This window comes from Lathyrus oleraceus, chromosome 2 (assembly GCF_024323335.1).
Source record: "Lathyrus oleraceus cultivar Zhongwan6 chromosome 2, CAAS_Psat_ZW6_1.0, whole genome shotgun sequence".
In the NCBI taxonomy this organism is placed as follows: Eukaryota; Viridiplantae; Streptophyta; class Magnoliopsida; order Fabales; family Fabaceae; genus Lathyrus; species Lathyrus oleraceus.
In genome coordinates this window covers 107,450,430-107,522,518 of record NC_066580.1, presented here as the reverse complement: position 1 = coordinate 107,522,518, position 72,089 = coordinate 107,450,430, and the positions used below count along the sequence as shown (strand labels likewise).

The 72,089-nt window shown below is 37.7% G+C and overlaps 1 long non-coding RNA gene across 1 annotated transcript; it reads right to left on the bottom strand.

The window, feature by feature from the left end:
- Positions 1-52,972: 52,972 nt before the first annotated feature.
- LOC127118313 (uncharacterized) lies at positions 52,973-54,484 on the bottom strand. Its single transcript, XR_007802178.1, has 2 exons — positions 53,555-54,484; positions 52,973-53,429 (listed from the first exon to the last, which is right to left on the bottom strand). It is a non-coding gene; the product is annotated as an uncharacterized LOC127118313 (long non-coding RNA).
- Positions 54,485-72,089: the final 17,605 nt, after the last annotated feature.

The window sequence follows — 72,089 nt, the reverse complement described above, 5'->3', positions numbered from 1 at the left end:
AGCTCGGCTACCTATGGGTTAAAGAGAAGTGTGCTCGGTAAGACGTCGCATCTTATGCCTACGTATCTCATCTAGAATGAAAATTAGAGCAAAACATAGTTCGGCTAACTAGGGGTTAAGGATGGCCATTTGAACATGGACTTACAAAAGAGGACACCAGCTGTGTCAAAGGAGGGTGGGAAGTGTGTTCAACGTCCTAGCAGTAGGTGTCGCAGCTCGCTGGATCGAGTCCTAGGCAGTTACCTCTTTGCAATAGAACGGACTGACATGCCACAAGATCGGAGACGCACGGATGGTCTAAAAGTGGGGAAGCTCTGCTCTAGAGTTGTCATGCAATATGGACCTATGTGTTAGGATTTACAAAGGGGAACATCTACCTAATGTTAGCATGCAAAGAATAGGGGAATTCTACCTACGTTACCATACAAAGGGTTCTATTTAATGGGTGCTACCTAAACGAAATAAGAGTCGACGGATGGAGCACGGAGAGGAGTTACAGATAAGGGTAGATGGCAATGCCGGAGGCAATCGACTTACAGGTAGATGGTGATGCGTGAGGCAATCGACTTACAAAAGGATGGATGAATGCGTGCTGGTTCTGTTAAGTTTTGAAAATGATTACTCGACGTTGGATTGAGCTTTTGATCTTATTTTGAAATGGTTATCGGATGTTCGTTTTAATTCTTGTATTAACAGGTGAATAAAGAAATAAAGAAATAAATATTATACAATTTATGGGAGAGGGGTACATTTGTTATGAATGGGGATGGTTCATGGCAACCAAACAATAAGAATATATGCCTCATACATCATACAAGTAGGCAACAGTTATCAATCAAATCAGATAATTAAACAAGTATATAATCAAATCAAAGAATCAAAGAATGAAATAAAGGTTAATTAAACAATGCATGAGAGTATGAATATGTCAAACAATCAAGCAATATTAAGCATGGATGAAAGAAACAAGTATAATAGATAACAGATGAACCAGACAGATGAAAAGAAATGCACAAAAGGGGTTCACTGAATAATTTAATCGGGAAATGATGCAAGGATCAAATAAAATCAAGGTAAAAGGCCTCTAATACAAGGCCTATGAGATGAACACGGGAGGATCAAAAGATCTCTTCAATTGCCATAAGCAATCCCTAAGTCAAACATCGATCATAAAGAAGTCAACTGAAAATTGAAGTCAACTTAAAAAATAACAAATAAATAGCAAATTAATCAAGAAAGTTATGAAAAATTAAACTAAATAAGGTGGGGTCAGTACATCATCATCCCCCAAAAAGATTTTAAAAATAATGAAAATTGGCACGTGAATTAATTAAAACAAAACATAGGTCAAACTAAAAGTCAATTAATAAGACTAGGTTAGAAATAAATCAAGAATAAATAGTAAATTAATCAATAAAATCATGAAAAATTAAACTAAGTAAGGTGGGGTCGGGATATCATCATCCCTCAAAAAGATTTTAAAAATAATGAAAATTAGTACGTGAATTAATTAAAACAAAACAGAAGTCAAATTAAAAGTCAACCAACCAAACTAGGTCAAACATAAATCCAAAATAAATTGAAAATGTGAAATAAAATTCCAAGAGAAGGTTAGGTTGACCATGAGATAGTGGTGAACCTTCACCCCAAAAATAAAATGCTAACAATAATTTTAAGTCATAAAAATAAAATCAATAAAAAAAGTGTGTTAAAATGGACCATTTAGAATAAATAATTAAATTAAAATATTAATATTAAACAAATACAAAAATAAAAATTATATAAAATTAAATAAAATTTTAAGAAAAGTGAAAAATATTTTTGGGTAATTTTATGGAAGAAGAAAATATTTTGAATAAGAAAAAGAAATATGAAAACGGAAGGATTAATGGTGATAAACATGGTAAGCAAGCATAGATATATCAAAACATGGCCATGGAAGAGATGATTACCTAATGGAAAATAGAAGTGGAATGGAATCTGATATGTGATGAAGCTTTGCCTCCTGGCCACGAAATTCCAATGCTCCTTTAGGGTTAGGGTTTCAGCTTCTTAAAATAGGGTGGATTAGGTATTCTCATGGGCTTTTTAATAAGTGATTTATCCATAAGAATAAAAGTGTGAAGTGAGGTGTAAAATATTGTTATTTTGGGCCAAACTTAAGGGAATGGATGTCCAATGCATGGCCAAAAGAGGTAAAAAATGTGACTGGTTTGTGCAGCATGCTTAGAAAATCTGATTGGGTCAGCCAGGCCCAATATCTGCCTAGAAAATCAAGTCATGGTGCCCACTTTAAATGAATGTATCTCTCAAACAATGGATTCAAATGAGATGATTCCAAAAGGATGTGAAAGAGGACATGGCAAGGTCCAATTGTTGTGAAGAAAGTATTTTCAAATAATGCCTTGAAGTGCAAGAAAACTGGCCAAGAAGTCTTGACAAATTTTGAAGATTTTGGACTTAGAAATTTTTCTAAGTGTCCTAAAAAAATGTCTCACTTTGACTAAGCATAACTTTCTCAATTCTAATCCAAATGGAGAAAACTTTATATCTCTAGAAAGCTTGGAACAATAGGAACAACTTTTATGTTGGAGAAATTTTCAAATGGAGCTTTTATCTTAATGCAAAATGGGCTTAAAGTGAGTGCAACGATCATGAAAACTTGCCCTAAATGGAAAGTCAACCATTTCCAAATTAAGTAACTTTTCCAATTCCTGATTAAATGATGAATCCATGATCCAACCTTGATCAAATTTCACATGTAGGATCCCTTAGGCATGAATTTTGAGATTCCACTCTCGAAATGTCAGGAGTTAACTTTTCTGGTCCCATAGTTGACTTTTCCCAAACTGTCTGATTCCCGATTCCATTGATCAATTGAAGCACTTCTAGCTCAAATAAAGAGATGATTTTTTGTATGTAGACCCTTGTGGACATATGGAGGGCCATGGAAAAGAGTTTCACCCAAAGAATCAGAAATAAACTGATTTTATACCAAACCCTAGTTTTAGGGCAAAATGATCAGGAACTGATTGCACTGATTGCCAATGGATCTTTCTGAGATAATTGTGAATCTTCCTAGGCCAAGATTCCTCTCTAATCATGACGTGGATGAGCCCCTCTACTTCCAACCAAACATTTCCTGTTGCAGGTAGCCATGAAACCCTAATTTCTGATTAAATCCAGATGAACACTCTAATAGCTTTGAATCCTTCACTGATGAACTGAGGACCATAATAAGATACTTGGACCCCCCTGAGACCCTTTAGACTTGTATACTTAGAAAATGAAGTCCAATTCTCAACCTTGCTTTGTGTGGGCTCCTTCTGTTAAGGAGTGATCGATCAAAACCTGATCTCCATGTCACTAATGCAGTATGCCATGAGTATGACCTAATATGATGCTAATGAAGTGTAAAACATAATCCCATGCTTCCAGGAAAAATGAAGGGTAAATTTTGGGGTATTACAATAGGTTATGGTGGATTTCCAACATCTGGTATCAAGATCCCCGATTTATGCGATTCGTGGGAAGAAAACCACAATGACAATAAATCATCCAAACGAGCATTTTCCAGTAAATCTTCTGATTCTCAGGAACAACAATGACGGGAATTGGTGCAAGCAGATAAATGTTGTGTTCTGTTATCAAGATCTTTGGGATCTTATGAAGTAAGGAGTAACAACGCTTGCAGAAAACGCAACAGATCCAGAAAAGACTGCACATAAAGAATTGAAGAAGAAAGATTATAAAGTTATATTTATAATCCACCAACGTGTTGAGGCAGATAACTTTGAAAAGGTTAGTGATGTAGAGTCAGCGAAAGAAGCACGGGAAATTCTAGAGAAGTCGTTTGGAGGTGCGAAGAAGGTGAAAGAGGTGAGGTTACAAACTCACAAAAGGACGTATGCTTCAGATGGAAGACAATGAAAGCATAACTGATTTCTTCACCAAGGTTACGAAACTGGTGAATCAAATCAAAGTATGTGGAGAAGTGTTGACATCAAGATCTGATGTTGGAAAGATCTTGAGGTCGTTGGCTCCAAAGTTCTACCACGAGGTAGTAGCCATAGAAGAGTCAAAATATTTGTAAAAACTAACAAAGGAAGAGCTTCATAGGGCGCTTGAATCTCATGAATAAAGAACGAATGAAAGAGATGCAGGAAAGTCAAAGAGTGATATGGCTTTGCAGGCGCAATCATCAAATGAAAGGAAAGGAAAAGGAAGTTGGAATGACAATAAAGGTAGAGGAGGCTACAATAATTTGACTGGTCGAAATCAGCAAGAAGGAAACTGGTTGAATCAGAGAAAACCCTGGAACCAAGGCAACCAAAGAGGTGGTGTTGCAGTAGAGGAAAATGTGGTGGTCAAAAGCTAGACAAGAGCCATATTCGGTGTTACAATTGACAGAAGTATGGTCACTATTCTAGTGATTGTCCACAAAAGAAGGAGAATTAAGAAACTTATGCAAAGTTGATGAAATATGAAGAAGAAGAGACGTTGTTGATGGTTACAACGAGAGATGATGAGAGATTCAAGGACCAGTGGTACTTGGATTTAGGATGCTCATCACACATGTCTGGAAGGAAAGATTGGTTTGTCAACCTAAAACCCTCAATGAAGAACATGGTGAAATATGCAAATGGAAACACTCTAGCAATTGAAGGTGTTGATGATATTCTGATTATGAGGAAAGATGGAAAGAGGTCAGTAATTTCAAATGTGTTATACATACCAAGCATGGACATCAGTTTTCTCAGCATAGCGTAATTAGTCAAAAAGAACTACAAGGTGTCGATCGAAGACAAAATGATGAAATTTCTCGACTCAAATAGAAGGTTTATCTTGAAGGCTTCTATGTCTCAGAATAGAACCTTCAAGATTGAGCTTAATGTGATGGAGCATAAGTTCCTTGCAACAACAACTAGCAGAGATGAATGGATATGGAATTATAGACTTTACCATCTCAATTTCAAAGACATCAGAGATTTGAAGAGAAGAAACATGGTTTCACGATTACCAAAAATCGACATTCCAAATGAAGTGTGTTAAGAATGTGTGCAGGAGAAGCACCACAAGAACATATTCAGTAAGGATGCAAGAAGCAGGTCCAAGACAATTTTTGAAGTAATATACTTTGATGTATGTGGTCCTATCTGGGTGGATTTGATTGGAGGTAACAAATATTTTGTTACATTCATAGGTGATTTTAGTCGAAAATTGTGGATTTACCTGATTAAGAAGAAAAGTGAAGTGATTGAGGTATTTGCCATGTTTAAATCTATGGTCGAAAGACAAAGCGGTCGAAAGATCAAGACTCTGAGAACTGATGGTTGTGAAGAATATGTGTCGAAATACTTCGATGCATTATGTGTGAAAGAAGGGATTGTGCATGAGGTGGTTCCACCCTACACTCCACAGCAGAATGGAGTCTCATAAAGGAAGAATATAACCATCATGAATATGGTTAGAAGTATGTTGAAAGGAAAGCATATACCCAAAGAATTATGGGGAGAAGTTGTGTCGACTGTAACATATATCCTAAACAGATGTCCGACGAAGAAGCTAGAAGGAATCACGTCAGAAGAATGGTTGTCTGGTGTCAAGCCTAGCCTGAGTCATCTAAAGGTGTTTCGATCTATAACACATAAGCATGTGCCAGATCAGTTGAGAAGAAAACTTGATGACAAGTCGAGTCAGATGATCCTGATAGGATATCATTCGACCTTAGGATACAAGTTGTTTGACGCACTAAACAAGTAAGTGGTGATCAAGAAGGACGTGATCATAGATGAGCTTAAGGAATGGGATTGGATTGAGAATGTTAAGTTGGATTCAGTGAGAACATATTGTGATGAACCAACTACTGAAGTCTAAATAGAAGTTTGACAAGAAGTCAGAGGTGAAGCAGGCCCAAGTAGACCTCAAAGAACAAGACACATGCCTGAAAGGTTGCAAGAATGTGTGATTACATCAGATGATGTGGTCAACAAAGAAGGTGAGTTGGCACACTATGCTTTCTATGCATATGTCAAACCTGTCAATGCAGCTGAGTCATTGAAAGATTCGAAGTGGGTGAAAGAAATTATCAAAGAACTAAATTCAATCGAAGTCAACAACACTTTGTAACTTGTCGAATTGCCCCAAGACAAGAAGTAAATCGATGTGAAATGGGTATACAAGGTGAAGTTGAATCCCAAAGGAGAAGTGACTCGATACAAGGCGAGACTTGTGGCGAAAGGATTTCTTCAAACACAAGGAATTGACTTCGACGATGTTTTTGTGCTTGTTGCTAGGTGCGAAACAATCAGGTTGGTTGTTGGTCTAGTAAACGTGAATAACTGGAAGATGTTTCAGATGGATGTGAAATGTGCATTCCCGAATGGCCCCTTAGAAGAAGAAGTTTATGTTGCACAGCCAGCTGGGTTTGTGAAACAAGGTGAAGAAAGAAAGGTGTACAGGCTGCATAAAGTCCTGTACGGACTTAAACAAGCTCCAAAAGCTTGGAACAATAAGATAAATGAATTCTAAGGGAGAAGGAATTTGTGATGTGTACAACTGAACATGGAGTATATATAATAAGAAACAAGAGTGAATTGCTTATACTATGTCTCTATGTCGATGACTTGTTGATAATAGGTAGCTGCAAGAAGGAGATCAAAGACTTCAAAGATGATCTCAACAAGGAGTTTGAAATGTCATATTTGGGTGACATATCATATTTCCTTGGAATCAAATTTTACAAGAGTGGTAGAGGTTTGATAATGCATCAAAGAAGGTATACATGAGAAGTACTCAAGAGATTTGAGATGCAAGATTGCAACCCAACTTCGACTCCAGTTGAGCTCAGATTCCAACTGTCAAAAGATTTAGATTCAGATGATGTCGGCCCAACCCAATATAGAAGAATTATTGGGCCACTTCTATAACTTGTTAACACAAGGCATGGCTTAGTATACATTGTAGGTATGTTGAGTAGATTCATGCAGAAGCCAAAGGTGTCACATCTAGCAACGACGAAGAGGATGCTAAGGTATCTGAAAGGAACTCTCGACCATGGAATTCCGTTTCCTACAACTGATGAAGGAAAAGAATGCAAATTAGTAGGATACACCGACTCAAGGTGTAGTGATGTCGAGGATCGAAAATCCACAGTTGGCTATATGTTTATGCTAGGTGGTGCATCAGTTGCTTAGGGTTTGAGAAAGGAGCTAGTAGTTGCGATATCGTCGTGCGAAGCAGAGTACATAGCTAATTCTTTTTGTGCATGTCAAGCAACGTGGATGGTGAATATGGTCGAAGAGATAACTGGGAAGAAAATCACGATGGCAATGAATCATCCAAACGCGCATTTTCCAGCAAATCTTCTGATTTTCAAGAACAATAATTATGAGAATTGGTCCAATAAGATAAAGGTTGTGTTCTGTTATCAATATCTTTGGGATCTTGTGAAGGAAGGAGTAACAACGCTTGTAGAAAACGTGATAGATCAAGAAAAGGATGCACATAAAGAATTGAAGAAGAAAGAGTATAAAGCTCTCTTTATAATCCATCAATGTGTTGATGCAGATAACTTTGAAAAGGTTAGTGATGTAGAGTCAGCGAAAGAAGTATGGGAAGTTCTGGAGAAGTTGAAAAGGTTACCACTAAAACTGGTTTAATTCCATGTTATGTAACCGGTTACTCATTTTGATGTAACCGATTACAAGCGCGATATTTTGATTTTTCTACTATTTTACTTGGTAAATTAAGTTCCCAATTATATTGTATCTCATGTATAAGTGTTTAGGATACACACTCATCCATTATTAATGCAATAATAATCTCTCACCCTTAATTCTCTCTCTCTCTCTCTCTCTCTCTCTCTCTCTCTCTCTCTCTCTCTCTCTCTCAATTCTCCTCTTTCACTTTCCACATCTAAAGTTTCTCCACCATTATTCACCAAACTTATGGTCTCTTGTTCCAACATTTGGCATCAAAATCCTGGTTCATATCCACAAACACCTTGTGTGCAACATGAATTCTGTCTCTAATGAAAGAATCCCTAAAAACCTACATATCCTTGATACGAAGAATTAAGACAAGTGGTGCAAGCAAATGAAGGTGTTGTTTGGCTACCAAGATGTTCTTGAAGTGATCAAGAATGGTGTTACTTCTCTTGTTAAAAATGAAATAGAGGCACAACAAGCAACACATAAGGAAGAGGAGAAGAAATACTTTAAAACGCTATTCTTGATCCATCAATGTGTTGATGGCGATAACTTTGAGAAAGTTGGTGATAATGAATCGTCAAAGCAGCATGGGAGATCTTAGAGAAGGTTTATACAAGGGCTGACAAGGAAAAGGTAATGATGTTACAAACTCAAAAACGTCAACTCAAATTGATTCAAATGGAGGAAAAGGAGACAATCAAAGATTTCGCAACGAGAATCACTCGGTTGGTGAATTAAGTGAAGGCATGAAGAGAAACTTTTACACAACAGTATGTTGTCCCTAAAATCTTGCGTTCTTTAACACCAAGATTTGACAATATAATTATGGTGATTGAGGAGTCAAAGGATCTTGCTGCGATGAGCAAATAGGAGCTGCAAAGTTCTCTTGAGGCTCATGAGCAAATCATGGAAGAGAGGAATAACGATAAGGAAAATACGAAGATCACTTTGGAAGCTCATTTCAATGAGAAAAACAAGAGATCGAAAAGAAAATGGACCATGAATAGCAAAGGGAATTTTCAGAATTTTAGTGGAAGAGAGAACCAAAATTCAAAGAATTCGACATGTCAATGGAGTGAGAGCAGCTATAATAAACATGGTGGTCAAGGAAACTTTAGAGGTGAAAGGTAGAAGTTTGACAAGAGCAATGAGTAGTGTTATAAGTGTAAAATGTTCGGTCATTTTGCAAAAGAGTGCAATGCGAATAAGAAGGAATATCAATGGGGTGAAGTCAAGGTTGCAAGACAAGAGTTTGATGAAGAGAATACACTCTTGGTCATGATCAAGAAAGGGAATTGTAGCAGCCAACAGCTGCGGGACAACAGACGTAGTGGCCTAAAGAATGCTAAATTTTTTAGCTATGGCCGATTGGATGATATGATTAACCGGTTGCACGAAGAGGAAGACGTCATAATGAGTCTGAAAGGAGTTTAATACAATGATGATTGGTATTTGGACTTGGTTTGTTTAACTCATATGACGGGAAGAAAGGATTGGTTTGTCAAAATTAATTGTGCCATGAAGAACAAAGTGAAGTTCACGGATGATACCACTCTAATGGCTGATGGGATTGGTGATGTTTTTATCATGAGAAGGGATGATGTACATTCCTTGATGAAAGATATCTTGTACATTCTTGGAACAAAATGTAACCTTCTAAGTATTGACCAATTTCTTGAGAAGTGCTACAAGATTCACAAGGAAAACAATGGGTTGTGCATTATGAATGAAGTAGGAGTTTTGGTTCTTAAAGCGCCTATGGCTACCAATAGAACTTCAAGGTTGAGTTGAATGTTATGGAGCATTGATGTCTTGCTACTGAAGCAAGTAGAGAAGATTGGATATGGCATTATCGTCTTGGGCATCTCAACTTTAGAGATCTCAAAGACTTGCAAAAGAACGAAATAGTAATCGAGCTATCATCGATCAACATACCAGCTGGAATTTGTAAAGAATGTGTGAAAGTGAAGAAACATAAGGGAAAATTCAGCAAGGATGTAGAACGTAGGACCAAGAATCACCTGGAGGTGGTGTATTCAGATGTGTGTGGGTCGATGCAAGTATATTCTATTGGTTAAAATAGGTATTTTGTCACATTTATCGATAATCATAGTAACTACGGACATACCTAATCAAGAGAAAGGATGAGGTATTCAAAGTGTTTAAAAAGTTCAAGTCCCTGGTTGAGAGGCAAAGTGGTCAAAAACTCAAAGTGATCAAAACAGATGGTGGATGCGAATATGTCTCAAATGTCTTTGAGAAGTTTTGTGATCAAGAAGGGATTGAACATGAGGTAGTACCACCATATACACCGCAATAAAATAGTGTGGCCGAAAGGAAGAATTGATTTATCATGAACATGGTGAGAAGCATGTTAAAGGGGAAGAACTTGCCGAAAGATTTATGGGGAGAAGCGATATCCACCATTTACTATTTGTTGAATAGGTTCCCCAAAAAGAAGCTTGAAAATGTAACACCATAGGAAACATGGTCGGGATTCAAATTGAATCTGAACCATTTGAGAGTCTTTGGTTCCGTTGCATACCGAGATATTCTGGGTCAACTTAGAAAGAAGTTGGATGATAAAGGAGAAGTGATGATACTTGTTGGATATGACTCTATCAGTGTTTACAAACTGTTTGATGCATTAAACAGGAGGACCGTGATCATTAGGGATGTCGTAATCGATGAATTGAAGAAAGTACAGCAGGGTGTAACCGGTTACCAGCAGACGTTAACCGGTTTCATGAAGGTTGTAACCAGTTACCAGAAATCTCTAACCGGTTACAACCAAAATTTCCAATTCCGGGGAAAGTGGAAGTTCATAACAACATGTCGTTGAAGCCCAAAAGAGGAGGTATATGTAGGACGACCCCTTGGTTTTGTTGTGAAAGACCAAGAGCTGAAATTCTATAAGTTGAAGAAAGCATTATATGGTTTGAAGTAAGCTCCAAGAGCTTGGAATAAAATAATTGATGGTTTCCTAAAGTATGATGGCTTCAAAAAATGTGATTTCGAGCATGAAGTGAATATGAAAACAGATACGAGTGAAGGAGTAATTATCCTTTGTCTATATGTAGACAACTTATTAATCACGGGCAGCAACGAAAAGTGTATTTCAAAGTTCAAGAGTGAACTTATGGAAGAATTTGAGATGACATACCTTAGCCTCATGACATACTTCTTTGGCATTGAGTTCCACAAGTCCAAAAGAGGATTGCTCATGCACCAAAGAAGGTATGCTCTTGAGATATTGAAGAAGTTTGAAATGGAGCGTTGCAATGCTGCCATTTCTCTAGCTGGACCAAGGCTACCGTTTTCTAAGAATGATGATGAAAAAGATGTTAATCCAACTCAATATAGGAGGTTGATTGGATTCTTGCATTACTTATGAAATACGCGACCGAACTTGGCGTTTAGTGTCGGTATTGTGAGTAGATTCATGGGGAGATTGAAGGTGTCTCACTTGGCTATGTCAAAGGTTTTGTTGGTTGCGGAATTCTCTTTCCCGTAGCAGATACGAACATAAAATGCAATTTGCTTGATTTTACCAATTCCAATTGGTGCGGAGATAAAGACGATCAAAAGTCTACAATTGGATACATCTTTATGTTCGGTGCGACACCAATCTCATGGTGTTCGAAGAAGGAACCGATAGTTACACTCTTATCTTGTGAGGCTGAGTATATTGCGGCTTCGTTATGTGCGTGGCAAGCTGTGTGGCTTATGAATCTATTGGAGGAGCTGGATAGTAGTGCGGGTCACACTCTTAGTTGACAACATTTTCGCGATTATTCTTGCTAAGAACCCAATTTCACATGGGAGGAGAAAACATATTGAGATGAGGTTTCACTACTTGGGGGAACTATTTAGTGAAGGAAGGTTAAGATTGGGATATTGCATAAGTGAGGATCAAGTTGCTGATTTGTCGACTAATGGAGTCACAAATGATGTGCTCAAGAGGTTGAAGATGAGAATGAACATGGTAGACTTGCAACATTTTAAATAAGGTGGTGTGTTGATGTTTTTCAAGTAATTCAAGTACTGTAACCGGTTACCATAGGAAGGTAACCAGTTGCAGCAAGGTCAGAGGCTCAATCAAAAAGCAGAAATGAAGAGTTTTCGTAGGTGTAACCGGTTAACCATCATGGTGTAACCGGTTACTACTAAAGTTGATTTAATTAATGTCAAGTGTAACTGGTTACTCATTTTGGTGTAACTACTTACCTATTTGTTCTAATACTATTAAGAGTGGATTTCCTTTATTGGGTTTGAAGTCCTCCAAACGTAGGTAACGTTGCACCAAACTGGGTTAAGAATCCTTTGTGTTCTTTATTGCTTTATGATTTATTTCCAATTATCTTTTAATATGTTATAAGCTTATTATACACATTGTCTCAGACATTGTTTCCAACATTTGTCCTACAAAGAACATAACTTTAGTTTTGGATGACAAGTCTCAACATGAGATGTTATATGGTGAAGAACCAATCTTCATCATGATGAAAACATTTGGATGCTTGTGATATGTATCCAATGTCAATCCTCACAAAAACAAGTTTGATCCAAGAGCCAACAAAGTAGTCTTACTTAGATATAAGTAAGGTATGAAAGGGTATATTACATTAGATACTAATTTCAAGTATTTTTCAATTTCCAGGCATTTTCTGTTTTATGAACTTGAACTCTCTTTTCTTACCAAGCATAAATACTTAAACCAAACCAATCAACCATTAAACCACAAAGAACCTGAACATGTTCCAGTTGATGAAATCTCTATTGTTAATCAAAACTAAACCTGTGAAGACAATAATGCTCCTGAGACTTGTGAAACCAATAACTCTCATGAATAAATTTTAATGCCTCCACAACTTATCAGACAATCCACTAGAATCAACAACAAACCTAGTTATATAAATGACTATGTTTGTCACCTCATCACCATCTAACCTTATCATATAACCTCATATATCAACCACACAAATCTTTCACCATAATATCTTACATACACCTTAGTCGTCACCAATGATTCTAAACCATTATGTTATGCATCTGATAGCAAGGATCCCAAGTGGATAACTATTATGCAAGCCAAAATATATGATCCACATGCGAATTAGACATGGGTTAACACGAATCTACCTCTTGGAGCACCATTAATCACACATTATATGATTTAGGAGCTAACATCAATATGATGTTGTTATCCATGATGAGAAAGTTGAAGTGTGACGAACCAAAGCAAACACAAATGACCTTGACACTAGTTGATCGCTCGATTACATATCAATATAGAGTGCTTGAAGATGTCCTTATTAGAAGAAAATAGGAATTTAAATTAAGAGACATGCAGATGGAACTGTGGAGAGATACAAATCTAGACTTGTGGCCTAAGGCTTCACACAAAATTAAGGGTTTTATTATTTTGAAACATTCCATCTTGTTACTAAAATGTCCACAATTAGAGTTCTTCTTGCTTTGGCATCAATAAAGAGGCGAAACATACATCAAGTGGATGTAAATAATGTTTTCCTACATGGAGATATCAATGAAGCCGTCTACATGAAGATTCCACAAGGGGTTTAACCACTTAAGCCAAGCTTAGTCTGCAGACTCACAAAATCCCTCTATGGCTTGAAACAAGCAAGTAAGAAATGGTTTAACAAACTTACTTACTTCCTTCTAAAACAAGGTTTGATTCAAGGACAAGCTGATTAGACTCTCTTTATCAAGTCCACTAACATTACATTCTTTGCATTGTTAATGTGTATCAATGATATATTATTGGAAGATCATGAATTAGCTGAATTTGAGTCATTCAAGGAAGAAATTTACTCAACCTTTTTCATCAAGGACTTAGGAGACTTCAAATTCTTCCCAAGGTTGGAAGTTGCTCAATCATCAAGTGGTATTTCCATCTTTCAGAGAAAATATTGTCTTGAGTTACTTGAAGGTTCAGGCATAAGCAATTCAAAGCCAACAAGTACACCTCTTGATCCTACACTAACGTTAAGTGGTGATGACAACCCTAGTTTTGAGAATGTCGGTGATTATAGAAGATTCATTGGTAAATTAATCTAACCACAACCATACCATACATTTCTCATGCTATAAAACAGTTGAGCCAGTTCAGGTCATCACCAACTAAAAAACATAATAAAGTTGCTCTTCGATTTGTGAGATATTTTAAAAATGCTCCAGGATGTGAATCACTCTTCCCAAGAAACTCAGCTCTTCAACTGCAAGGATTCAATGATGCAGATTGGAGAGGATGTTTAGAGACTCGAAAATCCATTCCAGACTATTGTTTCTTTTTTAGTTATCCTTTAATTTCATGAAAATCTAAGAAGAAAAGATTTGTGTCATGTTCTTCAGTTAAAGATAAATACAATGCTATTGTTGCTGCTACCATGAAGTTGTAGTGAATAACTTTCCCTATTAAAGGATATTGGTCAAGATCGTATTAGACAAGTTGTGCTCTATTGTGATAGTTAAAGTACTATGCACATAGCTGCTAACCCTGTCTTTCACGAGAGAACCAAGCATTTGGACATTGGCTGCCACATTATAAAATTGAAGGTGCAAGAAGGACTAATGAGATTACTTTATATTACCTCAAATTCTCAAGTAGCCGATATATTCACCAAAGCCTCCAACTCTTGACCATTTCACATATTAGTGGTCAAGCTTGATCTTCTGGATATCTTTCAGCCTCTAACTTATGGAGGGTAACAAGAAAATAAGATGAAAATGATTAACTTGATGTGCAAGTAACCATTGTTCTTCTTAACTTTATTTGTTTTCCCTAGATCTACTTGTTGTATAAATAATTAGTTTTCTAGTTTGGTTAGTTAGAAAGTTTGTTAGGTTGTTAAATTTTTTTAACTAACTTGTAACTACCACTAGCATCTATATATGATCTATATAGGGTAGTTAGATTTTCTCTCTCAATCTAATGAATCATTTTGGCTTCTTTCATTCTAAAATTATATTCATTCAATTTACTACTAATAAATAAGTTACAAAAAATTACATGTGAAATTAATTCTGTGACATTATTTAATTCTACTATTAGAATAAAGTATTACTCTCCCTGTCTCACAATAAATGTCCTCTTTCATATTTTTATTTGTCTTAAATTATTTAACTTTTTAAAATAGCAATACGATATTTATTATTTATTTCCACTAACATACCTTTATTTATTGTATTTTAATCATATAACTATTTCACCATTTATTATTAATAAGGGTATTTCAGTAAATAACATTTGTTTTATCATTGAAATCAACACAATTAATTATCATCTTAAAAGGTGTGAAAATCTCAAAGAGAACACCTATTGTGAGACGAAGGAAGTAGGATATAATATGGTCCCTATACTTTTTTGTTTTTTAATTTTTAATGCCTCCATTTTAAAAACCAGTTTTCTGATCCCTGAACTTTATATCACTTGAGATTTTGATGGTTCCCCTCCAATTTTGTATACGTGACAATGATGATTGGGACAAAAAAATTGTTTTTGATGAGTTGACAATGATGAGTATGATTATTTATCATTTAATATTTTTTTGCTTAGTAAATTAATAATTTTAATTACATTATTTTAAATAATTATTTAGAAATTATTTAATGACAATTTTAAAATATATTTTTTTAGGCAAAAGCCCCATTTGTTTTGATAATTTCTCCAACCCATGATCTGACATCAAACAAAGCTAGTTTATGATATTGTTGAACATACATAATATTGTTGTCGTTTCTTGATTTAGGCATGAACATTGTTTTTCTTCTTCTGTGTTGTATTTTCCAAGCATGAACATTGCCACCTTCATTCCTCTACACAACATGTATGCTGACATGGGAACAAACAACTTTTGCCTATGACGTTCGGTTAGAGACAATGTTATTGAAAATAGTAATAGATCAAACAAAAATTGAACCTCTAAAGGCATGTTATAGAAAAATTCTTAACACTGATATCTTTCCATATATTTGCAGGGAAGTTGTAAGCCAAGTTATAACAAGATACCTACCCATTCTGATCCTTTAGGTGTTTCTTTCCTTTGTGTCAGATCTTATGATTATGCTCTCATCCTTGCAAGGATACATTTCATGGAGTTAGATTCAAAAAAGTGAATGCACTAAAGTATTATGGTGCATGCATCATTCTTAATGGCATATGTTATGGTATAATGGTATCTATCTATCTATCTCTTTCATGTAATTTTAAGTATCTTCTGTTTTGTGCATGAGATATTCTTATATACATTGGAGTATAAGTAGTTCAGTTTTTTAAAACATATTTGGTGCAGGCATCATTATTCATGGAGTATGTTATGGCATTCGGATGGAATTGTTGCACCTCTAAAAAATGAGAACACGACTTAGCGAAGCGCAATCGCACGCTCGCGAGATGGACTGAACAGAGTCACCATTGACCTTTATTTATTCCTAAAAAGAAAAAGGGAAATATCGAAAACCCAAGAAAGAACGACAATGATATTGATTGTCGCAACCAAATCAGGGTTTGGGAGTCGATTATGCAACGGGAATGTATTAGAACCTCTCACGTCTGTTGTAACCAACGGGAACCATTATGTTAGTTGTGCGTATTAGTGTTAGCTTAGAAATGTTTGGCTTCTCGAGTTATTAAAAGGGAAAGAAGAATAGGATCAAAAGAAAAGAGAAAATGTTTTTGGATTTTATATTGATGTGCGAAGAAAGGAACTAAACCTAATTTTTTTATTAATAGGCCTGAAAAGATTTATAAATCCTGCTCCTACGTATCTCCGGGTGCAACAGAGAACTCAAGGCTTACGTAGTTCTAGGAAGAAAATGTTTGTTTGTTGGTCGATTTTAGCGAAAGCATTTTTGTGTCTATTGACGAAAACATTGTTGGCTACCCAAAAGAAGGGGAAAAGGGAATGTTTGCATCACGACCAAATGAATTTACAAATCAACATTCATGGGTTGTGTCGCAAGCTTACTCACACGTTCAGCTGGAGGAAACATTGTTTTTGCATCGTCTGAAGACAAAGTAGCTTTCGTTTGAGAAAAGGGTTTCAGGATCAATTGCACAACGGTGAGAAAAGAATTTGATTGGTTTGAAGTATTTTTTTGGATGATGAGAGAGTTCGGAGAGGCGAGAACTATATCTCGGTTCCGAACTCTAAGGAATCCGTGGACTATGCCCCACTCCTTTTTCATCTTATTTGAAAAAGAGTTTTGATATTTTTAGATGTTTTTGAAGTTTGTCTTGAGAAAGTGCACTCGAAATTAGTCGAGGTTTATTAAGTGTTGTGGAATTGATTTGAGGATGATGAGTGTTTAGATTGACGAGAACTACATCTCAAATCTTAACTCTCAGGAGCTCGTGGACTACATCCCATTCATTTCAACATTTTTATTGGAAAAGTGTTGAATAATGGTTAAGTGTTTGTTATTTTCATTGTGACAAATGGATTGACGTTGATTTAAGCATTTGATCGACGAATGCAAAATGAGCTTGAATGAAATGGTTTGGAGGTTGAAAAATGGTTGAAAGTGAGAAGTTTGAGAAAATTGGAAGGGTAGAAATGGATTGAAAAGAAAGGTTTGAAATGGTTTGGAGACGTCTTTGATAAAAATACTCGACTTTGAATCGAGTTTTTATTTCTGTTCTTTTTGGAAATTGATTTTATTCTTTTGTTAGAAACTAACTAAACAAAACAATCAAGAAATAAAGCGCTAAAATTATTAACGTCATGGGAGTGGAGGTACATTTTGTCGAATGAGGGATATGAGATAATGAAACTATGAAATCCAAACCCAATTAATAAACGAAGTAAATGAGTGTACGTGCACGAGAAAATGGTCTAATTGTAAGAAGGCCCAAGAGTAAGCCATGTGCATTGGAGATAGCAACACAACAATGTTGGATCGTTGTTTGTTATCAAGACTCGAGAGAAATGATAACGAAGGACGTATCATTACAACATGGAATGGAATTGGAATGAACTTGAGCGCTTAACCGAATGAAGTCACAAAGTGAGGTTTAATTCATATGGGAAAGCAAACAGTATCAAAACCGATATTAAGTAAGCCTCACAATCGACAAATAAAATAAGCAAGAAATCGAGAAGTGCAAACAAAACTCTAGGTAATGCGCTCAAAGTCGGTTTGTGCGTATCGACAACAAATGAAACATTGTATGAAAATGTCATAAAGCAGATAAATACAATTGATGGATCGATAAAAAATCGGACGGCATAACGACATGGAAAATGTCGAATCCGCGGATAAAAATCCAATGTTTAGGAATAAAAATAAGTCGAAGAATGGAACAAAATCACACACGCATATCAAACTTTATTATTCAACAATGTCACAAAATTACAATTATCGTAATTGAAATAAAATGGAAAAAAATAAACATAAAATTAAATTACAAATAAAGTATAAATAGAGAGAACTAAATGCTACAATCCCATAAAAAATTACAAATTATTTATTTAAAAAGAAATGTCAAACACAAAACAAAAAGTAGTAAAAAAAAGTAGAAAAAACACAAAAATTAAGGTTGTGCGGAACGCAAGGGTCAAACCCAGGTCATGGGGGTTGGGAGACGTGAGCCTCAACCAACTCAACCACTAACCTCAATCTATCAAAGCATGACGCCCAATAACATAAAAGGAGAAATCTCCAACAAACTGAAGTAGAAATAAAACACAAAAATAAAGTTAGGGTGTGCAGGGATCAAACCCAAGTCTGGGTTAGGAGGCTTTACCATCTCAACCACTGACCTTAATCTGTCAAAAAGTAGAAATGAATGATATAAGAAATAAACAAAATGCATAAATGGGAAAAAAAATAAAAGGAAACAAACTCAGACCAAACAATGTCTCTCATGAACAACAACAAACTTTTCAACGTCATCAACCCCAATCTTCAACGAAATGCAATAACACTTAAACGTCTTCCTCCACTCTCATGTTCATAACATGTTAAAACATATTAATTAAATAAATTTAAAAAATAAAACAGAAAAGAAGAAAAACAAATATTGTCCTTTCTCCTTCAACTTACTCTCTCTCAAGTTTTCTTCTTCCTCAGATCCGAGAGATGTTGCGGCGACGTCAGTAGTGTGTTTTTCAGATGTTAAGGAAAGACGAAGGTGGATATGTAGGTGGAGGATGTTGTCTTTCTGGTGATGATGAGAGCATGTAGGGTGGTGGTGATGAGAGCATGTAGAGTGGTGGAAACTTGAGTTTTAATTGTTGGGTTGTTCTTTGAATGGTGGTGTATTTGTGTTATGTGGTAAGGTAGATAATAATGGAGGAAGTTTTGTTTTGCAGAAGGTTGTTTTGGAGATGGTGAAGGTTGGTTAGGTTGAGGAAGGTGAAACCGCGTTTGGAGGTTGATGGAGGTCGAAGTCTGTGGTTGTTTGAAGGATTGTTGTTGGTGGTGTAATGGTGGTGTAGTGATTTACGAAAGGAGCTTCATGGTGGTTATTAAGGTGGTGGAGGAAAGAGGTGAGAGTGGTTGAGTGAGGAGCTTGAGTGGTCCGATTGTGTGGGAGTTGGTTCATGGCAGCGGGAAAATATGTGAGGCGGAATTGAAGTTTTGCAGGAGAGTAATGAAGAAGAATGAAAAAAATCTCAGAGCCAATAGTCTCTCCCCTCAACGTATTTTTCTTTCTTTATTTATTTTTAATACCTTGTCAACAAAATTAAAGAAAAATAAAACCCAATCAACATCCAACGCGTGTCTCATGAATTTAATTGAGAAAAATCAAACCTCTTTTTCAGCATGTGGCCATGTGGCTCTCTCAAAATGGTGAACATCTCATTTCAAAATTCAATCTTATCCAATAAAGAGGGTGTCATGTGTGCAAACAAATGGTTACCTCCTTTATTTTCAGCATTTCCAACTATTTGGGAAATAGAGTCTCCAATGAATAGGTAACAACTGTCACAAGCTTGTTGGTTAGATAAGACTTTGATTTTTAAACCCCTTTAATAATTAATTTAAATTTTAAAGTATAACTTTTGAAAAATTAAATTAAAATAAAATACACAATAAAAAATAAAATCGAAAGATCGATTAATTCTAGTTAATCATGCCGATCATTTTAACTACAAAATAAAATAAAAGAATAAAAATTGAACAAAAATCAGACGCAAAAGTGCTCGAAAAATTAAAATGACTGCACCACAATGATCAATGTGAAATAAACTTCTCGGAAACATACAAATTTTTGACAAATTTTGAAATAAAAAATGTCGGGTTAAAATGCTCAGAAGGTTCAAAATTTTACCGAAAGAATAGTCAAAATTAAAACGAGCACACCAGGTTAAACTACGCGAAACGTAGATTAATAAAACTGATGTCTGCAAGCTCGATTTTGAAAATTTTCGCCCGCTAACTTTATATACATTTGAAAATTGATTCAACTGATTTGTCTATAGATTAAAAAAAAAATTCAATTGACATTCAAGGCATTATACGTTATGGGATGCATGTTATGAAAAAACTGATATATATATATATATATATATATATATATATATATATATATATATATATATATATATATATATTGATTCTACGATTAATGGTCAAAATTAGGGTGTGAGAGAACTAATATAGCATGAACTTTTTCTAATCGATTTCACTTATTTACAATTATGTTCGATAGTGATAAATTATGTCTATATTTTAACAACATGTGTGGAGAAGACAATTCTTTAACTGTTTTGTAGAAACGTTGTACTAGAAGAACATTCTCTGTTGGAGCTATTGACTTGATGTCTACTTTTTGAGAATCTTCCTAAGAGCAGTTATGCAAATTGTACTTTCAACGGTGGTAACACAATCAAATTTGAAAATGATACATAGCTGGAACTTTCATTACAAAGAGATTATCCTCGCAACTCATCTAAACAATTTCTTACACACATGATTACGTTTATTTGTCCCACATCATTTTCTTTAAAAAATTTAATTTATAATGCTAATTCATGCAACAAGTTTTGAATTGAAAAGTGACGACTAAGAAGGTTAGATCCAAAATGTTTCTTTTAAGTATTTTAACTAATTAATTTTAAAAAATATATATAATTTAAAATATTAATTAATTAATTAATTAATAAAAAATATATATTAATTAATATATTAACTCAATCACTAATATCATATAATTAAAAATAATATATTAAATTCAAAGAGAATATTTATTATAAGATGGAGGAAATATGATATAATATCACACGTCTCTTAAAAGTCATTGAAGTTATAAAAGAGTTTAAAGCTATATTAACATTTTAAAATAACAAATAAATTTTTAATTAGTCCAAACAATATCAATCTAAATAGATATAAAAACTAGAAAATGACAATTAAACACAATCACATCATCATGTATCTTTTAAAAGATATATTCACACTCTCTCTATTATTTAATTATTTTACTTATTAACTTATGATTGTGCAACTAAAAGATATATTTTTTAATCATTTAATAAATATAATTAATTTTATTACTTAATACAAATAATTATTAGTTTACGACTGTGCAACTGAAAGGTAGTAAAACAATTCATAATTTTTTTATTCAATAAAATTAATAACTTTTTAATGTTCTTAGTTTTAACCATCTTGAAATTAACCTTGAAAACTCAAAACCGATGAGAAAAACTTTCATTTGTATGACTGAAACTGCGAAAGAAAAACAAACAAAGAAATTGGATCCACTCAATTTCAAAATAGCTTTGTTATAAATGATATCCTCTCTCAGTCTCTTTTGAAAGAAACCACAAATCTTTGCCTCATAAAAATTGTGTGATTTTAATTTTGGGGATTTGAACAAATGAGTTTAAAATGAATAAATTGTGCAGGTGTCGTTAAGGTTGTGACAATGTCCTCTTTTAATAAATCTGTTGAAGTTTATAGGTCAAACTAAACCAAGTTTAAAGGAAGAAAAAAAAGAGAAAGAAAAGAAAACAGAGTTAATACTTTAACAATGTCCTCTTTTAATTAAATTTTTCTGGATTTAATTGTTGAATATTTTAACAATAAAGCAGAGTTAATACTTTAACATTCATAGGTTTGGTTTGGTCTTCTTCATAAAAGCTGTCAATTACAAACCGATTCAAATAGCTTTCACTGAGAGTTACATATATTAACATTTATAAAAATCAATAAGGACTGAGATATATAAGAACATTTCCAAACAGACTGAGAGGAGCAAGAACATTTCCGACCGAATTGATGATTCTAGTTACCTTCCTGCCCTCCTTCAAGAAGACTGTCATTGTCACTATTTGTGACTGGAGGAGCAAGATTGTCGTCCTCACTTCCGGTGATCAGAGAAATATGGCTCATCTCAACTTCCTCAGCATCCTCTTGTCTCAAAGATGTTGAACGTGAATGCAAACGCAATCGAAGCAAATAGAAAATGCAAAATACAACTGCAATAAAAGCAAACGATAACCGAAGTTATCACCACAGATACCACCAACTCTGGTTTGGTTTTGAAGGATTTTCTTTATCGGGTTTAAATGATACACTAGGAGGTGGTCAAGACATTCTTTTACTCTTTCTCTTCTTTTAATTTCTCACCAAACATGTTCACTGCTTTCTCTCAACTTAAATTACTTATATTAATTGCATAGTTATTTATAGCAATATAATAATTATACTTTCACCCACTTTTTTATCCTATGAAATGACACCCACGTGAAGAATATATATCAATTTATTCGTAAACCTATAGGTATAAATAATTCTAATATGAAAATATATCTATATACAATAAAAATAAGAAATAGACAAAAACATTGAAATTAAATATTTGAAACATTAACTTTTTTTATATAATACTACATTTGTTCTAAAAGTAATTGTTAAATTTGAAGAAAAAATATTCTAAAATAATTTTATTTTCAACTTTTAAAATAATATTATTTACATTTTTTTTTCAATTATATTCTTTAATTAACATTATATTCATCACTATAAAGTTGTTTTAACTTTGTATTTATGATAATAATTAACCAAAAGTTAATGAAAAAATATTAAGTGATTGATTGAAATTTAGTTAATCAAAATGTTCATTCATTCGTCATTGGAATAAATCATTTCAAAGTTAATTTTTTTTATAAAATAATTTATTTTCACTAAATTCGCATAACGGTATATAAAATAAAATTGATATCTAAAAATGATTTCTCCATCATATTAAATCGGACAAAAAAAACTGTGAGATATTAGATTTTTCTAAATCACACTATTCATTCACATCATATTAGAATATCAATAAATTAGAAATTCAAATTTATTCTAATAGGGGAGAGTGGACAAAGCATGATATGAGAGAGAAATAAGAGCGTGACATTAATAGGATAGAAAAGAGAGTAAAAAGGCCTAAGAGAGAGAGAGAGAGAGAGAGAGAGAGAGAGAGGAGAGAGGAGAGAGAGAGAGAGAGAGAGAGAGAGAGAGAGAGAGAGAGAGAGAGAGAGAGAGAGAGAGAGAGAGAGAGAGAGAGAGAGAGAGAGAGAGAGAGAGAGAGAGAGAGAGAGAGAGAGAGAGGGAGAGAGAGAGAGGGAGAGAGAGAGAGAGAGAGAGAGAGAGAGAGAGAGAGAGAGAGAGAGGAGAGAGAGAGAGAGAAAGGAGAGAGAGAGAGAGAGAGAGAGAGAGAGAAGAGAGAAGAGAGAGAGGAGAGAGAGAAGGACAATTTTATGGGTGCAAACATATAATTTCAGGGGGTTCAAAGTTGAAAAACTTACGAAAATGGATGTATAATTTTAATTTTAGACGGTACAGTTGCATCTCCTAGTTTGTACGGTTACAAGATAATTTGGCAAGTATTATACTCTTCTAGGCTAATTACATATTCTCAAACTCTAATAAAAAATTTCAATTCTAAACTATCATATATGTTACAAGGAAATAATTCAACTCATTGATATAGATTTTTAATTCTAAATAATCGTATATATTAAGAAATATTTATATATGTAGTAAGTAAATAAATTGAGTTGTCATGTGAGGAATATTATTTTAATTAGTGGTGGTCTAAGTGGCAAAGTTATATTTTGTAAGAACAAATTTAGTTCGATAATGTATCTCTAAAATTTTGATGATAACAAAGGATGAACCAAAAATGGTACCTTAACGAAAATTTTCTTAGTATGCAGGACTCTAATCAAAACAGTCAGATAAACACTCATCAGATACATAATCAAGTTTTGATATACCACTTAGAAGATACGCAAGCAGAATCTCTGACTCTGATCAACGCAAACGTAAACTAAATAAGAGACATCAGATACTCTGAAGCGGAAGAATGACTCTAGAATCTGAAGTCTTGCACTCTGGTGAAATCAAGTGAAAAGAAGCTCTGAAGACAACCAGCAACAAGCATTTATCGGATGATACTCTTCTGAATAGAGACTCTGAAGTTCGATCCATCTAATTCAGAGTACTTAGCTATGAAGGAACTCACTTATGGAAAGAATCTAATTCAGGAAGAAGTTTATGGCGCCCCAAAATTGTTTTGGAAAGAACACAAAGATTAATGACATTAATCATCCATCATTGTCCAAGATTCTGACATTAACATCCCTCAACGGTCCTCTCGTCACTCCTATATAAAGGATGGAACGCCTTTCAAAGAAGTCACCCCTAAAACACACGAATACAACACTCCTATTATATTCAGTCTTTATTCTCTCACACGAGCTGCTGCTCCACCGTGTGAACAATTCTTTGCTTTTACATTATGTAATTTCTGCTTATCTAGAAGAACTAATCATTATTGTAATTCTATTCAATTGCTGAAAAACTTCATCAAGTGACTTGTAAAGTCTGTAAACTTGAGAGGGCTAAGAGATTTTTATTCTCTTAGACGATTGTTTGTGTAATCTTTCAAGATTAGTGGATTAAGTCCTTGTTGAAGGCAAAATCACCTTGGCCGGGTGGACTGGAGTAGCTTTGAATTTCAAGCGAACCAGTATAAAATTCAGTGTTGATATTATTTGTTTCTGCGTGTGTCTAAATTCCAAAAAGTTTTATTTTCTCAAAATAATTCAAACCCCCCTTTCTTTTTTCTCTCTACCTTCAACTAGTATCAGAGCTCCGACTCTGTTATTGATTTTCTAATCAAACACTTACTAGTGTAGAGAGATCCAGCGTGAGAAAAACACTATGGCCAACACCAATGAAAGAGATAGTTACAATGCTAAACCTTCAATCTTTGATGGAGAAAAATTTGATTACTGGAAAGACAGAATCGAAAGTTTCTTTCTGGGTTATGATGCTGATTTGTGGGACATAGTTACTATTGGCTACATACCTTCTATATTTGATGTTGGCGTTGCCATTGCCAAAAACAAGATGACAGATGATCAGAAGCGCGTCTTCAAAAACCATCACAAAGCCAAAACAATTTTGCTGAATGCCATTTCCTACAATGAATATGAAAAGATCACCAACAGGGAAACCGCTAAAGAAATACTTGACTCCGTGAGGATGACTCACGAAGGAAATTCACAAGTCAAAGAGACAAAGGCTCTGGCTCTAATTCAGAAGTACAAAGATTTCAAGATGGAGGACGATGAAGCTATAGAGGTAATGTTTTCTAGATTTCAAACTTTAATTGTAGGACTCAAGGTTCTGGACAAAGGCTACCCAACTGCAGATCATGTCAAAAAGATCGTTAGAAGCTTACCAAAGAAGTGAGACCCATGGTCACCGCATTAAAATTGTCAAAGGATCTGAACAACATCAACCTTGAAGAACTCGTTAGATCCCTTAGAAGTCACGAGATAGAACTTGAGGAAGATGAGCCTCAAAGGAAGATCAAATCCGTAGCACTAAAGTCCAGATCTGAGAGACACAAACCAGAAAGGAACAAAGCCTTCCAAGCTGAAGAGGAAGACAATGACGACTCTGAAAAAGAAGACTTTGACGATGAAGAAGAGTTATCCCTTTTAACCAGAAGAGTAAAACAACTATGGAGAAAAAGGAATAATAACTTCAGAAGACCAATAGCCAAGGGAGATCACTCAGAATCAACATCCAGAGGCAAATCAAACAAAGAGGTAACATGCTATGAATGTAAGGAAACATGTCATTACAGAAACGAATGCCCAAAGCTGAAGAAAGAAAGCTCCAGAAGAGAAAGTTGCAAGAAAATCTACTTTAAAACCAAGAAGGGAATCATGGCCACCTGGGACGACAGTGGATCTGATTCCTCTGAATCAGACTCTGAAGAATAGGCAAATGTTGCCTTCATGGCTATCACTTCTGGAAACACATCAGGTGGAGAGTCTGACCCTGAAGAGGTATTTTCTGATCTTTCTCTCTCTAACCTTGAATCATGCCTTTCTGAATCTTTGAACTCATATCAGAAACTTAAACAAAAATTTAAAGCACTAAAAAAGGTTCTTGAAGGAACAGTCGAAGAATGTGATAAGCTTGAGATAATAGTTTCAGAATTAAAAGATGAAAATCTAACTCTGACAAAAGAAAGAGACTCCATAAATAAACAATGTTTAAAACTTGAAGAAGCTTTAACTCAAACCCCACAAACTTCTAACACAATAATATATAAATATGAAAAATCTTTTCAAAAGTTTCTGAAAAATGGGATAAAAAGAAGCAGAATGGCATCCATGATATATGGAGTCAGTCAGAATAATAAAAGAGGAGTAGGGTATGATCCTAGTGAAGATAAATCTTCTACACATGACAAACCCAAATCTCCTTTTTCTTATCACTACACACATGCACAAACACAACGTTTTACTAATGCTAGAAAACCCAAAGTTCTAAGAAACTCTGGGAAAACTAATCACAAAGGACCCAAAAGAATCTGGGTACCAAAGGATAAGATTGTTTATGTTGCAGATATCTTATGCAGCAGAGTTAAGACACCAGTCATGATACCTGGACTCTGGATGCTCGCGACACATGACAGGAAGAAAGCATATGTTCCAAAGCCTGGAACTTAAAGATGTCGGCTATGTAGGTTTCGGAGGAAATCAGAGAGGAAGAATCAGAGACTCCAGAACTATTGGTAATGGATCTCTTCCCTCTATATCTGATGTTCTCTACGTAGAAGGATTAATGCATAACCTTTTATTAATAAGCCAATTAAGTGATAATGGTTATGATATAATCTTCAATCAAAAAACATGTAAAGCAATTAATCAGAATAATGGAACAGTTCCATTCACTGACAAGAGGAAAAACAACATTTATAAAATAAATCTTTCAGATCTAAAAGATCAAAATGTAAAATGTTTGATGATAAAAACTTTAAAATATATATATGATAACAATAAAGATAAATGATAATAATAAACGTGCATGATGAGTTTATACAATAATGATGATGATTGCTTGAATATAAATTACAAAGAAACAACATAAAAAATAACAAAGTAACAATGATAAAGTGACAATAACAATGGTTAGTGGTAATTAAAGTTAGTAAACTTGAGTTATGGTTAGTATTATGTACAAGTTCAACACTTGAGGATTATCTATCCTTAGGTAAAAAGGTTCAAAATATGGCGCATCAGAGGATAACTTACAACATTCAAAATATCAATGATATAAAGTATTGAAGATGATTAAATGATCAACTTACAACAGATTTATAATAATGAAAGTTATGCAAACCCCAAGTCCATCTATCAATAGCTTGACAAAAGGAAGACTAATACAACTCAAGGGTTTAAGGTTAATGTTTTGATTAAATGATTAAGTTGTACAAGTTAGAAAGATCAATATACAATATGAACAGGTTAACAATAAGGGTTAGATGGTTAGTATAACAATAATAACAAAATGGGACAAATGAAACCACGATTTAGTATGTACATAAACAAAGTTTTAGTTATGCGTCAAATGATCCAAGTTGGTTGATATAGAGACAACCTATCTATGCTTCAAAGTACCATGAATGAAACCTTGATCATTCGTCAGTAGGTTTGCAACATAGAAGGTTCAAACATCCCTAATCAATCCAATATCATGACAACATAGACTTCATTAGCCACTAATGTTCAATACGTCATAACTCAATGAAAAAGTACTCTAATGAAATGAAACAGAGCATAATAAAATAGTAGAGGCAAAAATAACCTGAGTCTATGTTGGAAATATTTTCAAAAAATTAAATATAAGTCAGATGAAAAATAAAATGAAATGGAAAATAAATAGGATAAAAAAAATAAAGTAAAAGTGAAAGATATAAAAATAGGGACAAAATGCATGTGCTGGGGTTGAACCCCTGACCTTGGGGTCATGGGGGATCAACCCCCTTATCCACTGGGACAAGCGCCCACTTGTGATCAGAATGCACCTTATTAAATAAAATATTAAGTCAAACATTAAAATAACATGCGCGCTAAAATGAACCAATCAGGACAAGACACGACAAATGTTTGAATTTGAAAAACACGTGTGACAACGGACCTTGTATATCTTCAACCTCAGAAGACCAAAATCCAAACTCTGAAACTCGTGTTTTAAAAGGGATTCAAACATGGAATCAACCTCCAAACACTTCATCAGTATCCTCTCCACACCCATCTGTTAGACTATGGCACGGATCTAGAAGGGGGGGTTGAATAGATCCCAATTAAAAACTTGAGTCGGCGCTACCAATTTAAAAATTGGTTTTGAAAAATTGTTTTAAGTGCGGAAGCGGCCGAGGAAAATTTTAGTCTAAAACGAACCGTTATTGGAAAACCGGATATGCGTTAAGCTAATGGATTAGAGATAAAGTGAAATACAAATCACTACACTAATTGCACAATCAATGATATGTTTCACTTACTAGGAATCCTAGTTCCAATGATCCAAAATACCAAATCAAACTAGTTACACACTTAAGACAACTTTGGTTTAGGCAATTTCTCAAACACTTGGTGTGCATAAACACTCCAAGTGATATTTGTGTTGAGTAAGTAATTCAAATTTATCTAGTACAATATACTATTGTACTTTGGATTCAAACAGCAGTTTTAATTTCTTACTCAACTTATATCAACGTTTGAAAAAGTAGCTTAAACTAAAATCACTTAATCTTTAAGCTGAAAAACGATTATGCAGAAAATTAAAGAAGACAGAGATTTGATGAGGCAGTTCCCCCGCCGTCCTCGCTTCGGGGTACGTCTGCCCTCAATTCTAAGAATAGAATTGAGATGATTTAATTAGATATCACCTGTGAAATTTAACCGTTTATACAAGGATTGCAGAGCAAGTAAACAACAAAACTCTTAAGATGTTGAATGCTGCTTCCTATCCCTGTTCCTTGATTCAAGATGAATCAAGACCTTCGATCGTTGTAGCTAGACCTCCGATTCCAGCCACTCATTGAGGAACCTTCCGTTCTTCAACCCCTCGGCCCGGCTGATCTCAATCACAACGAATCAAACCCGAATCCTTCTCTTCAATAACACCGAATCCGCTACTAGACCGATGAAGACTTTCTCTTCTCAATCACCTTCGCTCAGCTGAATATTGATGAAGCAGTTCGTCCAAAAACCCCCAAACACAAACCGGTCTTGGAGGACAAAACCCTAATGGTTTTATTCAAGAAAGAACCTGCCACAAGCTTCAACCCGAACCGGATTCTCCAATCACAGCTTCGAACCTTATCACCTTTAATCGAACACGAAGCACATCAAAAATGGTTGTGTGTAGTTGATGTGTTGTGAGATGTTGAAGATGAAGATGATGAATCTTGGACACCTATTTCACTCTTTCTTGTTTCCTTGAACACTTGAATTCAAATTGACAAATGTTGGTTGATAAAAGTGTTTTGACTTCTATTTATAGTAACTAGCAAACCAACCAAAAATAACAGCTTTTCAAACAGTGGAAAGTACTCCGAAAACTGAGTTTACGCACGAGCGGTCGACCATAGGTCGGCGTGCGCTGACCCGTGGGAAATGCGCCGACCCCTATGGTCGACTCAAAGGTTTCATGCGCTGGCCCGTGGATAACATCACTATGCCATGCGCTGACCTGTGGTCGACACAAGGGTTTTATGCGCTGACCCGTGAGCTATGCGCCGACCCTTATGGTCGACTCAAGCACGCATGCGCTAACCAATCTCCAATTTGTCTAAGTTATGCGCTGACACGTGAGCTATGCGCCGACCCTTATGGTCGACTCAAAGTCTTCAAATCTGCAAAAATTTGTGTTTTGTGATTTTCATGCATTTCATCATGATCACACTTTGTCCACATATGTTTTTAAGAATTATAACAGATTTAGATAAGAATAGGAAAGGATATGATAGGTAATGTGTTGCATTTGTTTGTAGACGTGCATGGTGGTCATTTGTCATCATCGAAACTTGCGATCGTATGTTGTCTGACTCTTTGCCTTTACATACTCCCCCTTTTTGATGATGACGACCTGTATAAACCAACGAGACAAACAGCATGCGGTATTGAAACCTTTTGCACACTCCCCCTTTCTTTTGTAATCTAAGGCTATCTGCAGAAAGCGACTGTTAGTTATGGACATGCCTGCTTTGTACACTTTTCTCCCCCTTTGACAACATCAAAAAGAGACACAGAATGATTATACAACATAACAAGGAAATTTCACAGGAAATAACACAAACAGATAATAATATCACACCAATATCATTTCTGAGCAATAGTCATTAATTAAGAACAACACATGAAGATAAACAAGTAAAACAGAGAACTGAATACATCCAAAATAACAATCAAACTACAAAGTGCATGTGAATGTCTATGTCGTAATGGCGGTGTCCTGGATGGTAACAAATGCCCGGGTTTTTGTAGGGGTCAGCCAGAGATGATAGGTATTCGGTAACACCGTTCAGATGCTTGAGACTCTCGTCGATCGACCGTTCCTGACGTTCAAATGATGCCGAAAAGTATGCATACCGGTCATTCATGCTTGCAGAGAAGGTGTCGAGACGCTCATTTTGGGCTTGAAGTTGCTCGTTAATATGAGCATAACGCTCATCTTGAGTTTGCATGAAGGACTGTTGAGCGATCTGCATATTGCGCATCATATCCAACAGTTCTGAAGAGTCTGCTTGCTGTGGAGGGGACGGAGGAGATTCTTCATCATCCTGGTGATACGGCCGGTAGAATTGACGTTGAGTTGACCAGCCCGTATGTTGCAAGTCACCCCAGCCACCCCAGCGTGGAACATCTTCTTCAGTTGAATGCGACTGCTGAGCCCAAGCGGAGTCGGAGTAGTCGTGAGTGTCAACGGGTGGAGGATTATCATCTCCACCATTGTGATCAAAAGCGTGCCCGACTTCCTCTTCTTCATTTTCCTCTTCATCTTCTTCTTCTTCGCTTTCATCACTGTCATCATCTGTAGCAACAGGCGCAGGAACATTTCCTCTTCGAACAAACTTATACGTTCTCCGCTCATTGCACCAAAAGTATCCCATCATAGACAGAGTTTTTGGGCTGAACTCTTTGTCAGATGAGATGGAAGTGTATGGGAAGGACGAATGATTGACATCGGCTGCAGTAAGGATTTCTTGAATGAAGGATCCGTAGGCAAGAGCCATTCCTCGTCCGGAATCACGTAGACTGAACATCCTACTGGCAATGTAGTAGGGCCAGTTGATTTTCTTCTTATTTTTCAGAATGTAAATGAGATGAACCTCAGCCTGTTCAACTCTGGAGAGACCGCCCTCTTTGGTCGCAGGATGCGTGAGACAATCCACTGAAGAATCCGTTCTCCGGCTTTTAGCTTGTCGGCAGTGACAGTTCGTGGGAACGCGTCACTGTTCACAAACTGATCAGGGTATGGTCGTTTCAGCATGTCATTCAATGCACTCTTAAACTCGTAACCTTCTATTTGGTGAGAGTCAGTTACCTCAGCTAGAGGATTTTCAGCATCATCCAATGACATATCAAAATACTGGTTCCAGACATTTGACTTAAGTGATACCTTTGTTGTGCCGATTCTGGAATGAAACTTGTGCCCGCGAAACTTATCATGAATGTCGGCGTAGAACACCCGGACTAAGTCTTCGTTGTATTTAGCATTGCACTCCAAGAATTTGACAATGCCTTGATGTTGTAGCAGAGACATGATTTCTACGAGGTGCATGCGTTCGGTGGTAAGTTTGTAGAAAGCATGTTGTTGTACAACTCCTCTTTTGTCGATATCTTTGTTGAAGGATTCGACACGAGCTGGTGGAACTAACGACACAGCGGAGATGGGTAGAGATGCGGCGGATGATTCTCGGGATCTCTTGCCGGTAGGTCTGCGTGATGTGGAAGCCATTTGAGCAGGTTTGAAGCTAAGTGTGTGTGGGTAGAGAGAGAAGGTTTGTGAGGGTTTTTGAGAGTGATTTTGCTAGACAGAGGTTTTTCCCTATTTGTAGATGAGAAGTTAGGGTTTTGGGAAGATAAAGGATCAAGGGACAAAAGACACCAGGTAGATGCAGGTTACAAGGTAGTGGGTAGTTTGAAAGGTGATGGAATGTAAATGCACACTTAATGATGGTTTTTGAATGTAGATGCATGAAACGGTTCAAATTTTTCTGCAGAAAACAAAGTTTTTGAGCGATGCGTCGACCATACCTCTGCATGCGTCGACGCATACTGTTTGATTTTTGAGAAAATACAGAAAATATTAAGCGTGCGTCGACCATAGCCCTGCTGCGGTCGACTCATACAGTCAGAATTTCAATTTTCCACTGTTTTGCACATGCGTTGACAGGTTTGATGCATAAATAACATGCCATGCAACAATAAACATCCAAAGAGATACATCATGCATATATATACACTATCATTATGAGGTATAACTATTTTAACCATGAGACTTTGCAGAGAGAGAGAGAGGAACAGTATCACCTCGATGCCGGAGTGACTTGGTGAACAGTAAGCTTGTGCTTGCAACAACATTGACTTGTTAGAAGTACAAGATTATGGTCTTATATGGAATAAGGTAAAACAGCAGATTATGGTGCCCGTTCCGAAATATCGAGAATACCAAGTTCTCGGCGAATATGAAAGAAAGGTTTAGTGGCTAGCGGCTTTGTGAAAATGTCCGCTAGTTGATTTTCAGTATTAACATGTTCAAATACAATGTCACCTTTCTCTACATGATCCCGAAGAAAGTGGTGTCGAATTTCGATATGTTTGGTGCGAGAATGCAGCACAGGATTCTTGGTAAGGTTAATGGCACTTGTATTGTCACAGAAAATGGGAATACGTTCAAGTTCGAGGTTAAAGTCCAATAGTTGTTGCTTAATCCATAGGATTTGAGCACAACAACTACCGGCGGCAACGTATTCTGCTTCGGCGGTTGACAAAGCAACTGAAACCTGTTTCTTGCTATGCCAACTGACCAAAGAGTTTGAAAATAAGTGACAAGTGCCACTGGTGCTTTTCCTATCCGATTTGCAACCGGCAAAATCGGAATCGGAGAAGCCTACCAATGAACAATCATTACCTTTGGAATACCATAGTCCATACTTCGGAGTACCGGATAGGTATCGAAGTATTCGTTTAACGGCTTTTAAATGGGATTCCTTGGGACATGATTGATATCTTGCGCAGATGCATACTCTAAACATAATATCGGGACGAGAAGCAGTAAGATAAAGGAGTGAACCAATCATACCTCTATACCGTTTTACATCTACTTCCTTACCGTCTTCATCTTTGTTCAAGTTTGTACAAGTAGGCATGGGGGTGTCTATGGCCTTAGCTTTTGCCATGTCAAATCTCTTGATAAGGTCCAAACAGTACTTTGTCTGGCTCACAAAAGTTCCTTCTTTGAGCTGTTTAATTTGCAGACCGAGAAAGTATGTGAGCTCCCCCATCATACTCATCTCGAATTCGCCCTGCATAAGGTCAGAAAAATCTCTCACAAGATTCATGTTAGTAGAGCCAAATATGATATCATCTACATAGATTTGCACTAATATCAAGTGCTTTCCTTGACGTTTAATGAAGAGGGTTGTGTCAACCTTTCCTCTTGAGTAGCCTTGATCGAGTAAGAATTTGCTTAGTCTCTCATACCAAGCTCTAGGAGCTTGTTTGAGGCCATACAAAGCCCTTTTCAGTTTATAAACATGATCAGGATACTCATGGGATTCGAAACCCGGAGGTTGTGCGACGTAAACCTCTTCATTTATGTGACCGTTAAGGAACGCACTCTTAACATCCATTTGAAATAATTTAAAGTCTTTCGCACAGGCGAAAGCAAGGAGAAGGCGTATAGCCTCGAGTCGGGCAACCGGCGCATAAGTTTCCTCATAGTCGATGCCTTCCTCTTGGTTATACCCTTGCGCGACTAAACGCGCCTTATTACGGGTTATTACCCCGTTTTCGTCCAGCTTGTTCCTAAACACCCATCGGGTGCCGATTACTCGATGATCTCGCGGAGGAGGGACAAGGTCCCAAAACTCATTTCTGGTGAACTGATTAAGTTCCTCCTGCATTGACAAAAACCAGTGTTCATCGAGTAGGGCTTCTTTAGGGTTTTTAGGTTCCATTTGCGAAACGAAAGCGAAGTGATAACAGAAATTACTTAGCTTAGATCGAGTTGTTACACCCTTTGAGATATCTCCGAGAATGTTGTCGATTGGATGGTCTTTGGAAGACTTCCAAGCTTGAGGGAGATCATCGTTTGAAGGCGGATGAACTACCTCGGTTTCCTCATGGTGTACATCTTTGTCCTCCTCAATTTTGACTATGTCGGGTTGATCAATACCCGGCTCGCCACCTTTGAGTATGTCTTTGGTAGATGTACCTGCACCATGAAAAACACTACCCTTTCCGACGTTTCTCGGATTGGATTCATCAAAAGTGACATGTACAGACTCTTCTACAGCAAGTAATCGTTTGTTGTATATTCTATATGCTTTGCTAGATTGAGAGTATCCAAGGAAGATACCTTCGTCAGCCTTGGAATCGAATTTTCCCAAGTTTTCCTTTCCATTATTCAATACAAAACATTTGCAACCAAAGACATGTAAGTGAGAAACATTTGGCTTTCGCCCTTTTAAAAGTTCATACGGTGTTTTGTTTAGAATGGGGCGAATGAGCACCCTATTCAGAACATAACAAGCCGTACTAATGGCGTCGGCCCAAAAATATTTCGGCAAGCCACTTTCGTTGATCATTGTTCTTCCCAATTCTTCCAAAATTCGATTTTTACGCTCCACAACCCCATTTTGTTGAGGAGTACGTGGAGCGGAGAAGTTATGATCAATACCATGGTTACCGCAATATTCTTCAAATAAGTGATTTTCGAACTCACCCCCATGATCGCTTCTAATTGCAACAATGTTTGTATTTAGTTTATTTTGGGAAAGCTTAGAAAATCTTTCAAAGGCGGCGAACGTATCGCTCTTGCTTACTAAGAAAATAGTCCAACAAAATCGAGAAAAGTCATCCACTATTACGAAACCGTAATAGTTTCCTCCTAGACTTTTAATCCTAGATGGCCTAAATAAATCCATATGAAGAAGCTCGAGAGGTCTCGTTGTTGAAACGATATTTTTGGATTTAAATGAGATCCTCGTTTGCTTCCCCTTTTGACAAGCATCACAAAGGTGATCCTTGGTGAACTTAATTTTGGGGAGACCTAGGACTAGATCTTTTGAGACTACTTTGTTTAGTAAGTCAAAGTTAACATGTGCTAAACGCATATGCCATAACCATAAATCTTCACTCATTATTACAAGGCATTTGTCACTTGTTAACGATTGTCATACGGTGAACTGACTTTGATGTGTTTTTGCTTTGGAAAGCAAATGCCGCGGATAGCAAGAGTCGCCACCGACTTTTCTTTTATCCAATAAGGAAAGGCGGAAAAGAACAGGAAAGACCTTGATTAGATTTTGGGTTCGGGAGGTACATTATACAAAGGGAAGGTGTTAGCACCCTTTGTATCCATGGTTATCCATGGGCTCTTAATTGCTTGATCACTTATGTTTTTCTTGTCTGAAAAAGTGTTTGTGAACTGCTTAGAAAATGTTTTGAAAAGAGAGTTTAACTTTGTAATGATTCTTGTACGAATGTATACAAAGTATTTATCTCGTTTAATTTTGAAAGCTGTTTAGAAAAATATAACTTGGCAATGATTCTAGTACGAATGTATACCAAGTGGTGATTTTCTAATAGATGTTTTGCAAAGTGTGAGGTGTGAAAAGTGTTTTAGGTTGCGAGTCAGCAATTAAGAGTTATACCTACCCCAAGGTCTTTATGGGCATTTCCTATCCTTATGAGGGTAAAACTGTCCTTACTATTGAGAAGTAAGTAGTCTTGTCCTTTTGGATTTAAGGGACATCGTAGGGTCATCGATTGGTCATTGAAGGCAACATTTGTAAGGATACCTTAGCATTCGAAGGGACGATCATCATTTAACCGTAGGCTACAGCGACGGGTCATCGAGGGACAAAATCATATATTCGCGGGCAACATCCGAGGGACTATGATTTATTTTATAGGGACATGATGATTTAATCGGAGGGTCTTTGCTAAGTATATCCCCACGTTCGCGGGACATGACCACAATACCGTAATACCGTAACACCGTAAGGCAACAAAGAGAGGTCCAAGATCACATATTCAAAGGCCCTGTTTTACAATCAATTAGGTAATTAGGATGAATCTCCACATTAAAATCAATTAAGTAATTAGGATGAATCTCCACATTAAAATCAATTAAGTAATTAGGATGAATCTCCACATTAAAATCAATTAAGTAATTAGGATGAATCTCCACAAGGGTATCCCACAAATAAAGTGGAATACCTAGCAAGCCACCTTTTCCGGGGATATGTGAATCCTTACAAAATTCAGCAAACAGGTCAGAATACCAAATCAGGGTGCAATCGAGAATTGCACCAAACAAAAGGAATCACAACAGTAATAATGTCAGGTAAACAGTGCATGGTGATGATAAAACGTGTCGGATTATTAAAGATCAGAACAGAAAAATCAGCGACTGTCATGTTCGCTGCTGCCTCGCCTAGCGAGGGCTTAGCGAACGCTCGCTACAGGTTCGCTTAGCGATGTGCTAGCGAACGACTGCGGGTTTTGAATTTTAAAACAGTACGACCTCAGCAAGCTTCACGCCCTATGGCTTCCATTACCGAAATTATATGGTTAAACATTCAAGATATTCAGATATATTTAAATCCACAGGCAAAACCTCAAATATATTTATGAATTCAATTATGATATCACATGTAAATTAAGAACATAAAGCGGTAATAGTAACGCAAACCTGTTTGCAATTGAATTGCAACCTTGAATTGGCAAGTCACTCTTGGGGTTGGCGCCGGATTGAATTGGGCGGAGGTAACCTTTGTGCAGATGAGTTTCCTTCAGGGTTCCTTTAGGGTTGCTCTGAATTCTCTGGGTTAGCCTCCAGGGTTTGCTGTCTGTGGGTGTTTGCCTTTCTCCTCCGTTTTCGTTCTCTCCCTTTTTCTGACTGAAGTTGTGGTATTTATAATGCTCTTTTTGTGACCTAATGGGCTCAGAATGAAGCCCAAAAATTCTGGTATTCGCAAGCTTCACTAGGCGAGTGGTGTAGCGAAGGGTTCACTAGGCGAAGGATTTGCTCGCCTAGCGAGCAAGCCAGTTTAGGCCATTTTCTGGATTTGGCCACCTGTATGCTGGGTCTTTGTTCCCTTAAGATCAATGCCTTGAGTAATGAGTTGGAGTGCCTTGAAAAATGTCTTGTAATATTAACGGGCAAATTTTGGGGTATGACAGCTGCCCCTGTTCAATATTCTTGAACCGAGAGAGTCAGAATGGTAGGTACGCCATTCGTGGTCTGGAGGTGGAAGATTATTGAACACTTGGAATGCCCCAAAAATTTGCACTTGTTAATTAGTCTTGACGGAGATGGGCTTAAAGATGCCATTCAGGAAGTTTGATGATGAGAGTTTCAGAGTGCGTCGTACATCAGACCAATTTGAAGACATGGGTGCCACACCGGGTCGTACGCTAGACCGTATAGTGAGTCATCCATTAGGCTGTCGACTTTGCTGGGGAGTCAGAGTGTGTCATACGCTGCTGGGGATAAAAGATCAGAATGGATCATACGCTAGATCGTATCTGAATAGCAGAATGAGTTGTCCATTAGGCGGGTGACTTCACTGGGGATGAAAGATCAGAATGGATCGTACGCTAGATCGTATCTGAGTTGCAGGATGAGCCGTCCATTAGGCTGTATCGGAGATGAAAGAGGAGTCGTACGCTAGACCACATTTCAGAATATACCGTATGCTAGGTAGTATCTGAGTTGCAGAATGAGTCGTCCATTAGGCTGTATCTGAGAAATAAAGGTCAGAATGGATCGTACGCTAGATCGTATCTGAGTTGCAGAATGAGCCGTCCATTAGGCTGTATCTGAGAAATAAAGGTCAGAATGGATCGTACGCTAGATCGTATCTGAGTTGCAGAATGAGCCGTCCATTAGGCTGTATCTGAAGAAAAGTAGTCGTACGCTAGACTACACCTCGGGATGTACCGTATGCTAGGTAGTATCTGAGGAATGAAGATCCGAATGGGTCGTACGCTAGACCGTATTGGAGTAGTTGAAGGAATCATATGTTGGGCTGAATTAAAATGAACCGTACGTTAGGCTGTATCTGATCGTATTTGCAATAAATGTCTGGGATGGGCTTAAAGATGCCACCATTAGGAGGATATCAGAGTGCTTGTCGGAATGGATGTTCATGTGGATTATATCTGAAAGATGTAGATGTAATCGATAAAGATGTCCGTATGAATGGATCTTTATTTTGACTGTATCAGGAGGATAATTAACCTGAAAAATAAAGTTAGCTTCATGCCATGTCATGATGCATGAGTTGTTTTATACTTGAAAATAAATGCAATAATTGTATGCATGCGTATGCTGTGAAATGATGTAATGAATGAATTATGCGTCTGACAAGTTCTTCCAGGGAACTCTACTGGGGAAATAAATCTCAGTCTTCTGGTTGGAGATATTTGTATTGATGACCCTTTCTTAGCTGGGGATACTTGACTTCTGTCTGATGGTAGAAATATTCAACAGAGCCTGGCTGGGGATGGAGGAGATGACCCGTCCGTCTAGTGATACCAATTTCTTCTGGGAAATAGCTGGTTTTTGTTGGGGACTAGAATTAGCAACCGGATTCATTGGAACGCATGGTTAGACCTTCTCCTTGATCCTGAAGTCTTTTAGTAATTGCTATTGCTATTTTATGTATGTATTTTGATAAACATCGATCATATTCAAATGCATATATCAATTCAAATTAAATCAATGGACGTTTATGCAAACAAAACAGAGAAAGTAAAATAAAAGCATCTTTTTTTGGAAATAAAATTGTATTGATTTTGAAAGAGGGCCTATAAACAGCCAATTTGTGTACAAGGAGACAGAAATCCTAGTAAGAGGAAATTGTCAAGAAAACAAAGAGAAAGCTATGCAGAAAAAGTCCTATTGATTTTAATTCCGCTACTGTCATTATGTCTTCAAGCCTCTCATCTCCTGCTGTCGGATAAAAGTGATTAGCTTGTTCAGTCCTTTGAACTTGGGTGAAGCTGACTGAGAACGGGACATAGTCATACGCTTTAATCCCTAATTTTTGCCTGGACCGCCTTTTCAGGTTTTCAGTCCACCAGGATACCCTTTTTTGCCCAAGCCGCCTTTTCAGGTTTTCGACTTGCCGGGTGTACATTTTTATATGTTTATCCCTAATTTTTGCCCGAACCCTTTTGGTTCGCCGGGATGCCCTTACTTTTGCCTAGATACGTCGACCTAGCGGGTCTCTTTTATGCGTAGTATTTTTTAACTATGTCCGCGTTCACAGGATGCGGGAAATCTTCGCCATCCATTGTAGCAAGCATCATGGCTCCACCAGAGAATACCTTCTTAACTACAAATGGCCTTTCGTATGTGGGAGTCCATTTGCCTCTGGGATCACCTTGTGGTAGAATGATACGCTTGATCACCAAGTCGCCAATTTGATATACCTGTCTCTTGACCTTTTTGTTAAATGTCTGGGTCATGTGCTTCTGATATATCTGCCCATGACAAACAGCCTCAAGTCTCTTTTCATCAATCAAATTGATCTGATCGAGTCGAGTCTGAACCCATTCATCCTCGTCTAAACCTGCCTCTTTCATGATTCTTAGAGAGGGAATCTGAACTTCCACTGGTAAGACGGCTTCCATTCCGTAGACTAAAGAGAAAGGAGTTGCCCTTGTCGAAGTGCGCACTGAAGTGCGATAACCATGAAGAGCAAAGGGTAACATCTCATGACAGTTTTTGTATGTTACTGTCATCTTTTGTATGATCTTCTTAATATTCTTATTAGCATCTTCCACGGCGCCGTTCATCTTTGGCCGGTACGGAGAAGAGTTATGGTGTTTTATTTTGAACTGCATGCAGAGTTCAGCAATCATCTTGTTATTCTTCCGGAGAAAGCAGGTTTCTCAGATGTATATTTGATAAGATCCATCTAAGAAATCAATAAAGTGGTATGATTCAACATATACTGTCTTAGTCGGCGAGCAGCCTAAGCCAAAGCATAGCAAGCTTTCTCGAGCTGTGAGCATCTTGTTTCACAGTCGGTACCTTTTGCTAAGGTAGTATATTGCATGCTCTTTTCGACCAGACTCGTCATGTTGCCCCAACACACACCCTATTGAATTTTCTAACACGGTCAAATACATGATTAGAGGTCTTCCTTCAACTGGTGGCATCAGATTTATAGGTTCTTGGAGATACTTCTTGATTTTGTCAAAAGCTTCTTGACATTCATCATTCCATATCATCTCTTGATTTTTCCAGCGAAAACCTCTACATAGCCACGTAACATCCGACTCAATCTTTCTTTGACACTGTTTTCCAAGCCTGCTCCTATTTTGACTTCTTTCTTGTCTACTTCAGTGCCCAGATTTACAACCTCAATTGACTCCTCATGCGGCTGTATAGTCTTTTCTTCTTGCAGTAACAGTCTGGCAAGTTCCCCAGGGACTTCACAATCTTCCTCACCTCCATCCTCGGCTTGGTAGATCGGATTTTCAAAGTCATAATGAACAGTAGCAGAATTATTATCCACAGGATCCAGAGTGGATATGGATCGGCAAATTGTTACGTGAGTGTGTGCAAGAAAATATAGCTTATTTGAAAGATGACAGGAAAGATAAAGAGCGCAATATTTGAATGCAAAAAGGTCCATTGATTTATTGAATGTGAATATGCTTATGAAAATGACAAAACCTTTAACAAAATTTAATACATTAAAATAAGCAATAACAATTACTCCTGACTAAAGGAAATCAGGATAGTGTCTTCAGCCTTCCAATTGTCGAGTCTGTCACCAATTGTTGGGAAAATCCAGCTATCCAAGTCACAATCGTTATCAGCATCTTCTACAGCATTGACAGTCTTGTCATGATTAGGCAGAGGAGCAGTGATGACATTAGGAGTCTCCGGAGGATCAAATTCAATTTCTCCAGCGTCGATCATATCCTGAATCTTATTCTTCAACAACCAACAATCGTTGGTATCATGCCCGGGGCTATCAGAGTGATATGCACACCTGGCATTGGGATTATAACGAGGAGAAGTAGTGTTGACATTTGCAGGAGGGCCTCTGAGGGTGATTAGATTTGCCTTTAACATACCCTGCAGTGCTTGTGCTAAAGTCATATTGATCTTGGTAAACTGCCTTCTTGGCCTGTCTTTCCTGTGCTGGAAGTTTTGAGCTGGCGGTGCTGCAATTGTAACTGCTCCAATGGTATGGTCACGGTTTTTCTTGTTACGACCCCTTTCACTGTACACAGCACTTTATTCATTCTTTCCCTGATAGGACTTTTTGGTGCTTGCAGAGGTGGCCGCCTGTATCTTTCCACTTCGAATGCCGCTTTCAACGCGTTCACCTGTCAATATGAGTTCAGTGAAACCCGATGAAGAACTTCCCAGTAAATGGCTGTAGAACGGGCCCGTCAGTGTGCCCATGAACATGTCCACTAATTCTCGATCAGTCATAGGGGGTTTGACCCTGCCAGCCAAATCTCTCCATTTTTGAGCATATTCCTTGAAGCTTTCTTTAGAGCCCATAGTCATATTCGGCAACTGTAGCCGAGTAGGTGCCAATTCAGAATTATAATGGTAGTGCTTGTAGAAAGTTGTCGCTAAATCAGTCCAGGTGTGGATGTTAGAGCTCTCGAGCTGATAATACCACTCCAACTATGTGCCAGACAGACTCTCTTGGAAGAAATGGATCCATAGCTTCCTATCAGTGGTATACGGCTGAATCTTTCTCACGTAAGCTCTCAGATACATCTGAGGACAAGATGCCCCATCGTATTTAGTGAACGTGGGGATCTTGAATTTGCGAGGAATGACCACATCAGAGACTAGACCCAAGCTTTCAAAATCCAGACCGGGTGCCTTCTGACCCTCCATAGCTAGCATACGTTCTTCCAGCAGCTTGTACTTATCATCTTTTGGAGAGTACTGTTCATTTTCATAATCTTCATCGTCGTCCTCATGGTTGAAAGGATCAGCATTCTCATCTTCCGAATCATCTTCTGTCCCCTCTTCTTGATCCTTCGGAATTCTGATCTTGACTCCTGCCGCCTGTCCTTTAAGCCTTCTTCCCGGGTTAATGTAACTCACAGGTTTCTTGTCCTTTTTCTTCTCGAGCAAGAGAGCCTTCAGTTCTTCCTGCCCCTTGGATAAGCTCAAGATCATCTCCTGGAATTGAGCATTCTGAGCCTGGAGATCTTTGACAGTTTGTTCGAGAGCCATTTTTCTGTTTGCAATAGGAAGACCGTGAGAACATTGATCCCTTAAGAGTACCTGTTATGCAATGTTATGTTATGCTATGCAATGTATGAAATGTTTTCAATGTTTAAAGTCCTTGAAATGGTTAGTACAATGCCACGATGTCATGATGTTATGATGTTATGATGTTATGATGTCATGATGTTATGATGTTAAGTAAATAACAAGCACAAGCAAGTCACACAACCATCATTCCTAAGTTTTAGGGCTTGCATGAGTTCCATAGGTAAGTACCCTCCCCACTGAAGTTTGGTTGGTTCAACCTGTCCTAGAATAGTAACCGGGTTCTAAAAGGATCTCCAATCATTGACCTTCCTTTTAAGTCCACTTCAGTGCAACACCAAGTGGTTGACCGAAGCTTCCCTAAAGTCCAATCTCAAAGAGTGTAGTATCGAGTCTCAACCAACCCCAGTCGGAACCGAAGTCAGTTATCTCACTACTTTCTAATGGCCAGGATGAGTCAATTAGGGTTCTAAAGGTCTGGTTAATGCTTTGATGACACCACGCGGACACCAAATTTTTCCTCAAGTAAGCATGAGGAACATCAGGACATCCAAAGTGTCACATTAACCGTAGCCATCATTTTAACCATTCCAGTATACGCCGGATAGTCGTGATGATCTATTGCTACTTACCTAAGGTACACTAGATCCGGGTGTAGGATCTTTCACTCAAGCACAATATACCCAAGCAATCCCTTAAAAGTAAATCAGACAATCAGTGATCTCTTTTTTTTTTTTTTTTTAAGGTAACCTCTCTTTGTTGTCCCCAGCAGAGTCGCCAGTTCTGTCATACGGTGAACTGACTTTGATGTGTTTTTGCTTTGGAAAGCAAATGTCGCGGATAGCAAAAGTCGCCACCGACTTTTCTTTTATCCAATAAGGAAAGGCGGAAAAGAACAGGAAAGACCTTGATTAGATTTTGGGTTCGGGAGGTACATTATACAAAGGGAAGGTGTTAGCACCCTTTGTATCCATGGTTATCCATGGGCTCTTAATTGCTTGATCACTTATGTTTTTCTTGTCTGAAAAAGTGTTTGTGAACTGCTTAGAAAATGTTTTGAAAAGAGAGTTTAACTTTGTAATGATTCTTGTACGAATGTATACAAAGTATTTATCTCGTTTAATTTTGAAAGCTGTTTAGAAAAATATAACTTGGCAATGATTCTAGTACGAATGTATACCAAGTGGTGATTTTCTAATAGATGTTTTGCAAAGTGTGAGGTGTGAAAAGTGTTTTAGGTTGCGAGTCAGCAATTAAGAGTTATACCTACCCCAAGGTCTTTATGGGCATTTCCTATCCTTATGAGGGTAAAACTGTCCTTACTATTGAGAAGTAAGTAGTCTTGTCCTTTTGGATTTAAGGGACATCGTAGGGTCATCGATTGGTCATTGAAGGCAACATTTGTAAGGATACCTTAGCATTCGAAGGGACGATCATCATTTAACCGTAGGCTACAGCGACGGGTCATCGAGGGACAAAATCATATATTCGCGGGCAACATCCGAGGGACTATGATTTATTTTATAGGGACATGATGATTTAATCGAAGGGTCTTTGCTAAGTATATCCCCACGTTCGCGGGACATGACCACAATACCGTAATACCGTAACACCGTAAGGCAACAAAGAGAGGTCCAAGATCACATATTCAAAGGCCCTATTTTACAATCAATTAGGTAATTAGGATGAATCTCCACATTAAAATCAATTAAGTAATTAGGATGAATCTCCACATTAAAATCAATTAAGTAATTAGGATGAATCTCCACATTAAAATCAATTAAGTAATTAGGATGAATCTCCACAAGGGTATCCCACAAATAAAGTGGAATACCTAGCAAGCCACCTTTTCCGGGGATATATGAATCCTTACAAAATTCAGCAAACAGGTCAGAATACCAAATCAGGGTGCAATCGAGAATTGCACCAAACAAAAGGAATCACAACAGTAATAATGTCAGGTAAATCGTGCATGGTGATAATAAAACGTGTCGGATTAGCAAAGATCAGAACAGAAAAATCAGCGACTGTCATGTTCGCTGCTGCCTCGCCTAGCGAGGGCTTAGCGAACGCTCGCTACAGGTTCGCTTAGCGATGTGCTAGCGAACGGCTGCGGGTTTTGAATTTTAAAACAGTACGACCGCATCAAGCTTCACGCCCTACGGCTTCCATTACCGAAATTATATGGTTAAACATTCAAGATATTCAGATATATTTAAATCCACAGGCAAAACCTCAAATATATTTATGAATTCAATTATGATATCACATGTAAATTAAGAACATAAAGCGGTAATAGTAACGCAAACCTGTTTGCAATTGAATTGCAACCTTGAATTGGCAAGTCACTCTTGGGGTTGGCGCCGGATTGAATTGGGCGGAGGTAACCTTTGTGCAAATGAGTTTCCTTCAGGGTTTCCTTTAGGGTTGCTCTGAATTCTCTGGGTTAGCCTCCAGGGTTTGTTGTCTGTGGGTGTTTGCCTTTCTCCTCCGTTTTTGTTCTCTCCCTTTTTCTGACTGAAGTTGTGGTATTTATAATGCTCTTTTTGTGACCTAATGGGCTCAGAATGAAGCCCAAAAATTCTGGTATTCGCAAGCTTCGCTAGGCGAGTGGTGTAGCGAAGGGTTTACTAGGCGAAGGATTTGCTCGCCTAGCGAGCAAGCCAGTTTAGGCCATTTTCTGGATTTGGCCACCTGTATGCTGGGTCTTTGTTCCCTTAAGATCAATGCCTTGAGTAATGAGTTGGAGTGCCTTGCAAAATGTCTTGTAATATTAACGGGCAAATTTTGGGGTATGACAATGATATTTCATTTAAGTCAAGCATATAGACATTGTTCACACGCATGCCATTAAACATACTCTTCTTATCATCATTATGTATAATTTTGCAACAATCTTTTGAAAACGATACATTGTATCCTTTGTCACATAATTGACTGATGCTAAGTAGATTGTGTTTAAGACCTTCGACAAGCAAAACATCAGAAATAGTAGTAGAGGAGGGATTACCTACACTACCTTTACGAAGAATTGCTCCACGGTTGTTGTCACCATAAGTTACATATCCCTTCTTCTTAGCCACGAAGTCAATGAAGAGAGATATGTCTCCTGACATGTGCCTTGAGCATCCACTGTCAAGAACCCATCTTCTCTCGGTAGTCTCGAGGCATTGTACATATGGCAATATAATTAACAAGAGAAGGTACCCAATGGCTTATTGGGTCCTGAATGGTGAGGAACGAAATGGTTGCATTTGGGCATCCATTGATAAATGCCTTTAGGAACTAAAAATCTCCTAAATCTACATTTAGCAATGGAGTGGCCTTTCTTGCAACAATAGAGACAAGAGAAATTTACATTTAGATTGCTTTTGCTATCTTCATCCTTTATAACATATTTATATTTTTGATATGGATTAACCATACTTTTTCGAAAGTTTGATTTGTCGATAGCAAAAGTAATCTTGGGCTCAAGAGCCTTGTCAAGTTTGGCCTTTAGGTTTCTTACTTCACCTTGCCAAATGTAACAAGTATCACACCCAAAGTTCATCATTCTACTTCTAAGGTCCTCATAACTTGTTTTTGTGCTTTCCACTATAGAAGCTTTAAGTGCCTCAAGTTTCCTTTCGGATTGTTGAATTTTATGTTCCAAATGTGAAAAAAAATTCTTATTTGAGGCAAGCCTTTTAAAGGCCTCTTTCGCTTCACAGTGTAAAGTATCAAAAGCATTTTGCAATTCATGATGAGACATACTAGAGGATTTTTCATATTTAGCATGTCGTACCTGTTTCTTTTTGTTCTTTTGATGAGCAGAGAGACATAGGTTTGCATTTTCATCTTCATCACTAGAACTTTCATCATTGGAGGAGTCGCTATCGCTCTCCCAAGCTATGTATGCTCTCCTTGGCTTTGATGGTTTCTTGTGTGATTTGTATGATTCTTTTTCTTTTGTCTTCTTGTTCATCGGACAGTCCGGTTTGTAATGACCCGGCTTTCCACACTTATAGCACGACCCTCTAGTCATTTTTCCTTTTGAGTCATCATTTTTAGAGTACCTAGATTGTTTCCGGAAGTTTACCAAGTTCTTCTCGGAATGTTGGATGTCGTTCTTTCTCACGTAACGGTTGTAGCGTTTAACGAACAGCCCCATATCTTCACTCTTGTCCTCTTCTTCTTCGTCGCTCGATGAATAATCACTTTGCTCTTTTGCTTGAGACTTTGAGGAGGAAGTCTTTAGAGATATTGATTTCTTTTCACTCACCTTTGCTTTGTCCTTCTTATCTTTCTTTTCGTGTTGTTCCAGACTCAAGAGAACTTGTTCGTGCTCTTGTAGTTTACCAAACAATGTTGTCAAGTCCAATATGGTAAGATCATTTGCCTCTTTGATGGCGGTCACTTTTGGCTTCCATTCCCTGTTAAGACATCTCAAGATCTTATTAGTAGCAATATCATTGGAAACAGGCCTACCAAGTGAATGTAATCGATTGATGAGATAAGTGAATCTCTTTTGCATGTCAGCAATGGTTTCCCCTTGCTCCATGAAAAAGAGATCAAACTCTTGTGTTAGTGTATTGATTCTAGCCAACTTAACATCGTTCGTCCCCTCATGGGCAATTTGTAGTGAATCCCACATGGCCTTAGCAGTAGGACAATGGGATACACGATAGTATTCATCTACACCTAGTGAGGAGATTAGGATATTTTTGGCTTTCCAATCATAATTGTATTTCTTTTCATCATCATCGGTCCATTGTGCTTCGGGCTTAGGCACTAATTCATTGTTCTCATTGGTCATGGTTATTTCAATTGGACCATTGAGAATAATGTTCCATATTTTTCTATCTATGGAGTTTATGTGTACCCGCATACAGTCTTTCCAATAACTATAATTTTCACCATTGAAAACGGGAGCTCTATTATAAGCCCCTTTAGGTTCGTTAGCCATTTTCTATCAAAGTTATATTTTGAAGCACGGAGTGAACCGGAGCTCCTGATACCACTTGTTAGACTATGGCACGGATCTAGAAGGGGGGGTTGAATAGATCCAAATTAAAAACTTGAGTCGGCGCTACCAATTTAAAAATTGGTTTTGAAAAATTGTTTTAAGTGCGGAAGCGGCCGAGGAAAATTTTAGTCTAGAACGAACCGTTATTGGAAAACCGGATATGCGTTAAGCTAATGGATTAGAGATAAAGTGAAATACAAATCACTACACTAATTGCACAATCAATGATATGTTTCACTTACTAGGAATCCTAGTTCCAATGATCCAAAATACCAAATCAAACTAGTTACACACTTAAGACAACTTTGGTTTAGGCAATTTCTCAAACACTTGGTGTGCATAAACACTCCAAGTGATATTTGTGTTGAGTAAGTAATTCAAATTTATCTAGTACAATATACTATTGTACTTTGGATTCAAACAGCAGTTTTAATTTCTTACTCAACTTATATCAACGTTTGAAAAAGTAGCTTAAACTAAAATCACTTAATTTTTAAGCTGAAAAACGATTATGCAGAAAATTAAAGAAGACAGAGATTTGATGAGGCAGTTCCCCCGCCGTCCTCGCTTCGGGGTACGTCTGCCCTCAATTCTAAAAATAGAATTGAGATGATTTAATTAGATATCACCTGTGAAATTTAACCGTTTATACAAGGATTGCAGAGCAAGTAAACAACAAAACTCTTAAGATGTTGAATGCTGCTTCCTATCCCTGTTCCTTGATTCAAGATGAATCAAGACCTTCGATCGTTGTAGCTAGACCTCCGATTCCAGCCACTCGTTGAGGAACCTTCCATTCTTCAACCCCTCGGCCCGACTGATCTCAATCACAACGAATCACACCCGAATCCTTCTCTTCAATAACACCGAATCCGCTACTAGACCGATGAAGACTTTCTCTTCTCAATCACCTTCGCTCAGCTGAATATTGATGAAGCAATTCGTCCAAAAACCCCCAAACACAAACCGGTCTTGGAGGACAAAACCCTAATGGTTTTATTCAAGAAAGAACCTGCCACAAGCTTCAACCCGCACCGGATTCTCCAATCACAGCTTCGAACCTTATCACCTTTAACCGAACACGAAGCACATCAAAAATGATTGTGTGTAGTTGATGTGTTATGAGATGTTGAAGATGAAGATGATGAATCTTGGACACCTATTTCACTCTTTCTTGTTTCCTTGAACACTTGAATTCAAATTGACAAATGTTGGTTGATAAAAGTGTTTTGACTTCTATTTATAGTAACTAGCAAACCAACCAAAAATAACAGCTTTTCAAACAGTGGAAAGTACTCCGAAAACTGAGTTTACGCACGAGCGGTCGACCATAGGTCGGCGTGCGCTAACCCGTGGGAAATGCGTCGACCCCTATGGTCGACTCAAAGGTTTCATGCGTTGGCCCGTGGATAGCATCACTATGCCATGCGCTGACCTGTGGTCGACACAAGGGTTTTATGCGCTGACCCGTGAGCTATGCGCCGACCCTTATGGTCGACTCAAAGTCTTCAAATCTGCAAAAATTTGTGTTTTGTGATTTTCATGCATTTCGTCATGATCACACTTTGTCCACATATGTTTTTAAGAATTATAACAGATTTAGATAAGAATAGGAAAGGATATGATAGGTAATGTGTTGCATTTGTTTGTAGACGTGCATGGTGGTCATTTGTCATCATCGAAACTTGCGATCGTATGTTGTCTGACTCTTTGCCATTGATTGACTCTGAGTGTGGAGTATTTTTCATGAACACACAAAAATGAAATGACCTAAAAATAAAATTAAATGGTTGATACGAAGCAATCAAAGTTTAAACCATGGGGTTAAGCTTCAGTGAGTGACTTAGAGTGCAATGGTAACTCATTTGAGTGAAAGGGATGAGTGGAACTACCTGATCGAAATCGATTTCAGAGTGGTGCTTCGATGATAATGGACTGATGAAGGGAGATGTTTGCAAGGTGAGTTAGTGTTTGGGAAAGCTTGAGTGAGGTTGAGGGATGGATTCTGGGTGGTTAGTTTAAATTGAAATACCTTGAAACTCAGAAAGAGTATCTCTATTTCTGAAGATGGAAATCGATTTTGCAGCAAAATGTATTTGGATTTTCAAGCTTATCTTTCAGATTGGACACCTTCCCCTATTTGGAGGGAGAAATGAGAGGGTTTTGTTCAGAAAGGTGTGAAGCTCAAAGATGACAAAATGAGAGGCTTGTAGAGGAAGCATTGCTGAGGTTCTGACCTAGTTTGCCTCCCCACTTGGTTTTTATGCACTCTAGAATGGAAATGGAGGGGCAAGGGTGGTTCAAACATGGTTGTGGTCCCTTTTGCTTTTAACCATTTTGGGAAATTTGAAACTTTTGCACATGGCTCGAGTTCTTTGGTTTGTGACCCTCTTGCATCCAAGTTGACTTCTAAACACATCTCACTATGATATGCAATGTGTTAGAGGTAAAATGGAATTTGAAAAAAGTGATTTGGGGACCTGGTGGATCAAAATGCAAATTCTGGCTGACTTGGTTTGGTTTGTGCATCATGACAATTGCCTATTTTTGAACTAAGAAATGAAATTAGCTCGTGAATTTTGCATGAAATTTGTGCCAAATGTTCCTTGCCATGTCCTTGATCAGATCCAAAATAAACCAAGTCAAAAGGAGTTGTGGTTTGGAAATGGAAATATGGTAAAGTGGTGGTCTTGGTTATGTTTTAGAAAATGCTAGGCATATTGGACCAGCTTGGCCAATTTAAAAATTGAAGTCCTTGCTCAATGAATTAGGTCTTGGACCTTGAAAAAAAGTTTAAGAGGAACTAAATTAGGGCATTTGGCTCAAAGAACATCTTGATATCTTGCAAGATGAAAAACTTATGGACTTTGGACCAAATCATAGGCCATTCTTGCCAAAATGTGACCAACCTACATGATCTAAAATCATAGGCCATTCTTTAAGGAACAATGGTGTATTTTTGAAGCTCATGTGATCATATCATGATGTAAAATGAGGCTTGGAGCTTTGTGGAGTGATTTTAGGTCAGTTCATGGGTAAGATCAAGGCATTGAAAGTCCAAAGTTAATGATCAAACCAAGTACTTGTGACATGAGTTGAGTGAGCGTTTGAATGGTGAATTATGGTTGAAACTGACCTAAATTGATGTTGAATGAGTAGTGGTGCGATAGGATGATCAAATAAAGCAAAGCCAATTATCAAAGGATGCCTAAATCAGGGTTTCTTGAATCATAAGTTTCATCAAGAACCATGGTCAGAAAAATTAGGGTTTGGTGATGCAAGGTATATATTGAGATGTTTAAAAGGATTGGGATTTGAACAAACTTTGGATTTTGAGGGTCCTCAATGACACGGTCAAGATTCAAGGTGAACCATGACTTGTACAAGCCAATGAGGGTCAAGAGCTAGGGTTAGGGTCATTGGGTGAGTAAATGAATCTTGATATATCTTCAAAGGGGACTCACCATCCAAATTGGGTTTGGATGAGATGACTTGAATGATCCTCCAAGCTTTTTGGATGCCTGAGGATAAAGATTTGGGTGAAGGTGGCTTGGGCACACCTTAACATGATTAAAGGGTCTTGAGCTTCACAGATGAATCTTATGCCTTTGGTTTGTGGGACATTGTGGATCATTAAGTACAAATTCATATGAGATGACATGTATGGGATGAAGGCTCATGAAATAGGGTTAAAGAGGGCGATGTGGAGGTAAGGTAAATTTGAGGGTATGACATATACTTATTCAATATATATTCTTTCTTATAAGTATAACCATTAAAATTTGCATTAATTACCAATCACATATACATGAAAGGTAGTTAAAATATTGAATGAATTAGGATTAGGCCTTAATAAGGGTCTTGGTTGATGTCTTTGTTCTTTCTAGTTTGTCTTCCCTCGATTTGTTTACTCGAATAATCTAGTTTTTTTTTAAAAAATTCTCAAAATAACCCATACATTAGATATTTTCCCATAATAACCAACTTTGAAGCATTAGTGTCATACTAATTGACAATTTCTCTCTAATTTAAAGAGGTGGCGCTAATTGGATTGGCCTCTGCACCTAGTGCTGCCAATTCAATTGGCGTCTATGTGTAAGTTTTAAGTGCAATCGCCAATTGGATTGGCACCAGTGTGTGTTATGTTATTTTTAGTATAAATAGATGTGGGGTGTGATTCATTTTTTCATATCTCTTCTCATTTATTGCAAATATGGTTCATCTTCGTCGTCACAAAAGAAATGTGATTTATTCGAGAGACAAGCCTCCGATGGAGATGCTCTTCTAGAACATCTGTAGTTTTAAGCAACTACATAGGGAGTTGATTCGTTGGTTAGACGGAGACATACCTGAAAGTTAAAAAAATAGAAGTATTGAGAGACACATGCCCTACGTGGGTGGGTGCGAGTTAAAAATGATAAGGATGTGAGGGAAATGATGTTTGGACCAAATGATATCAGTTTGATTGTTGTAATCAGTTAGAAATATTGTGTTTAAATGGTGTGGTTAAGTATTTTTATCTGTTTTGATATTTGTTGTATGTGTTGTTTATTTAGACTTGTCGTTGTTCGTTTTGTGATATTTGGTTTCTTGTTGGAAAGTGTTGTTGTTTTTAAGTGTGTTTAATTTGGGGTGGTGTCATACCCTAAAATTCGCCCTACCCTTCACATAATCATATAGGTCATTAACACCAAACATGCATATCATCCTCATCCATTCATTTCATTAGAATAAGCAGGGTTCAATCCGATTTACAAGTCGCGTCAGTTGGATTCACCAATCCGTTGCATATACAACCATCATTTCATCATCATGTTAATAATTGTTCCGATTAATTATAACTTCGTGTTGATTTCAATTTCAAATTAACTTTTGAAGTTTGAATTGATTTTGAAGTTAGATTTGCTCTTTGAAAATAAATTTGATTTTAGGAATCATTTCGTTCTTCTTTGAATTAATTTTGGAAATTCAAGTTAAGTTGGACGGTTCAAAATTGATTCTTGAAAAATCGAATTGGTTTTGGAAATTTAATCAGTTTTAGGAATCATTTCATCATTCATGTCAAATTGGTTTTAGAAGTTTCAACTTGATTTTAGAATTTCATTTCATATCAAATCGGGCCAAACTTGTTCATTTGCAATAAAGCCCATTCACCTTTTTTGTTGTTTTTGTTTATTCAATTATCCATTAGCCATGTACCAAGTTCATATCCATTTTGTCTAACCAAATCAACTCCATCCAATTTCCATTTTATCCAATTAACATCCATTTAAACCAAATTAATCCAAATCCCTTAAAACCTTTTTAATCCAATTTCATATCCAATTAACCATTCAAACCCATTTCCTTTGAGCTAACCCCTATTTTACCATTTCAAAATCCACAAAACCAATTAATGTCCATACTACAAATCCAATTTTAATCCAAACCTGTACAAGTCCAATTATCCATTTTCCATTAATTACAGTTGAATCTAAAATTCACCTTTTACATCCCTTATCATTAATCCATTAATTAATGTGCATTAAGAAAAATGAAGGAAATAATGTTGTGGAAAAAGAAGCAAGCCAAAGTGCATGGCAAAAAGCGGCTACCAAAGAGCCAATACAAGCCATAGCTACCGCGCGAGAGATGCAGTGCCAAAATCAATGAAACGCAGCTCACCTCAACAAAAGCAGTGCAGAAACGTAAGCCGTAAGCCATGAAATGCGATAACCATCAAGCCAAATCCAACAAGTGTAGCCAAGCCGACACTTCAGGCTGCTACGAAGTGCATCAAAAACCAAGAAACTGCAGCTGCTACCAAACGCAAAGACAAGCTGCTAGGCAACGCAATGAAAGGCAAATACGCCACCAGCTCCAAAACGCGAACCAACGGTAACCTGCATAACGTGAAAAAGCGGCAAAACGACATTGAGAAATTCATAAACGCAAGCTTCGAACTATATAAATACCTTGATTAACAACGAATTCGGGGCCCAAACAAAAATCTATAACCAGTTCTCACCATCGTCTTCTTCCCACCATCGCATCTCTAACCAACTTTTCTTCCATAACCATCACCGCGATTCCCTCTTCCGATCCCTTGACCAAACCTTCAACCAAAACCTTCAATCAAACCTCCATTTCCAATCCACAACAACTCTACCAATCGCACCATAACACGTTACTCAACCTTCACATCACAACAATATAATTCAAAGAAGAGTGAAGCAGATCCAAGCAACTGAATAAGAATCCATGACGGAATACGAATAAGGAAGTTATACGGGAAATAAAGGGAGAGGGAGCTGATAGTAGAGGAAGAAGATCGTGTAAACTCACGGAAACTTTGGAGCTCGCCGTCGTTAATTCAGGTTCACCGGAGCAATCTCCGTCGCCGGTCAACACGAGAACACGTGTTCTAGATCTGTCGTCATCGTGTGCTCTTCCCTGTTGCAAGGAATCAACCGGAGGGACGCATCAATCATCTTGGTTCATCGGAGTGTCCGTTGATTATCGGAGCGGTGGATCTTCCTTCGTCATCAACGGTAATAAGCTAATCGATTTTCTAGGTGGAATTTTTTTTCCTCATTTAGGTTAGCTTAGGAGAGGTCAGCAAGACTATGTGGAGAGGTGAGCTTGGGATGGCACGAAGTTTCGTCGCCGCCGGTGGTAAGCTGGCGCGGCGGAGTTGGTTAGACGTTCGTTAGAACATTCGGGAGGATGAAATAAGGGATATACATCCCGTTGAGGCAGCCTTGGGTCAATTGGGCCTTAGGCCCAGTTCTTCAGTGCATTTGCATACTGCACTTCACTATCCATACCCCCTCCGATTGGGCCTGTTGAATCCAAGGCCCGCAGGTTTTTGTCCACTTCCGTTGCTTTTGTTAGTCCATTAACATGAGTATAATAGTTGAATTAGAATTAGATGGATTTGTATTAATTAGCAGTAATATTAGGGATAATAATTAGATTATTAACGATTAATTAAGAAATTTTAGGATATTAATTGATTGTTAATTGTGAATATTAATTGTGATTAGAATATTTTAGATTTAACTTTGATTTTTGATTTTTGAGTTTAGATCTTGATTTGTAAATTGCGGATATTAATTGATTGTTAATTTTGGAATTAATTTTGGTTTGTTGATTAGACTTTAATTCGGTAATGATTGGTGAGATTTTCATTGGTCGGTTAATTGTTTAGATTTTATTTTGTTAATATTTTTAGAGTTGATACTTGGATTTAATTCTCTTATATTTTCTACTTTGATTCCTAATTTCTAACCATTAACGTCTAACATCTAATTTCTATTATTCCGCATCTAACCTCTAACTTTTAATTTCCGCTTCTAACACCTAATTTTTGTCATTTACCTTATGCACTTTTATTTTTATGTCACTTTTATTTTGCTTTTTATCATATTGTGCATCATTCATCCCATTCTAAAATGAACATAAAAAAGGCAAAGACTTAAAAACTACAAAAATAAGATAATTCCTTAACATGTAATGGACATTGGATAAGGGACTTAGAGACTCATTAGGACCCTTGCAAAAGGCCTTGGACAATCATTCGACCCGAACATGGAAAGGAGCATTCAAGATTCAAGCCAAATTGTAATCTTTATGTGCTTTCTAGTTTAGGACATTATGCACACACACGGCTTTCTCTTGGGCTACCAGACAATGAGACCTTTTATTTCCGCACTCCCTTGTACTCTACATGCACCCCCTCCCCTTTCCGATGTACGCATTTACTTGCTTTATTTTATTGCTTGTTAGCTACTCCTTAGGCATTAGGAACGTTCACCATTTCGCAACCAATAATCAAACCCTTGATCCAACGTCAAGCGGTCCTTTTCTTAAATAAAAAAAACAATAAGCAAACCCTTGATCCAACGTCAAGCGGTCATTTTCCAAATCAAATTCAAAAAACACCATAAATGGCGATTAGGATCGTACGTCACGAGCCTTAAGCGATAAAGAAGGGATCACACTAGAGCTTTTCTATACTCATTTTGAATGCTTCGAACACAAGACGTTTGGCTTGACCGTTTGAGGTATTCACCTTTATCCATAGTCTTTAGTGCAATCCGAAATCAATAACACTTTATCAAAAAAACATAAAAAACAACTCAACACATTCAAACCTTTTGTTTGAGCCTTAGGGCGACACCATCGAAAACCCTTCTTCAAGGTAATAAAATCAACAAAACAAACCAAACAATTTCAAAACCACGAACTACGAAGGCTCTGATTTCACACTTCAACAAGTGGGCATACGTAGGCACGAGGATCCATTCCTTGGCGAGCACACTAATTTAAAATCTACCTCCATTCCGCAAACCTTTGGCAAGCAAACATTCAATAACTGATACACACATAAGCGCAAACATCCTAGATGGTTCCCATGGAGTACCATAGATATGAGGGGTGCTAATACCTTCCCCTCGCATAACTGACTTCCGAACCTGTTCGTGGTTGCGACGACCATTCTTTGGGTTTTTTTCGATATTTTCCCTTTCCTTTGGAATAAATAAAAGCCTAATTTAGGTTGATTCCTCGTATGTGTGTATGTCTATCCTTTTGATTGCTTGCCTTATTTATTGCTTTTGCTTTGAATTTTATGATCTAACATGTGGGTTCCATTGGTTTTATGGTATCGATGGATACAAATCCGATTGCAAGTAGCCTTGTGGGAAAGACTCTCTACCCAAGTCTAGAGTGCAAACTTGAGATAGGAGAGGTTGAGTAGTATGGGCCACCGAGAAGCTTTTCTCGTAAGGGTCGATACGAGAACCTCGCTTAGAGTAGATTCTTTTGGAGACGTTGACGACCGTCAAGCTTTTGGCGTAAGTGATCAATGTCTTCATTAGGATCCATGACTCTAAGGACCTTTGTAGAATATTGAACCTATGGCCCATTAAGGTTGATGGTCGCGTAGTACGGGTCCCCGAGAAGCTTTTCTCGTGTGGAACGGTACGAAGATCTCACTCAAGGTAGATCTTCTTGATGGAGTTGACGACCGGCAAGTGTAAGACCCCAATTTTGACCCTAAGATCCCTCATGGCATCATATAATTTCACATTGCATTTGCCTCAAGGATCATAGCATCTTGGCTCCTTAACCCTAGGGTGGGAACTTTTGTGAGTTGGTTTAAGATCACCAAGCATGCTTGAATTGTATATTATTGCTTTTCTTATTTTGTTTACTAACCAAAAGCACAAAAATATGTCACTAACTTTGCTTGTTTTGTAGCTTGAGCAATCATGAGACCCAAGGCTCCTAGGTGGTCCCTTGCTCATTGAAATGACCAGGTGAAGGTGAAAGCAAGCATAACAATGGTTCCCAAATCTCTCATCTATCCTATAGGCCTCCAAAGTATCTCAATTCATCATTTTGATCAAAGCAAACCAAAGGGCTTGAGGCTTGTTTCCCAAGGAAACCCTAATTCATATGTTCATCAATTGTGCCTTGCTCATGAAGCAACCTCAACCCATGATCGAATACAATCAAGGGAAGTTCTTCCATTCATCATTTCATGCATATTTGAGCTTATTTGAGTGTCCTCAATCATCAATTCATCAAGATATGAGGTTTGGACTTGAGAAGTTTATCAGTCAATTCATCTAACTATTTTGAAGTACACTGAGACCTAACGTTTGATGTGTTTGTCAAATGGAGATGACCCCAAGAACAAAACGGTTCTTAAGAACCATATTAACAACTTTCATGTTCATCAAAAATTGATTTGAATCTTGGAAGGTCATCATCCATTTCAAAACATTATAGGTCATTTTGACTGAAACCTTAATTTTAGGTCAACTTCCCAAGGACATAACTCATTCATTTTTCATGATTTTGAGGTGGGATCAACTGAATTGGAAAGTTTAAGATGTCTACTTCATTTGTTATGTTGAGCAAAATTTCATAATCCTAAAATAAATACATGTGATAATGCAAAATATTATAGGTCACTTTGGACCAAAGGCATTGAAATGTGAAAAAGTCCAACTCCAAGTGCCCATAACTTCTTAATAAAAACTCCAAATGATGCAAAATCTAAGTCCAAATTTATTGTGTTGAAAAGATCTACAACTTTTATGTTGAATACTTTGTCATTTGGAGCTTGCATAATTGAAACAAAAGGGCTTGAAGCTTGGCCAATTTTGAAATTTTCACATGTACATGTTTTGCACCTTACACTTCATGATCAATTTTTACCAATTTCCAAATTTCAAATGAAGTTTTGGTCAACATAACAATTAATACTCATGCCGAAAGCTTTCCAACCATTACCCATAAGGCTATGTTTCAGTTTTGGAAATGCCATTTTCGAAGGGATGAACAATTTGGTACAATTTTGGAAACTCATTAAAATTGCATTGCATGAGCTCAGTACACATAATATGCACGTCCATTTTGATTCCATTTGACATCAGCTTGCAAAACCAAGTGGAATTGGGCCCTCCATGCGCCTGTACAGGCCCATGCATGGAGGCCCTTTCCATCCATGCACATGAAATGCTCATGTATACAGCTACATTTTGCTATAAATAAAGGGCCAAGGCTTCATAATTTCACAACCTAAGGGCACCTGTTATGCTGCACAAATCATTCCATAACCACACTCAAAGGAACTCACTCTTTCTTTCAAAATTTTCAGATCTAAATTTCAATTTCCTTGATTGATTTTTAGATCTACAGTTCCTAAGCCTTGCTCACCTTGATCCATAGAATACACTGCAAGCATAGGCATCAAGAGATCGTGCTCTCAAGCTCCTCATTTCAGAGGTTTACATCCAAACTTGTTTTCTTCGAATCTCTTTGTATATAGCTTCTTTCTTATTGTTGATGGGTTGTTTGAAGTCCTCTCCATAGAGGCAACCATTTTGTGCTTTGAATTTTTAAATTACATCAAGTTTCAGTTGAACACCATAAAATTCAAGCTCTGATTTCTTTCTCCATGGAAGTCTAGAGTGAAATTGGTTGGTACAGGGGGGATGTACATCACCCCAGCTTTCATTTGATACCTGGATCGCGATATTTGGTGGAGTTTTGATCTCTGCAACTTTTGGCCGGCGCCCGAAGTTTGGCCAGAGAAGATGGTGGTGTACACCATCGTCTGATCTACAGATTGAATCATGGCCGTGCATTCTCTTTTCCAGATTAGATCTAAGCCGTTCCATGTTATGACTTTATTAATGGCAAGGTGTTATGCATTGACTGAAGTCCATGGTAGATGCGCGCATGTGGTCCATGAGATTTTCCAGCTCATTTAATGAGCTCAATCCAACGCTTCCTGTTTTTTTGCATTTTTTATTTTCTGATTTCATTTTCCATTTTATTTCTTTAATTCTATTTTATTTCAAAAAATCATATCTCCTTCATTATTGGTCCAAAAAATGTGAGACCAATTGCATTTTTCTTCTTTCAATTTCTAGTTTCTAAAAATGATTTTTAATATTTTTTATTTTATCATTTGATATTTTTTAGGAATTTTCTCTTTTCTGGTTATTTTTAATTCATTTTAAATAGTTTTTGATAATTAAAAAATACAAAAATATTTTACCAACCTCTTTGAATGATGATGGATTTATGAAAAATATTCTCATCAATTTATCAATTGATTTGAGATTTATTTGAGATTTTAATTCAATTAGGTCATTTTTATGCATTTTTAATTGATTAAAAATAGTTTCTGACTTCTAAAAATGCTGAAATTTTTTGTCAAACTTTGTTTGACCTTGTTGAACTTAGGATAATTCACTTGAACTTTTCAAAGTTGATTTGAAGTGAATTTGAAGTTTGACCTTTCTTTATTATTTTAATTCAAGTATTATTTTTATTTTGAAAAATACCAAAAATATTTTGTTTGTTTCTTGACTTCTAATCTTCATCGTGCTTCTGTTTACTAATGTTTGACCTTGATTTCATATATCTTTGGTCAATGCTTGTTGATTATCTCATTTGATTTTCATTAATTCATTTTATTCTTCTTCTTCTTCTTCTTCTTCTTCTTCTTTTTCTTCTTTTTCTTTTTTGATCAATAAGTTAAAGATTGGTGGTTAGCCTTGATGTATGGGAGGTTTAACCTTCCTTGATTCAAATATAATTCATATTAACCATGGATCAAGTGAATGGCTTTGCATTAAGGATAGGTTGCTTCCTAATCAAGCAAAGAACCTAAATCAATACAAGATCATTTCTCATCTTCTTTTTGGCATGGCAAGTTGTAGGAGCTTGATTCACTAATCAAGATCTCTAACTTGTGTTGTTGCCTACATTATTATTGACCGGCCTCAGATAGTTGTGACTTCTACATAAGTCCAATTACGATTGCTTAACATAGCGCTAAATTGCCTTATGGCACACTAATACTAACACTAACCATTAACCATTAACATTTAATTCTTGCACTTTACATTTATGCAATTTACTATTCTTGTACATATTATTCATTTGCTTTTCCCTTTGCTCATTTGAGCACATGTTTATGTTAATGCAATTTTCCTTTTGCTCACTTGGGCACATAATTGTGTATATATTATTGTGCTTGTGTTTTTGTTTTGATTGTTGTGGACCAAATGCAAAAAATGGACAAAAAGGACTTAGATTCTAGGACATTCCCTATGCAAAAAATGGAGCAAAAAGGCCTTAATGTTGAAGATGGATTAGAAGGATCAAATCTCTAAACTCTTGTCCATTCTTGGTTTGCTTCATGGAACTTTTTGATGTGTGTGCTTTTGTGCTAGGGATTCCCATTTGAGCCAAAGTGAAGAACCATTGTCATGAGCTTCTAAAGAGAGAGATACAAGAGCCATTAGAAGATTCCTAAGAGCTTTGCTTGATTGATTGATTGCTTGAGTATACACTTATTTGCTTGCTTATTCCAAAGGATAGGAGCTACTTGGATCATCAATATGATCTCAAGAAGGGAACTCCATTTGTGGTCTTATTTCTTCTCCTTCATCTCTTATATGCTTAGGACTTAGCCATTCTTCTTCTTCCCTCCACTCTAACCCAAGCCAAAACTTTTGTGCAAACAATAATACTTGTTTTCAAACATTAGAAACTTAAGCATTATGCTTTTGATTTTCAAACTTTCTTTTCATAACACTTATTTTGAATTGAATCTTTAAGTCAACTTTGACCATATTTTGTAAATACTTTTCATTGGTAAATATAACTCATTCAAATGCTTTTGTGGTTTCAATGGCCACTTTCTTATTAAAACTTTTCATAACCTTTATCTATTAGGTTTGAGTTATCCTTGAGGTAGATGTAATACTCACCTATATCCTTAGTGATGAACAATGAGTCTTCCATGCTTATTATAGGGTTAACCCCTCACTAGCATGTTGAAGCTATCCTCACATGGTGGATTTGTGGTTTTAGGTTGAGTTTTCTCCCTTGGATAACAAAAGACCTTAAGGCTTTTGGACCAATCAATTCACCACCTTGATTTCAGATTTTTACCCCGAACTACGAGGTTTTGATCCTAATCTTTTTTAAGATGGTACGTAGGCAATGGGTTTATCCATTCAAACACAAAATTGTAAATAATTTGTACATTCTTCTATCATCTCTCCAATCATGTTTGCACAAACAAATTTTCACAAAATACCAACCTTGCAACAATTGTGAAAAGGGCTCCCTAGGAGTACCTAGGATGTTTTGGGTGCTTAAAACCTTCCCATTCAATAACCAACCCCCTTGCCCCGATCTCTGACATTTTTATTAGTTTTTGATTCGATAAAACTTCTCGGTTTTTGTTCGCTTTCTAACCTTTCCTTTGGATAAATAGAAGTGCGGTGGCGACTCGACTTGTATGGTTTACTTTTGATTTAGTCAATAAATCTAAAGGTAACGAATACCCCGCTACAACAAGCTTTTGCCGTAAGCGGCAAACAGTCAAGGAGGTCCGTGACTTTGAGACCCTTGTCTAGAACCCGATGTCGATGGTCACGTATTGCGGGGCCCCGAGAAGCTTTTCTCGTGTGGGTCGGTACGAAGATCTCACCCAGAAGAGGCTCATTTGAGGGAGTTGATGAACGGCAAGCTTTTGCCGTAAGCGGCAAACAGCCAAATAAATCGATGACTCTGGGGTCCCTATCTAACCCTAGACTACGACCGATGAGATCCCCATTGTGGAAAGCAATCAGAGTTATCCTCCATCTGTATCTCGAACCCGTGATACCATGCCAACTTGTGTGTTCGACTCGTGAGAACCATGCTTGTGTATCACTTATTCATGCACTCATGCATTCATGCATCATAAAAAAATATTCAAATACAATATTCATGCATCATTCTGCATGTCATCAAACAAAAACCAGAAAACTTACCATTCTACCCTTCTATCCAGAATCATCCACAGTTAAGCTGACTTCCCAACATTCATACTACACGCGCAATAAATAGAAATTGCTCATGGATCAATTGGAGCAGAATCAAGCTACTATGAGGGAGGATATGACCACTGTGATGGCTCAGATGGGTTAGCTCGTTGAAGCCCTACAAACTCTGGCTAGGGGGCAAAAGGAAATGCGTCAGGCTAATCTGAGAGCCTCTACTGCCAACCATGTTGTTGTGACTATACCTGTGAATCCACCAGGAGGAGCTGGTACACCTGTTGTAGCTCAACCACCTCCCAAAAGAGGTCCGGTGTATCAAAATGCTAATCAGACGTTCAATATCCCCGCCAATGGGAGATTCCAACCTGAGATTGACGAATAACAGGATGCTTTCTTCACTACAAAGGCTGACTCAGTTTATGAAGCTTTTGGTCCTTCTCCTGCTGACATCGAAAGGAGATTTCAAATGATGGAGGAGAGATTCAAGGCAATACAAGGTCCTGATACCTTTGGGTTGGATACTGCCGACATGTGCCTAGTGCCAGACGTGAAAATTCCTCCCAAGTTCAAAGTCCGGAGCTTTGAAAAGTATCAAGGGGTCACTTGTCCCAAGACCCACATCCGAGCTTTCTGCAGAAAGATGGCCGCTCATTCTAGTGACGAGAAACTCTTAATGCACTTTTTCCAGGACAGTCTCAGTGAAGCTTCTCTAGAATGGTATATGCAGCTCGAGCGCATGCATATACGAACCTGGAGGGAACTTGCTGAAGCCTTCTTGAAGCATTATCAGTACAATTCAGACATGGCGCCCAATCGGACTCAGCTCCAAAGCCTTTCTCAGAAGCCGGATGAATCGTTCAAAGACTACGCTCAACAATGGAGAGACCTGGCTGCCAGGGTTCAACCCCCTCTTCTTGAAAGAGAGCTGATAAACATGTTCGTGGATACCCTTCAAGGGCCGTATTTTGAAAAAATGATTGGGAGTACCACCTCGGGATTCTTATACTTGGTCATTACCGGCGAGCGAATTGAGAATGGCTTGAAGATCGGCAAGATACAAGACACGACTGTTGCAGCTAATGGAGCAAAGAAGCCTTATTCGGGATTCTCAAAGAAGAAGGAAGGAGAGACCAATGCTATCGCTCAAGGGGGAGATGGAGGTTACCAAATGCCATACTATCCGGTGGAAGCAGTAACACCTAACCCATATCCGCAGCCAGCGTATGTCATTCCCACTGGTCCTCCAACGATGCAATATCACCAGCCCTATGCTCCTTAGCAACATGTTGCTCCGTAACAACAGAACTACTATCAGCAGGGTAGACAAGGACCAAGGAGGCCTCCCAGAAGGTTTAATCTAATTCCCATGTGTAGCGGGGTATTCGTTACCATTAGAGATATTGACTAAATCTAAGGTAAACCATACAAGTCGAGTTGCCACCGCACTTATATTTATCCAAAGGAATGGTTAGAAAGCGAACAAAAACCTAAAAGTTTTATCGAATCAAAAACTAGTAAAAATGTCAGAGATCTGGGTAAGGGGGTTGGTTATGCAATGGGAAGGTTTTAAGCACCCAAAATATCCTAGGTACTCCTAGGGAGCCCTTTTCATAAGTGTTGTTCTAGTCTAAAGGGTGTAGGTATATCTAAAGTACTATTTACTAAAAGGAAGGTTAAAAGAAAATGACTCGCAAGGATGTTGCATCCACTGCCTACGTATCTCATCTGAGTATGAGAATCAGAGTGTTCGTAGCTCGGCTACCTATGGGTGAAAAAGAAGTGTGCTCGCTAAGACATCGCGGCTTATGCCTACGTATCTCATCTGAAATGAGAATCAGAGCAAAACGTAGTTCAGCTAACTACGGGAACAAAGGGTCTCGATTGCAACTAGGGCAAGAGAAAGGGAAGGTCTCGATCGCAACGAGGGCAAGAGAAAAGAATCGCAACAAGGGAGAAAGCAAACAAGGATTAGTTGTTAGTCGCCAGTCAAACTCGGCCAGACATCGCGTCTTGTGCCTACATATCTCATCTGAACATGAGAATCAGAGTTGTCGTAGTTCGGCTAACTAGGGGTTAAGGATTGCCATCTGAACATGGACTTACAAAAGAGGACACCAACTGTGTCAAAGGAGGGTGGGCAGTGTGTTCAACGTCCTAGAAGTAGGTGTCGCAGCTCGCTGAATCGAGTCTTAGGCAGTTACCTCTTTGCAATAGAACGGACTGACATGCCACAAGATCGGAGACGCACGGAAGGTCTAAAAGTGGGGAAGCTCTACTCTAGAGTTGTCATGCAATATGGACCTATGTGTTAGGATTTACAAAGGGGAACATCTACCTAATGTTAGCATGCAAAGAATATGGGAATTCTACCTATGTTATAATACAAAGGGTTCTACCTAATGGGTGCTACCTAAACAGAACAAGAGTCGACGGATGGAGCGCGGAGAGAAATTACGGATAAGGGTAGATGGCGATGCCGGAGGCAATCGACTTACAGGTAGATGGCGATGCCTGAGGCAATCGAATTACAAGAGGATGGATGAATGCGTGCTGGTTCTGTTAAGTTTTGAAAATGATTACTCGATGTTGGATCGAGCTTTTGATCTTATTTTGAAATGGTTATCGGATGTTCATTTTAATTCTTGTATTAAAAGGTGAGTAAAGAAATAAAGAAATAAATATTATACACTTTATGGGAGAGGGGTACATTTGTTATGAATGGGGATTGTTCATGGCAAACAAACAATAAGATTATATGCCTCTTACATCATACAAGTAGGCAACAGTTATCAATTAGATCGGATAAATAAACAATATATAATCAAACCAAAGAATCAAATAATGGAGCATTTAAAAAACACATGGGAGTATGAACATGTTAAATAATCAAGCAATAGAAAGCATGAATGAGAGAAACAAGTATAAAAGATAACAGATGAATCAAACAGATGAAAATATACACACGAAGGGTCCACTGAATAATTTAATCAGGAAATGAGGTAAGGACCAAATAAAATCAAGGTAAAAGGCCTCTAATACATGGCATATGAGATGAACAAGGGAGGATCAAAATATCTCTTCAATTGCCATAAGCAATCCCTAAGTCAAACATCGATCATAAAGAAGTCAACTAAAAATTCAAGTCAACTTAAAAAATAACAAATAAATAGCAAATTAATCAAGAAAATTATGAAAAATTAAAATAAATAAGGTGGGGTCAGGACATCATCATCCCCCAAATATATTTTAAAAATAATGAAAATTGGTACGTGAATTAATTAAAACAAAACATAGGTAAAACCAAAAGTCAATTAATAAGACTAGGTTAGAAATAAATCAAGAATAAATAGTAAATTAATCAAGGAAATTATGAAAAATTAAACTAAATAAGGTAGGGTTAGGACATCATCATCCCCCAAAAAGATTTTAAAAATAAAACAGAAGTCAAATTAAAAGTCAACCAACCAAACTAGGTCAAAAATAAATCCAAACTAAATTGAAAATGTGAAATAAAATTCCAAGAAAAGGTCAGGTTGACCATGAGACAGTGGTCAACCTTCATCCCAAAAATCAAAAGCTAAAAATAATTTTAAGTCATGAAAATAAAATCAATAGAAATAAGTGTGTTGAAATGGACCATTTAGAATAAAGAATTAAAATAAAATATTAACATTAAATAAATACAAAAATAAAAATTAAATAAAATTAAATAAGACGTTAAGAAATGTGAAAAATATTTTTGGGTAATTTTATGGACAAAGAAAATATTTTAAATAAGAAAAAGAAATATGAAAATGGAAGGATTAATGGTGATGAACATGGTAAGCAAGCATAGATATATCAAAACATGGCCATGGAAGAGATGATTACCTAATGTAAAATAGAAGTGGAATGGAATCTGATATGTGATGAAGCTTTGCCTCCTTGCCACGAAATTCCAATGCTCCTTTAGGGTTAGGGTTTCAGCTTCTTAAATAGGGTGGATTAGGTGTTCTCATGGGCTTTTTAATAAGTGATTTATCCATAAGAATAAAAGTGTGAAGTGAGGTGTAAAATGTTGTTATTTTGGGCCAAACTTAAGTGAATGGATGTCCAATGCATGGCTAAAAGAGGTAAAAAACGTGACTGGTTTGTGCAACATGCTTAGAAAATCTAATTGGGCCAGCCAGGCCCAAAATCTGCCTAGAAAATCAAGTCATGGTGCCCACTTTAAATGAATGTATCTCTCAAACCATGGATACAAATGACATGATTCTAAAAGTATGTGAAATAGGACATGGAAAGGTACAATTGTTGTGAAGAAAGTATTTTCAAATAATGCCTTGAAGTGCAAGAAAACTGGCCAAGAAGTCTTGACAAATTTTGAAGATTTTGGACTTAGAAATTTTTCTAAGTGTGCTAAAACAATGTCTCACTTTGACTAAGCATAACTTTCTCAATTCTAATCCAAATGGAGAAAACTTTATATCTCTAGAAAGCTTGGAACAAGAGGAACAACTTTCATGTTGGAGAAATTTTCAAATGGAGCTTTTATCTTGATGTAAAATGGGCTTAAAGTGAGTGCAACGATCATGAAAACTTGCCCTTAATGGAAAGTCAACCATTTCCAAATTAAGTAACTTTTCCAATTCCTGATTAAATGATGAATCCATGATCCAACCTTGATCAAATTTCACATGTAGGATCCTCTAGGCATGGACTTTGAGATTCCACTCTCAAAATGTCAGGAGTTGACTTTTCTGGCCCCACAGTTGACTTTTCCCAAACTGTCTGATTCCCGATTCCATTGATCAATTGAAGCACTTCTAGCTCAAATAAAGAGCTGATTTTTTGTATGTAGACCCTTGTTGACGTATGGATGGCCATGGAAAAGAGTTTCACCCAAAGAATCAGAAATAAACTGATTTTATACCAAACCCTAGTTTTAGGGCAAAATGATCAGGAACTGATTGCACTGCTTGCCAGTGGATCTTTCTGAGATAGTTATGAATCTTCCTAGGCCAAGATGCCTCTCCATTTATGACATGGATGAGCTCCTCTACTTCCAAACAAACATTGCATGTTGCAGGTTGCCATGAAACCCTAATTTCCTGATTAAATCCAGATGAATACTCTAATAGCTCTGAATCCTTCACTGATGAACTGAGGACCATAATAAGATACCTAGAGTCCCCTTAGACCCTTGAGACTTGTGTACTTAGAGAATGAAGTCCAATTCTCAATCCTGCTTTGTACGGGTTCCTTCTGTTAAGGAGTGATCGATCAAAACCTGATCTTCATGTCACTAATGCAGTATGCAATGAGTATGACCTAATATGATGCTAATGAAGTGTAAAACATAATCACATGCTTCCAGGAAAAATGAAGGGTAAATTTTGGGGTATTACAGCTGTCCCTATTCAATCAACTAGAAACCCGAAAGGAAGATAGCCACGGCTTTCGCCCTTTTGAGGTATCAAGGGATTGAATACAATAAAAGCCTGAAAATTTACACTGAAGTGAAAAAATGAAGTAATAATGTCTGTCAGAATTGGCGAAGAGGTGGACTTGATCTGAGTATCAACAAAGAATCCGTCTGGTACGGTGAGAGTCGGTCTGAGCACCGAAACAGAATGTTAGCCTGAATACCAAAATAAATGGTAACACAGAAATAACCATGGCCTGAATGTCGCTCATCAATCTGAATGCTGGAAATGACTTCGATCTGAGCATCGGAAGATACTAGATTATCAAACATCGGTCTGAACACCGGGAAAATGGGCCTGAATGCCACTTCGGTCTGAATACCGGAAATTGGCTTGAATGCCACAAGTTGCGTCGACCTGAACGTCAGAAACTTCTTCGATCTGAACATCGGAAAACTGGCCTGAATGCCACTTCGGTCCGAATACCGGAAAACTGGCCTGAATGCCACAAGTTGCATCAACCTGAACGTCAGAAACTTCTTTGATCTGAACATCGGAAAACTGGCCTGAATGCCACAAGTTGGATCGACCTGAACGTCGGAAACTTCTTCAATCTGAACATCGGAAAATTGGCCTGAATGCCACTTCGGTCTGAATACCGGAAACTTTCATGCCTGTCAGCATCGGCAGAAATAGGGAAAATGATAATTGAGGCGGCGCGTGGGCTAACGACCCCTGCTGGGAATAATCAAGATAAGTCATGAACAAACTTCAGTCTGAGTATTGGAAACAAACTTCTGGCTTATCACTTGGGATACCGAGAATGTCTTATGCTTTAACATGCGTATGGTTGAATTTTTCGATGGCGTAATGCTCCATGAAAATGGAAATTCTACGCGATTTGGGAGGATGCAATGCAATATGATTCTACATGCAGGGATGCGAAATGCCTGATTAGAGAGAATGCCAAGCTGAGGCAAGGAATTCTGCTGGGGAAATGATCACAATCTTTTGGACCCTGGCAAGGCTGTTGGAGATACACAACACCATGAACTCTGTGGGGAAATGACCAGCCACGCAGTGTTCTAGCAATAACAAAAATACCGAGACTCTGACTGGGGAGAGAATGGCACTGAAAGCTTGCTGCTGAGGAAAGCGACATTGGTTCTGGCAACTATAATCTGCGAGAGAGACGACTCAACAGGGGAAGCAAACACCGATACGGTACCGAGATTCTTCTTCAAGGAAAGAGACCGCGGATCTAGCGTCGAGATCATCGATCTGGCATCGAACTCTGGGGAGTAGTTGCTTCTGCTAGGAAGATACAGTCTGGCACTGTCAACTCCGCTGGGGATATGCAGTCTGGCACTATCGACTCTACTAGGGAGTGTATAGTCTGAAACAAATGCTTGGGGAAGTACAGTAGTGAGAACCTGCTGGGAATTGAAGAATACAACGCTCCGACCAGCTCTGCAGGGATAAGATACCAGATTCCAACTGTTGAGGAAAAACATTCGCGATCATTTGCTGGGGACCTTAAGGAAATGCCCCGAGTGTACCTGTTCTGAATAGACAATCCAAAGCACTTAAAATTTACAGCAATTTTAAATGTTTATTAAGCACGTACCTGTAAAGCTCTTATGTTTCATGATGCAATGTTTATCAAAAATTTGGACGTCATTTTTGCAAACAAAACAGTAAAATGAAAATGAACACAGAGATATACTGAATAACATGATTTTATTGATTGAGTGGCCTCTGAATAGGTATTTACATCAGGAAGCAATCCCTGGAAAGAGGTAATTGCACAACAGATAAAAACAGAAATTAATCTAATGGCAATGTGAAATGGATTTCTATCGGGTTCCAATTCTGCTATGATTCGCTCGTCTTCAAGATCCTCCAGATGATCAGCTTTCTGAAAAAGGTGATTGGATTGTTTCCTATCCTTCGGATGTTTCCGGTTATCGACACGAGATAATATTCAAAACTACTCAGAACACAGCCATTCGCTTAATCCCTAACTTTTGCCTGGATCACCCTTTCGGGTTTTCGATCCACCGGGATACCCATTTTTGCCTAAGTTGCCTTTTCAGGTTTTCAACTTACCGGGTGTACAATCTTTTCATTTTTTAATCCCTAACTTTTGCCCGAACCTTTTTTCATTTTCTTGGTTCGCCGGGATGCCCATTTTTTGCATGGACTATTCTTTTTATCGTCCAGCGGGTCTATTTTATGCGAAGTATTTTTTAACTGCGTCTGAGTTCACAGGGGAAGTGAAGTTTTCACCATCCATAGTGACAAGCATTAAGGCTCCACCATCAAAAACCTTGGTGACAATATACGGTCCATCATAGTTAGGAGTCCACTTGCCCCTATGATCTATCTGAGGAGGAATGATCCTTTTCAACACCAAATCTCCGACTTGGAAGCATCGAGGATGCACTTTCTGATCAAAGGCTCTCTTCATCCGACTTTGATACAACTGCCCATGACAAATGGCTGCCATTCGCTTCTCTTCGATAAGACTCAACTCATTGAACCTTGTCCGAACCCATTCAGCTTCGTCCAACTTGACATCCAGCAGGACTCTTAGAGAAGGAATCTCCACTTCAACAGGTAGGACTGCTTCCATACCATACACAAGAGAGTAAGGGGTTGCCCCGGTCGATGTACGCACTGAAGTACGGTATCCATGAAAGGCAAAGGGTAGCATCTCATGCCAATCTCTGTACGTAACGACCATCTTCTGCACAATCTTCTTTATGTTCTTATTTGCTGCCTCAACAGCACCGTTCATCTTAGGACGATAAGGGGAAGAATTGTGATGTTGAATGTTGAAGTTCTTGCACAACTCCTTCATCATTTTGTTATTGAGATTAGAACCATTATCAGTAATGATTCTTTCGGGAATCCCATAACGACAAATGATTTCTTTCTTAATGAATCGGGCAACCACATGTCTGGTGACCTTCGCAAATGACGCTGCTTCGACCCACTTGGTGAAATAGTCGATGGCAACAAGGATGAAACAATGCCCATTGGAAGCAGTCGGCTCAATCTTTCCAATCATATCAATGCCCCACATAGCAAACGGCCACGGCGAAGACATCACATTCAAAGGATTTGGAGGCACATGCACCTTATCAGCATAAATCTGGAATTTATGACACTTCCGAGCATATTTAAAACAATCAGATTCCATGGTCATCCAGTAATAACCCGCTCTCAACAATTTCTTAGCCATTGCATGTCCGCCGACATGGGTACCGAAGGAGCCTTCGTAAACTTCCTGCATTAACATGTCTGCTTCGTGTCTATCCACGCATCTGAGCAAAACCATGTCGAAGTTCCTCTTATACAGCACATCGTCTTTGTTCAAGAAGAAACTGCCTGCCAGTCTTCTTAAAGTCTTTCTATCATTGTTGGATGCCCCTGCAGGGTACTCTTGATTCTTCAGAAAGCACTTGATGTCGTGATACCAGGGCTTGTCATCAACTACCAGTTCAGCAGCTAACACATACGCGGCCCTATCAAGGCGCATAACATCGATCCTGGGAACATAGTTCCACCGAATCACCTTGATCATGCAGGATAGAGTAGCAAGAGCGTCTGCCATCTGGTTCTCATCACGAGGTATATGATACAGCTTTACTGTTGTGAAGAAAGTCAATAGTCTTCTCGTGTAGTCTCTGTAGGGGACCAGATTAGGACGGAGAGTATTCCAATCACCATTCACTTGATTGATCACTAGAGCTGAATCTCCGAAGATGTCCAGAGTCTTGATTCTCAAATCAATGGCTTGCTCGATACCCAAGATACAAGCTTCATACTCAGCTTTATTATTGGTGCACTCGAAAGTCAGACGAGCGGTGAAAGGCATGTGGGCACCTTTCAGAGTGGTAATGACAGCACCAATTCCACTTCCTTTGGCATTGACGGCCCCATCAAACATTAAAGTCCACTTTTCATCTGGATCAAGTCCCTCCTCAACAACTGGCTCTTCACAGTCTTTCATCTTGAGGGACATGATGTCTTCATCTGGAAAATCAAACTTCATCGGCTCATAATCATCAATCGGCTGCTGAGCAAGATAGTCTGACAGAATACTCCCTTTGATGGCTTTCTGGGATGTATACTGGATGTCGTACTCTGTCAGTACCATTTTCCAACGAGCAACTCTTCCGGTGAGAGCTGGCTTCTCAAATATATACTTGACTGGATCCATTTTAGAGATCAGTAAGGTTGTGTGAGTCAGCATGTATTGTCTCAATCGCTTAGCAGCCCATGCAAGTGCACAACATGTCTTTTCAAGCATTGAGTATCTCGACTCACAATCTATGAATTTTTTACTCAGGTAGTAGATGACATGCTCTTTCCTACCTATCTCGTCGTGTTGACCGAGAACACAACCCATGGAATTATCAAGTACTGTTAAATACATAATCAGCGGTCTCCTTGGGACTGGAGGCATAAGGATTGGAGGATTCTGCAAATACTCTTTTATTTTCTCGAAAGCCCTTTGGCAATCATTATTCCACCTGATAGCCTGATCTTTTCTCAACAATTTGAATATTGGCTCACACGTGGCTGTTAGGTGAGAGATGAACCTTGCAATGTAGTTCAACCTTCCTAAGAAACCACAGACTTGTTTTTCTGTTCTTGAATCAGGCATTTCTTGTATCGCTTTCACTTTGGCCGGATCCACCTCAATCCCTTTTTCACTAACAATAAAACCCAACAGTTTTCCAGATCTCACCCCGAAAGTACACTTGTTCGGATTAAGTCTCAGCTT